Here is a 72,089-nt window from a genome sequence, read left to right on the forward strand (position 1 = left end):
GCCTAGACACCCTGTGAGGGTCGAAGGTCTGATATTAGGATTGACTCGCAACACCTAATATCCGCCAGCCACTCTAAACTGAATGGAAGCCAGAGAGCTCCATGCATGATAGGTCAATTCATTGAATTGAAAATGAAATTACTAGAAAACTAACGGTAAATGTGTAAAGTAAGACAACCTAGAAGAACCAAACAAAGTTAACCACAAATTTGATTGATGAATCAAAATAAAAACAATTTCCAAGACGATCTAAACTATCCTCAATGTGCTAAACTACATTGACTAATTGAACTTAAACACGTGTACCTAAATAACCTGATGCCTGCACCGGTACAGTAACTATCATGGAGGTGTTGTCTTGCTGTTTGCTGTGTTTGTCTGCTTCTTCTGCCTTTGTTTCTCCAGCGATCGACGATGTCTTCACCTAAACACCTCGCCGATCGAAAGGGGGATATATGTAGCAGAAATGAGTCGAATCAGACAAATCAAAGAGTCTATCAGAGCTGTGTGCATTGAAACGAGAGCCGAATTCCTCAGGAAGTCATAAATCAGTTCGAGTGCCACAAGAACCAAGCAAGATAACCAACCAACCAACTTGTTCACACAACAGCTTTCAACATTAACACCAATATAACAATTATTGACAATTTTAATTAGAAGAAGAGATTGTCAAATTTATTGTTCGTGATTGGAATGCAACGCTGGACATCACATGTAAACCCAGGAGATCATGTTAAATACTTGCATTGACTTCCCCCCACCCAGAAGAACCAGACTGAAATTCCTAAGGGGGAAGGGCTTTAAACCTTTGTCTTCACAGAAAAGTCCTTTGCCAGAGAATGGCAAAGAAACTGCTTTTTATACATTATATATGGACCAGAATGAACTCAAAAAAGACTTATGAATGAATCATTCCATTGCTTTAACTCCATATTCATTTACGTGTAACCCACACATTTGACTATCATGTATAATCACTTATTGTGTATGTCTTTTGATAACTATAGGATACCTAGTCATGTCTAGTATTCAAATAATCGCATTTTCTTGCTTGATATTGTCCTGACAATCATTTATTTGTAAAATATATCATAATCATGTTATAGGAATCATGTCCAAAATTAGACCCTGTGAGGCAAGAACCACATGCTTGGTAAGATAAACAATGATTTATGATACCCCAGACCCCAGGACCATATCTGATTGGTCAAGGCAACATTTGAGGGGTGGCCAACAAGGAAGTTTAAAAACTTTGGACACGATTAAATTTTTGGTTTTTAGTTCTAGTCTAGCTGCTGATATTAGCCATGTCGGCTTTTAGTCTAGCATTGCTTGTGCTATCAGTCATGCGGGCTTTTAGTCTGCTTTTAGTTCTAGTCTAGCTGCTGCTATTAGCCATGTCGGCTTTTAGTTCCAGCCTTGCTCGTGCTATCAGTCATGCCTGCTCTTAGCTTTTAGCTTGTAGCTTTGCTACCTAGCTTTAGCTATAAGCATCTAGCCATGCGGTTAGTCGTCATTATTCTTTGAGCGCGGTTCCAGCGTGCCTGCCTACTGCTTCTATGCCACAATGAGAAAGAACACAACCTAGTCTCGTCAAACTTTATTTCTTTTCTTTTCCGTTTGAGTTTCGTGTTCTGAGTTAAGTTTTGTAACGTCGAGTCTCCGACGCCTGACCTCGGATGCCCGTTCAACTTCAACCAGCGCACACGACTCTGCACTTTCAGTCAACGCCCAACAACCACGGGCTTCCCAAGACGTCACAGCCAACTGAACTTCCAGCCAATCAGCGACACCGGGAAACCCCTTTCAACTGGAGTCCCTTTCACAGCAAACGAAGGCAACGTATTCCCAGATATTTGTTGTGCTGGTGTATCTAATATAATTTTAACCCCATTGAGGAACTCAATGCGAGCGCTAATTACGTGATTGATGGTTGTTCATGTCTATGCAATTTAACGTATTGCTGTTAACTTGGGATTCCATATTTCAATTCTCTTAAACTCATCTTTCCCTAACTTTCGACCTTCCTGCAACTTGTGTGAATGTGTGTGTGCGTGCGTTTATGTGTTAGATTAGTTTATATGTCTTAGATTTATCTAATAAAGCCTTATTCATATTGAAAAGAGAAATATCTTGTTTTTTGTGCTTACAAGTTAATGTCTTAAACTGCCGATCTTGTTACTGTGCTAATTGATAGTGTTTTCACTATAGTTTGGATATTAGTATCCAGTGCAGATTTGATGTTAAACGGCTCGTTCACTGAACCGCAGGCGCGTCTCCGTGAACAGCCGTGAAACAGTGATTCTGTTCAAATTCCCTTTAAAATCTTAAATGATTCCCTTTGAGCTAAATTGACCTGTTTCCCTTACATCATCTAAACCAACAACATGTATGTTAGACCCTATACCATCTAAGCTCCTAAAAGAGGTGCTTCCAGAAGTAATAGATCCTCTTCTGACTATTATTAATTCCTCATTGTCATCAGGATATGTCCCCAAAACCTTCAGACTGGATGTTATTAAGCCTCCCATCAAAAAAACACAAAATGACCCCAAAGAACTAGTTAATTACAGATAGATCTTGAATTTTCTGTCCAAGATACAAAACAAGGTTGTATCCTCACAATATCCTCACAATATGTATGTACAAAATGTATCCTATATTCCTTCTTAGAGAAAAATGGTATATGTGAGGATTTCCAGTCAGGATTTAGACTGTATCATAGTACTGAGACTGTTCTCCTTAGAGTTACAAATGATCTGCTCTTATCATCTGATCGTGGGTGTATCTCTCTATTAGTTTTATCGGATCTTAGTGCTGCGAATAGACTTGAACACTTTTTTGGCATTAATGGAAGTGCATTAGCAAGGTTGAAAAACTAACAGAATGCATAGATTCTGGAAAAACTTTGGCTTAATACGAAATTTTTGTCAACGAAAAGGTTGTAGACTGTACACTTGTAGACGGCTCTGTCAATTCAAAACCTAGGTGTGCTATTTGATAGCAATCTTTTCTTAGAAAGACACGTTTCTATTATTTGTAAAACTGCATTTTTCCCTCTCAAAAATATATCTAAATTATGACCTATGCTCTCAATGTCAAATGCACAAACGCTAATTCATTCATTTATGACCTCAAGGTTAGATTATAGATTATTAGAGAAACAAACTACAGCTAGTCCAAAATGCAGCAGCAAGAGTTCTTACTAGAACCAGGAAGTATGACCATATTAGCCCAGTCCTGTCAACACTGCACTGGCTCCCTATCAAACATCGTATAGATTTTAAAATATTGCTTATTACTTATAAAGCCCTGGATGGTTTAGCACATCAGTATTTGAATGAGCTCCTTTTACATTATAATCCTCTACGTCCACTGTGTTCTCAAAACTCAGGTAATTTGATAATACCTAGAATAGGGCTGGGCGATATATCTAACGATATGATCATGCGCATCTGATCAGTAAAGCTGCTTCCGTGATCACCGCTAAAATCACCATCACCTGCTTATAATTGGAGTGCCGTTTAATAGACTGAGCCGTAGATCGCTGACAAGCTACGCCATATCGCGTTCATTATCGCAGATGAATCGCCTTCGATAATGAACGCGATATGGCGTAGCTTGTCAGCTGTAACATCATATATTCTCCATTCTGTCACCGATGGAGTTTCGGTTCCTTGCTGCTGTCGCCTCTGGCTTGCTTAGTTGGGGTCACTTCATCTACAGTGATATCATTGACTTGATTGCAAATAAATGCACAGACACTATTTAACTGAACAGAGATGACATCACTGAATTCAATGATGAACTGCCTTTAACTGTCATTTTGCATTATTGACACACTGTTTTCCTAATGAAAGTTGTTTAGTTGCTTTGACACAATCTTTTTTGTTTAAAGCACTATATAAATAAAGGTGACTTGACCTGACTTGACTAAATCCTAAAGGGCTGCTTCTCCAAAACCCGTCGACTTTCTTACTGCTGTCAAACATAAGATTATTTTCAGAAATTTTCATACAGTGAAGGTGAATGGAGGAGGATACTTGTGATACTTGTTAAAAAAAGATCAAAAGTAACACAAAAATAAGTAGTCCATACGACTATACATTTAAAATCATTGATCTTGATCCTGTAAAATAACCTGCAACAACACTCCTATCATACATTGAGAGATTTATGTTGGGTTCCTTTGCTGTGGTTATAGTGTGAATGGTGGGAGGATGAGAGTGAGTGTTTTACCTTTTCTCCAGTGTACACCAGCCACAGTGGGCATCGCCGGCACTCAGACACTCACTGCACGAGTTGTAGAGGCCACACACAGACACCTGAACCCGCAGGAACTGAGCACACAGACACACATACACACTTGTGAGCATCAGACTAGCAGACAGTTGAGTTTCACACACAAATGTCTTAAAAAATCTTTATAAAGTAATGAACTCATTGTCCCTGTGATAAAGTCAGCAGTACTGACACACTCGTTAACAGAGAAGTTGATATTGTCTTGGGTCATGGTATATTATTATTAGAGTATATTTCCAAGCCTCCGCGATGTGCTCTAAAGTTGTTGTTTTTTTGTTAGTTTGTCCTGTTTTTAGTTATATGCCTGCAATCAGTTCCACCAGAAACAAATTGCTGGACTTTCGGCACTACACATCACCCGATATGTTACAGGTCTTTGACTATTCCGATGTTTCGCTGGGCATAGTAGTTGGTAGAGCAGCTGCGCTTCAGGATAGCTGCACTTCAAGTGCTTCAGGACACACAGATGGAGGAAGCGAGCCAGCATGTTCATGAAGCTTAGACAGCACGGATTTCGAGTGCCATTGCCTTAGCATCCATCTGGCGATCCTCTGCTCTCTACCCAACAAAATGGACAAACTTCTTCTGCTCTCCCAGACAAATTATGATTTCTCACACATTGCTGCTCTGTGTTTCACAATAAAGGATGCATATCACTCTGTTCCATGGTCAGCTTTGGGGCACTCTGATCACTGTTTGGTTCATCTTATACCGCCTATAGGCAGAAACTGACATCAGCTAAACCTGTATTATGGACTGTAAAAAAGATGGATTAATGAAGCAGAGCAGGATTTACAAACTTGTTTTGACCACAATGATTGGAGTGTTTTTGAAGCTGCTTCCACCGATCTGGATAAGGTCACAGAGAAACTGTAACATCATATATCAGTTTTTGTGAAGATATGTGCATTACTACCAAGACTTATCTAAGGGTAGAGTGTCTTGTATAAACAGGCTAAATACACACTGGAAAAGGAGATCAGAGTGGGAAAGAGGAATTATTCTGAAAAACTAAGGACTCAGTTTACTTCCAGCTACTCAGCATCATTGTGGAAAGATTTGAAAGAGATCACCTACTAGGGATGCAACGATACAATTTTTTTCAGAACCGATCCGATCCGATAACAAAAATTCGGATTATCTACCGATATCGATACCGATCCAATCCGATACCAGCACTTTTTTTAATCAATGTAGAATTTCTGTACTTCTCTGTGTTGACCCGATTATCATTCTTTTGTGTTAAACACAATCTACTACATATAGACAACTTCATTTTAATGAAAAATAACAAATGAAAAAATATAAAATCATAATCTATGACAAAAATACTATTATAAACTAGTTTAGTGGATTATTCAGCAGGAAAAGATACTCTAGATTCTAGAAAAATCACGGGTGCACAATAATTGTATAAAATCTAGTGAAACTTTTTATTTACAAATAAAGTGAATACGTCTTAAATCTGGTAAAATGTTACACATTGCTCTTTGTATTGTTGTAAAATACATTCATGTAAAAACGAGTATATGCATTTATATAGAAATATAAAATGTTTATTTTAAATGTACAGCACAGTAAAAATAGGAACAACATATCACAGATAGGACAGAACAAGAAAGACTATTAATAATCTTTGATTGTGCAGAAAGGTATAATAATGCTAAAAGTGCCAATATGTAGCGGCACAGAGCGCTTATGTGTATCGTGTGTGTAGAATGATGAGCTTGAAACAACATGGAGTCACAGTGCGCAGGCTGCACAGCCCTCCGAGTCCACAAAGAAAGCTGCTTGGCTCGTGTTCATCTTCAGTTCTCTCTTTACATCAGTTCAGTCAGTGTACTGTTTCAGTAAATTAATTACTCCGGGATATTGGTTCATTTCAACTCAGAGGTAGGGTCAGCCATGTAAAAAAATAATTTGGATTTGTGGATGCTTACTAGAGGCACGAACCGTTTCAAATGATTCAGTCCGATTTGGTGAACTGGTCCAACCGGTTCAGTAAGAAGAACCGGTTAAATCGAATGATTCGTTTGCAAACAGGACATCACTAGTACAAAGTTGATATTGATACGTAGTGTATTAAATCTGTGCATTAGTTTAATGAGCCTTTTCTTTGAACAGTTTAAACCTCCATTACTGTGCGCTCTTGAAGAGAGTTTGATGGTTTTGACTGTATTAACTGAACGCGACACGCAGTTTGATTGCTGAATGGAAGATGACAGACAGCCGCAGCGGTGAGAAGAGTTTATGTGAACTTAAGGACATCAATATTAATCTGTACCTCACATTAAACTATATAACAGCTTCAGAACACTAGAAATATGTGCACAAAAACATTTGGTGCTTTAAAATGTTTTTGTGCCTTTCGTGGGGCTCAACGATAACACAGAATACTATACACAGTATCGGATTTGGATCGGTCTCGTCTGACCGATACCCAATCCACAGAAAGTGCCAGGATCTGAGCCGATACCGATTCCGAGTATCGGATCGATGTATCCTTATCACCAACCACAAGATACCATCCCCCAGGACTGTGGAGAATCAACAACTGGCAGAAGATCTGAATGAGTTTTACTGCAGGTTTCACTCCACATCCACCCTGAACGCCTCTCCACACAACCATTCACACGTCATGCACCTCCCCCAAACCTGCACCTCAAATCAGTGAAGACGAGGTGCGACAGGTCTTTCGAAAGCAGAAAATGAAAAAAGCACCAGGCCTAGATGGTGGTGCACAAGCCTGTCTGAAATCCTGTGCTGACCAGCTGGCCCCCATCTTCACACAGATCTTCAACAGATCGCTGGAGCTGTGCGTCATGCTTCAAACACTCCACCATCATCCCCATCCCAAAGAAATCCAAAATTACAGGACTTAACGACTAAAGGCCTGTGAGGCTAATATCTGTGGCCATGAAATCTTTTGAAAAACTGGTGCTGGGTTAGGGTTAGGGGATCACCAGTTTCCTGACAGAGGTTCAGCACCACCATCTCCCAGAACCTTAAGTGGGACATTCACATTGACTCCATTGTTAAAAAAGGCCCAGCAGAGGTTGTACTTCTCTCACCAGCTATGGAAGTTCAACCTGCCACAGGAGCAGCTGAAATCTGACCTCAGAAGACTACAGAGGGTAGTCCAGACTGCTGAGCGAATCAATGGAACAACCCTACCTATTCTCCAAGAACTGTACTCATCCAGAGTGAGAACAAAGGCTGTTAAAATCACTCTGGACCCCTCACATCCAACACACTCCCTCTTTGAACTGTTGCCATCTGGTCGACGCTACAGAGCTCTGAGCACCAGAACGACCAGACACAGGATCAGTTTCTTCCCTCAGGCAATCCATCTTATGAACACTTAATAATAACTGTGGAACACAATACACTATTTATACCCACATACACTTATCTAACACACAGACTTAGTCTACACTTCAAATTTGCATGCAATTTACCTGTACATAAAATACTATCTATTGTAATTGTGACGAGTCTCTCTATTCTTCTTGCTACAGCTGGTTAGTGGGTGTGGCTAGGAGACTCGTCAACGGAATGATGTCCACCTGTTCATCCCTCTATAAAAGTTTAGGCTGGCTAGTGTAGGAGTGGGACTTTCTCTGGGTTTATTTTGTGTTTGCTTTAGGCTCTGGTTTGTTATTCGATTTAGTATTTTGTTTCTGTAGCTATTACATTTACACCCATGCACCTGACAGACATTACAGATGACCACGTTTTCTTGTTTAGATATATATTATTTTATTTGCATTAATAAATGTTTATTTCTTTCAGTCCAGTCACTGTGTCCTCCATTTCATTTGCCATGGCTTTGAGCTGGTCGTGACAAATGTGGGGGCTCGTCCATAACTTTGTTTGTTTGGTTAAATAGTTAAATAGAAATTTTGTGGAGGATTATAGTGACTGGTTTGGGTTTTTGGGGTTTGGTCTACTTTACGGGAGTCTGGTTTTGGGAGGTGTTGACTATATTTGTATGTTTGATGGGAGGTTTCTTGGATATGCTTTCCCTGTTTAGGTTTAGAGGGGTATCCTTAACGGGATGCTCAGAATTTTTTTTATTTTAGTTTGTTTTGTTTGTACGGTGAAAGCAGCTAGAGCAGTTGTCTCGGGAACACATTCGTGTTTTGTAATGGTGACTTGTTAATCGGTTGCCATTTCAAACACTGGTTTACAGTGTATAAAAACCCGCTGCAAGTAACTGTATGAAGATTAGGCATCAGTTTAGATAGTTTGGAAATTTAGGTAGAGGGAATTGTTTATCCAATTTTTACCCCCTCAAATATATACATTTTTTGTAAATCAAGTAGCCGTACGTATCTTTTACCATGGATTCAAAGGTTGAGGAATTTATAAGTGCTCCATCTGAAGATCTGTTGAATGGGTTTTCTAAAGAGCAACTGGTAGAACTTGCAACTCATTACAAAATTAGTTTATCAAGTCAAGATAAACGTCTAAAAGATAGTATTAGAACGCTGTATCCAATTCCTGCTGTTAGTCAACCCTTTGAGCATCTTATTGTGGATTGTGTTGGGCCATTACCTCGGTCGAAGGCAGGGAATGAATATTTGCTTACGGTTATGTGCCAAATGACTCGATATCCAGCTGTGTACCCGTTACGTTTGCTAACCGCAAGGTTAGTTGTAAACGCACTGACTCAATTTATTTCGGTGTTCGGAATACCACAAATTATTCAGTCTGATCAGGGGAGTAATTTTACTTCCAACTTGTTTGGTCAAGTTTTGAAACAGCTTCATATTCAACATAATCTTTCCAGTGCTTATCACGCTCAAAGTCAGGGAGTACTGGAAAGATTTCATCCAATATTGAAGTCTTTATTGAGATCTTACTGTGTTCAGATGAATCAGGATTGGGAAGCTGGATTACCTTGGTTAATGATGTCGGCTCGAGAAGCCGCTCAAGAGAGTACCGGATTTAGTCCGAATGACCTTGTTTTTGGTCATGAGGTGCGTGGTCCCTTATCTGTTTTGACGGCAGATTGGAAAAAAGTTGATCCACCAAAAAACATTTTAGCATATGTGAGTGATTTTCGCAGACGAATTTTTGAAGCATGTCAATTGGCAAAAGCATCTTTGAGTAAAGCACAAGATCGGATGAAACGACTTTTTGATCGCCGTACAGAATTGCGTTCATTCCAACCGGGGGATCAAGTTCTTGCTCTGTTGCCCATTATGGGATAACCATTTCAGGCCAAGTTTGTAGGTCCATATACTGTTGCTCGTCAAATTTCTGAGCTTAACTATTTGATTAATACGCCAGATCGGAAAAAGAAGAATAGAGAGACTCGTCACATAATATACCTGCACACACAATTTACATTTGTATATTGCTATTCCTTATTTACTTGTTCTATTTTTGTATTTATTTAATTTTTATCAGTGTTTTTGTTCTGTTGCTGTATGTATAACCATACCTGCCAATAAAGCTCATTCTGATTCAGTGCATTGATGTTGATTGAGGGTTATAAGAATTTTTTTTACATTTAAATACATCCAATACACTCACAGTTCATACATGATAAAGATATTTAAACTTATTGTATGACACCAATTCACAAAGTGTCTTTTTTTCTGCTAGTAGATCTCTTTCTAAGATCAGCCTGTGAACAGATTCTTCATGTCATCACTAGATCGGCTTACGCTGTATTTCAAGAGTCCACTTCAGCTATTCTCATAACTACAAATAACTATCAGTCACTTGTTTAACTGTACTCACGTGGTGTGTGGTCATGAGGTACAGGTAGTTGTGGTCGCTGGGGTCGAAGGTCATGATGTGGTGAACAGGTTCGTTAGCTGGGAGTCTCAGTGACCACTGATTGGCCACAGACAGGTTGGCCAGCAGAGACAGCTGCAGAGAAACACATGATACATATCAATTAACAATAGCTCAAATCTTTTTTAGACTCATTATTTGATTGGACAAGAGTTACAGTTCATCAAGTAGGAATTGTATGCACTCAAAAAAATTAAAAACCTATAGGTTATCAGGTGCGTATAACAAAAAGAACAATGCAAGCAGACCAAAACATATATCAAAAATAAATATTTTATTTTTTATATGCAAAAGTAAAAAAGTGTCAAAGAGTTACAGTTACACTGCCACATTACACTAACTGAACTAAGAGTCAATAAGTAAAAAAGTAATGTTTTATTCCCACGGTGATGACTGGACAGCACTGAATGAGACACAGGACACAGTGATGAGGTCAGGTGACCGTCAGGTGAGCTCCTGCAGCAGGAAGTGTCTTCATGACTGCGTTCCATTGGACAGTAGGCATATAAACTGTGTCTCATACTGCTGTTTCTATTTCAAACCCGTCTGTTCTTCCATGACACCTAGCTTTAAATGAGAAGGCAGCAGAGTGTGATAATAATATGGTATCACGATTCACCTTAATTAGCATCTTCTGAATGTTGAGAAGTGCAGGAGATCAGTCGGTGGGTGTGAAACATTTCTCCTCATAAAATCAACCTTCAGAGATGAAGTGCTAATTGCAAATGTAGACAAGTTTCATCAGTTTAGACACACACACACACACACACACAAACAGCCAGAGTTTGAGTATGTTTTTCTAGCTCACAGCACAAAAACATCCAGCACAGACACTATAATGGGCTTTTAGGCAGTTTAAAAAGCATTGAGATCAAATCTACATATTTCAGTAATTATATGTAAGATAAGGACATCAAAGACACATGGTTATGAGAGGAGTGAATAAAGAGTGTGTTTGTGTCCGTCTGTGATTTCACACACTCATACTGAGTTTTTGCTTTAACAATGTTCATCAGCATTTTACAGAAGTTGCTCATCCACACATGATAATACAGAGAGACCAGACACAAGTCTCAAGCTGTTCCTCTGGCAGTCATTTAATCAGTAAAATATAACACTGCATACACACTCAATCATCATGTTTTACCACAGGACAGCAAATAGCAGTGAATATTGTGCTAAACTGGAAGGAGTGTAATATAGAGACTGTAGAGAGTAACATTCATCTTGAACAATGCCAGGACAACCACAGACGATGAATATGGGAACAATAAGTGTCACTTGACTAAACAATTGTCATTGTTTCTGAATACCTCAATCTGAACCGTCCCCTCTACAAACACTGCCAAACCAGTTCAAAGAGTTCTTCACCGTCTCAGCACAGACAAAAGACCTAGAAAACTGTTTTTAATAATGTGGATGTAGCCTAACACACTGAGTGTGTGTGTGAGTGAGTGAGTGTGTGTGAGTGTTCTTACCAAAGCACCAGTGGAGGATAAAATAATGTTTCCTTTATTCAGTACAATGCAACTGCCTGCAAGTATGAATGTGAAGGCTATAGTAGTTTTTATATGAACAGATGAACAGACAGAGAGACAGACAGATAGAAGGACAGATGGACAAGCAGAGGCTGAGCTGTAACTGTATTAGAGTCTACTAACACATATCCCTAAATAAGCTTATCTCACCGTCCCAAATCACATTACACACACTCCTGAAACCACCCGCAGGACATACAGACACACACACACACACACACACACACACACACACACACTCCTGAAACCACCCACAGGACATACAGACACACACACACACACACATGTTTGTTTTTGTGAAAAGTGTGTTCAAAGGGCTCATATGAAGAAAAACAGACACACTGCACTGTTCACTAGTGTAACTCCCTCTACAAGCATCATGATGGATGACAGTATGAAACACACATGTATGTGGAGCTCAGTCAGTCATAGCACTGCTCATTTACATACACAACTCTTAAAGGTACAGTAGCTGCTGTTTAACTGGAACCTGAACTGGATCTTGAAAAGCAAGAAGCCCTGACTCACGTCTTAAGTGGACTTCACAGAGAACAGAAAAAAATAAATTCTGGAACATGAATGACATGTCAAATATGAGCACTTTAAACAGTCATAAAAACAGTACATACAGATCACAATCAGAGACGCACACTACCCATGTTATCCGCTGTCTGTGTGCTGAGAGTTAGATTACAGTGCATCTGTGAGGATAGTGCAGCTTCTGTTCAGAGTGCTCATACTCCTGCTGCCTTTGTAACCGTGATCTCAGAAATAGCTCAAAAAATCCCTGTCTGAGGGAGAAACGGCAGAAAACATACTACACATACAGTAAACAGAAGAGTATAAGCAATACAATATAAACCGTCTGAACAGTTTTTACCATATAGCATGGTATTACTCTATATATCTAGAGACACATCAGTAGTGCTGTGTGGGTTTAATGTAGGTGTGTTAGATCACACACACACACACAGCAGAGCCTTACATCTGGAGCAGATGCCGTCCCTGTGTTTTGGCAGAAAAACAAAAAGCCTTTTCTGGGCTCTTTAGACGAGACTCCCTGCAGCCAGCTCCTCCTTATCTGTGTGAATGAAACACTCTCAAAGAGCTGGATCTGAGCTGCTCTGACACACCTTCCTGGAATCTGACCCTAATTACTGCTCTTTTGTTCAGATTTTCAGGCTTGCAGATGTTTTCTAGGGCCGTGTGCACATGAATAGTCTTGTGAGTAGTTGTGTGGCTCATGTTTTGCCTGCAGTGTGAGAAGCAAGGGATGATATACATCCCAATTCAGCAGGCACCCGTCCTGATCAGGAAACACCTTCATAAATACACTAAATAATGCTTTAATCAAAATATCAAAAAGCAGAAAGATTTAGTGGTAGAGGACAGAACTAAATAAAAGGAACTGAATAACTACTGTATACCCTGTTGAAAAAAAGCAGCATATGCTGGTTAGGCAGGTTCTGAAGCATGGATGCTGGTCTGAAGACGGTCCTGAACAGCAGCTAGATGCTTAGAACAGCACAGGAACAGATAAGAACCAACTCAAACCAGCATTCATGCTTCAAAACCTGCCTAACCAGCATATGCTGCTTTTTTTTAACAGGGTAGCAATGCAGGATAGTATTTACCCATCCAAAAACCCACATTAGAGCCACAGTGCTGTCCTACAGGAACAGGAGCGGTTCCTGTGAGCATGATGACAGAGCTCATCTCATTCGACTGAACGGCCTTTACAGCCGACAGCAAACACACACACACAGCAGCAGGAGACACGGCCTGGACAGGAACACTTTCACACAGGGTTTATGTACAGGGCAAACACCAATGAGAGAAAGTCTTCAAATATTGGAGCCTGTGTGTTTCTATGTGCTGTAACATGGATGTGTGTGCAGTTCATCACAGCTGGGCGATAATGAAATTCACAAATGATCATCTTTAATAGTGGTGTGTATGGTCTGCGTGTTTGTGTGTGTGTGAGCTTGTTTATGTGGTTAATGAGGACACAAATTTGTATAATGACATAGGTATGACACAGGTATTACAATGAGGAGGTGGTTTATGAGGACATTTTTAGTGTCCCCGTAATTCAAAATGTTTATAAATCATACAGAATAAGTTATTTTGAAAATCCAAAAATGCACAAAGTTTCCTGTGAGGGTTAGGGTTAGGTGTAGGGTTGGTGAAGGGCCATAGAATATACAGTTTCTACAGAATAAAAACCATTACACCTATGGAGTGTCCCCATAAACCACATATACCAACATGTGTGTGAGTGTGTGTGTGTGTGTGTATGTGTGTGTATATAAAAGAAACTGGATTTAAGTCACTTTGAACGTGGAATAGTTGTTGGTACCAGACGGACTGCTCTGAGTGTTTCAAAAACTGCTGGTCTGCTGGGATTTTACACACATAACCATCTCTAGGTTTTACAGAGAATGGTCCGAAAAAGAGAAAATATCCAGTGAGCGCCAGTTGTGTAGATGAAAATGCCTTGTTGAAGTCAGAGGGCAGAGGAGAATGAGCAGAATGGTTAGAGATGATAGAAAGGCAACAATAACTCAAATAACCACTCGATACAACCAAGTATGCAGAATACCATCTCTGAACACACAACATGTTGAACCCTGAAGCAGATGTCACAAAGCTCGAATCATCTCAGGCTGGTTCCTTGAACACGACAATGAGTTGACTTTACTCAAATGGCCTCCACAGTCACCAGATCTCAATCTAATAGAGCATCTTTGGGATGTGGTGGAACGGTAGATTCACATCATCACATCACTGACAAATCTGCAGCAACTGCGTGATGCTATCATGTCTGTATGGACCAAAATCTCTGAGGAATGTTTCCAGCACCTTGTTGAATCTATGCCATGAAGAATTAAGGCAGTTCTGTAAGCCAAAGGTGGTCCAACCCGGTACTAGAAACTAAGGTGTACCTAATAAAGTGTCCAGTGAGTGTATATGAGGGATGCATCAGTATGGTTGACTCGTCAACTAATCATCCATCAACCAAGTAGTTAATGAGCAAGTTTTTATTCAGATGTTTGTTTGGATTGCTAACACAATGTAACTGATTCATAAGGCACAATTTCCAAAACCATTCACTCAGTTCTCAAAAGAAAGACAAATATTTTTTAAACATTTAACACATTTCAACTGTTTTCACACACGTTCCAATTTGCTCAGGTGTTTTCTTCAAAACTCTACACAAAAAGCCCTCATTTTTCGCTCATTATCCCTCATTATCCATCTGGGAACATTCAGTAACAAAACTGATGAGACACAGGTCAGGATCTCAGAAAGATAAGAGCAGGGTCACAGGTGATTATGTGGTTTTGAGAAGGAATCCTAGTGGTGAGAGACAAAGAGGAAGAGGAAAAGAAAAATGAAGGGGACGGGGTCAAAGGTCAATTGTTCCTAAAGAAATACACAGCGCTATGGTTGAGCATGTTCCTGTGTTCGTGAGGTTCTACACTGCTTACACACTTCAGATGAGAGAAATCGAGCATCGCGTTAGTTCAGTCAGGCCACGTTAGTCACGCTTGCATCAGCTGACAGTCAGCTGTTCCTGACGTGTACCAATCCAGTCTTGACACCTATCACCTGCGGTCTATTTAAATCCCCCTTATTCAGTGTCTCTCCATCGCATCGCTGCTTGCAGTTATCTCCCTCCTCCAACCCCAACTACACCAACTGAACCTGTAATCTGATCTAACTTCTTTCTTTACAGTGTCTTCATTGGAAGCAGTCTCTATCACATTTTGTTTACAGCTCATGTAGTTGGGAATTGTAATGATGTATGCTTATAATGGTTCTGTTCTGTACCCCAGGGGGGTTTGTCTTGCTGCTCTCCCCGCTCGGTCCAAGCATGGCTGCATGGACAGAACATAACCATACCACCAACACTAACTGTATGCAATTATAATTGTCATAAATATATGACGGAAGTGGTCCTGATTGAACTCTGACTGTGTACTGTAAATACTGTTGGATGTTACACCCCTTCAGACTCAGAACTGTTGAACTCAGGGTGATCTCCTCTGAGGCCATTATGTTTTTTGACTAAAATGAAGTTTGAAAGTCTGAAGTTGGTGTGTAGTTTTGAGATTGTGTTTCTAGTTGTGAGAAACTGGTGAATTGTTTGATGAATTGTGTGTTAGCTATGGAGCAGAACTGTGATCTCTGTTCAGGGTGAGTGTGTGTTTGCTTCTGGAGAAACAGTGATGTGACCTCAGACCTAGAGTCAGAGTCCCTTTCATTTTTAAAAGGAATATTGCAGTGATGATTTTAAATGATTTGTCTGTCCATGCACACATTTAATTCACATATAATCTTCAATCAAAACATGATCTTCCCTCCTGTATAACTTCCTCCAGCAGTCTGTCACTTACATGAGATCACAGCATGCGTCACCACAGGGAAGAACAGATGATCGCAACTGTTTCCAGTCAGCTTTACCGAGCAGATGAAGCACTGCGACTGCAACTGTTGTTCTGCTTCATCTGCAGGTCTCTGTCTAAGATAGATATTTGATGTGCCTTGCTGCTCCTCCATCAGCTGGTCATTCGGTGAGCTCCTGTACAGCTGAGCGTGACTCAAGGGTTCGATCCGCTGAAGGATACATGTGGAGTGATTTAACACAGTGTTGTACTGAGGTAACTCACCTTTCGCAGACGGCCCCGGCTGGTCCCCAGAAACACCACGGTGCGGTTGTGGACGTTGTCAACAGCAATAGAGCTGAGTCCCGGGGCCTCGTAGATGGGTGGGGCCCTCAGGGGCCTCATCAGGGCCAGCGGGTGCTGCAGGTGAGCGGCCCCACAGTTCAGCTGCTCCTCCTGAAGCTGGAACACAGAACACACGACGAGGCTCATGACTGCTGCTGGTGACCGCTGGGGTGGTTTCATTCGGTCTCTAGATGCGCTTTGTGTTTGCTCAGTGAAGTCAGAAGAGTCTGTGATGTTCTCATGATGTTTCTATCCATTCATTTATACTCGTTCTGTGCTACAGTCTCGCAGGACGGTTCTGATCACTGAGGGTCAGGGGTTATTCAGATGCCTAAATGCCTGTCGTAGTAAACACCACTAATAAGTAATTAGACTGAGAATGATCAAAACTGATGAGGGATGCGGCTGTGTTTAACCTTTAACACGCTGATGAATCTATTGTTGAATCAGACGGGTTCTGCTCCGTCAGAGCCACATTCACACGTCTGTTTTCATGAGCGCAGGGCGAGAGGTTGAGGGAGGGTGATGGGAACTCAAGCGGGGGAGAGGAGGAATTTCTCACGAGTTTCTCCCCCTCAGCGCTGTGACCTCCTGCAGACTCTAATCTATCAGATCCTCCACAGACAGCGATGTGAACACTGAGCGCTGCTCATAACGTGATGAAAACACGGCTGGACCAGGACAAAGCCAACAGCACAAAAGCTACACTGAATAAACCCCAGACTGCCACATGCTTCTTATAAAACCTCATGTTCACATGATAAAAACAACATGTTTCCAGAAACCAGCTGCTCCAGGATCTGCTTCACAGCCGTTTTCAACAAAAGCTAAAGATTTTTCATATTAGGTGAGATTCCCATCAGATGTACATGCTGTACAGTATTATCAGACATACTTTTAAAACCAATGGGATTACACTGATCGTAACCGCAGTCTGTCATGAGTCTGGAGACACACTCTCACTGCTAGATCTGCTAAAACAGCAGTCAAAGCTTTCACTCTGCTCTACACTGAAAGTGGTTTAATAGAGTACTTCACAGTCATAAATCATAGATCATCAGTCGTGTACTTGTTGAACAGAGCCAACTATACAAAAGTAGGAGTTTTAGGAGATTTGAGATGAAGCACTAATCAAAGACAGATTTCATTACCATGTCCTCCTAAATGTAAAATATTGTGTGTGTTATTTGACAAATGTGGACAGTGTTTTAAAGATTACAGCAAATACCACTATCATTTTGCAGAAATAAGTGTATAAGCCAAAGAAAAATGATCTGGAGCTAGTTTTAGGTGCATTTTACGAAACTCCACACAATGCCATAAAACAAATAATAGCCCAACTCGATCATATCGATCAAAAACCTTTGTGGCAGTTATTCATTCTTATATTTGAATTGACTCTTGATATTTAAAGGGCATTCAATCCTGACACTTACGTTCAAATCCACAAGAAAGTGTGCTGAAACTGCTATTTGGAGTCTCCTTTTTACTTTCGACAGTAACAAAGTTAAAGACCTGCGATTCATTTTTAAAAATGCTAATATTCCACGTATTCTCGTAATATAATTATGCTCATTATTGGTTAATGTGCATTGATGGCTTTAAATGACTTTAAGTGTCTTCATTCTCTGAGTTTCATGAAGTTTCATCTTTCTCTTCTCACTACCCAGTCATGAAGGTTATTATAAGAGTCGCGCGCTCTCACCTTGATGGCCCCCTTGAGCTCGCACTGGGCCCCGGAGCCCTGGATGACGCTGTCCAGCACCTGCACGTCGCTGTTCGGCCCGTTCGAGCAGTTACGGCGGCCCTGGCGGATCCTCTCCTCCACATCCGCCACGCGGAACGCGCACACAGCCGACTGGCCGCCCGTCCGCGCGAACACCCCGAACAGATAGGGCTCCGGTCCCGCCGCGCTGTGCGCGCTGATGTCCGCGGGGCAGATGGAGAGCAGGCGGTTGTAGATGTTCCCGTCGGATCCGCACTGAAGGCCCATCTGGATGTAGGACTCGGTGAGTTTGCGGCTCTCCGCGGACCTGCGGGGATCGTCCGTGTCCAGACAGATGCGCGCCAGGATGCTGTTGGGCTGGCTCTCCTTCAGACCCGTGTTCGCGTCGTTGTTGATGGCGATGTACGAGTAGTTCTTGTGAACGAAGGCGTGCACGAAGCTGAGCTTGTTCTTCTGCTTGACTTCTTGCTTGATCTTGAACACGTTGTCCTCGGACGGGTTGATGTTGTAGGTGAAGAGGTCTTTGGTGTTGAGCGAGCGGATGGCGATCTCGGGCGTGTTCTCGAAGCGCAGGTCCTCTTTGCTGTGGTTCTTGGGGAAATACTCGCTCCCCATGCCCGTGAAGGTCGCTGCCACCAGCAGCCGCGGCGCGCCGCCGTGACTCCGGAAGATCAGCCCCACGGTGCTCGCGTCCTCGTGGTTGGCCGCGATGTTGAGCATGCTGGGGAACACGGTGGTCCCGTCCTGCGGGAACTTGACGGCCACCCGGGACACGTTGTCCATGCTGCGCAGCTCGCAGAAGCCCTGGTACACCGACCCGCAGGCCAGCAGCACGCCCTGCTCGCGGTCCAGCGCGAGGAGCTTGTTGTGGTTGTCGGTGAGAGTCTTCTGGTGCTCGCACATCGCCTGCGGCAGCTGCGGCGCGTGGCACAGCGGGTTGTCCAGCACCGGTCCCGTGCGCGTCTCCGCCTCTCTGGATAGCGTGGCGTTCAGCTGGTACAGGCTGTTGACCGCGGCCAGGTAAACGCGACGCGACACCGCGTCCACCACGAAGTTATTGGTGCGGCTGGGAGTCGCGAACGCCTGTTGAATCTGGAGCGCGTCGGCCGTGCGCGTTTGGAGAGCCGTTAGAAACACGGAGAACACCGTCGCTAAGAGTCCGAGAGAGGTTCTGTCCGCAGTAGAAGGAGACATTTTCCCTTCTGGCTGGCACCCGCGGGTTCTGGACGGAGAGGCGCATTGAGCCAGCGGAAAAGAGCGCAACTATCCGGAGGAAAGAGCGTTTCCTGCCGAGCGCACGAGCACCGAGTGACGTGACGAGGCGCCTCCGCTTCCTCACAGAAACTCTCGACGCTCACCGTCTCTCTGGAGATCTGTCCTCGTGATAGCCCCGGATAATTACCCGAGGGAACAATAAAGACGATACTATAACTGTTCAAAACAAACAAACAACAAATAATAATAATTATAAACAGCTAGAACTGAAACACAAGTCCTCGAGAGAAATGAGCTAGTGACTGTGGACGGTGCAGTGATGCTCTCGTGAAGTTACAGGAGAAGTTTACAGGTCCGGAAAAGCTTTTGCTCACTTCGTCTTGATTTTTAACAGTAATAATATAGTGTGTCCAAATGACTCACAGAATTAAAACAGTGTACCATATTGATTATTATTGATAAGGTAATGTTTGTACTACACGTTAGAACAGCAAACTTATATTGTTTAATCACCAACAACAAATAGGTGTGTGTGTCTGAGAGAGAGTGATTGAGTGTGTGTGTGTGTGTGTGTTGTTTCACTAAACGTGTGATGTTGAAAGTGTCCTCACTAATACAGGGAAACCTGTTGAACACTTGGTGATCCGGAGCTCACTAGTTAACACGGCCCATACATTAATAAATAAACCATGTTTTTCTATCTAAATGTGGTGTTTTGCACAGTTTTTGCACGGTTATGTTCAAGGTTGTTTAGGACAGAAGCATCACTATCCTGATGTAAAATGAGCTTATAGTCAAACAAAGCTGTGTGTATGTCTCCTGTTCAGGTTCGTTTGTCCGACAGACCTCTGGGGTTATTTGATTCTAAACGCTTCTCTAAAAGCTCAGCATAAAACATGTTTTAACAGTTAAAGGAGATCTTTGGCTTCTGTGTTTGTATTGTAAGTACAGCGAAGCAGTCGGTGTGTAAGTGAGATATTGTCTGGCACTGAACTTTCACCTGGTGCTCATGTTTCTTCATCTTTTCAATTAGTCCCGCAGATCTGAGTCCTGTGATCCGCAGCATACGGCAGAGCAAGACGAGCTCAAGTGCTGCCATATGTGCCTCACACAGACTGAGCGTGTGTTTGCTCTCATACATATTTAACAAGCAGCAGAACTACGAATAATTGAGTGTGTAAAACTATATCCATAACATGCTTCTACCAGTGACACACACACACTTTCTCACACACTCTCTCTCTCTCACACACACACACACACACGTAGACAGAATCAGTTTTTACAAAGATTTTTGGCAAGTCGAGTAAAGTACATGAAGCTTATCATCCGAATACACAATTACCAAAACAGAATAAGTGATAATTAACTATCCCAATAAATAAATAAAAGAGTAAAATACAGAAGTTTTCATCCAGAGCATCTCATATGAGAGCACACAGTCATTCTGAAGATGAAACTCAGTACAGTGCAAACAAATAAAGAAGAGTAGATCTCCTGAAGATGAGGAGCTGAAGCTGGACGGGAACTGATTGGGATTGATATCAGTTTTAGATGTTAATGGTACTTTCATGGTTTACTGTGGTGAACTGCGGACTGTCGAGTCTGTTACTGTTGCTTTGGTGCATTTCTAAATCATCCTTAATATTTGCAAAACAGTAAGTGCATTTCTCAAAACAATTCATACAAACAGCACCATACAATGGATTACCTGCAAAAACCTGTAACTTATTCAAAATCTTTCGTTCATCTTTTACAGTTTTTCTCAGTCGCTTTGGTACATTTCTCGAATTATTCTTGAGATTTGTAAAACAGTAAGTGCATTTCTCAGATCAACTCGTACAAAGAGCAAAAAACCATGGATTACCTGCAAAAGCCAGTCTCCTGCTCAAAATAGTTCATCTCTCAAAAATAAATATCTGTGTCAATGAACATGTGAGTGCCATCAGAATGACAAGTCCTTGTGTCATAGTTTACGGATAAGACAGTCAAATCACTTCGTCATGTGGTCAGTATAACAGTGCACTCTGGAGGGATGTTCTGATGGAAACCATGGCAACATTTTGGATGACAGTTACTGTATTGAGTGAAAGAGACTGGATTGAATTCCCAGTTACACTTTTACTAGTGGTCTGACCCATTCAGCCCCCCCCCCCCCCCCCCCCCCCCAAAAAAAAGAAATATGGGCACAAAAATCTGCTTGACAATTTATACCAACCATGACCCATTTAGCATTGAATGACTTATACGATGAACTAAAGACTAAATATTTAGAGGGTTTAGACTATTACACAGAAAACTATACAATACACTTTGAGCAACAAGACATTAGCAACTGATAATGTAGGAAACCGCAGATAAATGTGCCTAATCAATTACATGAATGTACAAAATCAATCACAACTTGTTCAAAAGAATGAGAAACGTGTTTTATGATGTGTATAAATGACTAGATAATGTGGAGGTTGTATATGTAGTTTTGAGAATTTCATTTCTGATCTGAAAGTTGCATCAAAGCGACTAAGAAAACCTGTAATCACAGGAAATGACCATTCTAATCCAAGCCGACAGAGCTCAGACTGGCTGAAGTGTTTGAGAAGGAGAAATCGAGCAGCACTGCGCAGAAAAAGGCACTCAAAGGCCGAGATCCTCCTCTTCCGGCCGGCCGGAGCAGCTGCTTCCGGTCAGATAACGCCCCGCGGTCACGCGCCTGCAGGTCCGGCCGTCTCGAGTCAAATAAAAAGAACTGTAGTCTAGTGTTGTTGTCGGAGAGCAATAATAAAACCAAAACAATCCTAAAGGATCCTGTTGGCATATGTATAATGAAGTAGGAGGCTACATTTGTGATAAAGTGACACATCTGCTCTAAATGTTCTAGTTTAATCTGACACAGACCAGAAGACTACCACTCGCTCGGTTTCCTCTTCTGAAGCAGACGATTGGGACTGACGTCATCGCGCCACCTGCTGGACGGACGAGGCGAAGCAGATCCACTGACCGACCACACGACATTAGTCTGTTTGAGTCACATTAAACTGTGTTTTACAGACAGCTCAGACTTATGACAGAGAAATATGGAGGAACAAAGAAAGAAATGATCACACTATGATTATACTGGTTTCCATAAATCTGTGTTTTGGTTGTATGCCTTGATGAAATGGTTTACACTCTAGATCTGTTCTGGTATCTGATACTACAGTGTAAAGTGTCTGAATAATTATAATTCAGTGTTGTATTTTACATTTACATTTAAATGTAATCATTTAGCAGACACTTTTATCCAAAGCGACTTACAAATGAGGAAAATAGAAGCAGTCAGGTCAACAAGAGAACAACAACAGTATACAAGTGCCATGACAAGTCTCAGTTAGTCTAGTACAGAACACATAGCCAGGTTTTATTTTATTATTATTATTATTATTATTTAATTATTATTAAATGAAAAATACAAGAAATGGAAAAGTGCTAGTGTTAGTTGGTTAAGTGCTGGAGAAAAAGATGAGTCTTTAGATGATTCTTGAAAATGAGTAAAGACTCAGCTGTACGAATTGAGATTGGGAGACCATTCCACCAGCTGGGCACAGTCCAGGAAAAGGTCCGTGAGAGTGATTTTGAACTTCTTTGGGATGGCACCACAAGGCGTCGTTCACTTGCGATCCCAAACTTCTGGAGGGCACATAAGATTTAACCGGTGAGTTTAGGTAAGTTGGTGCCGTGTCAGTGGTCGTCTTGTAGGCAAGCATCAGTACCTTGAATTTGATGCGAACAGCTACTGGTGGCCAGTGTAACCTGATGAGGAGAGGAGTAACATGAGCTTTTTTTGGCTCATTGAAGACAACCCTCGCTGCTGCATTCTGGATCATTTGCAGAGGCTTGACAGTACATGCAGGAAGAGCCAGGAGAGCATTACAATAGTCCAGTCTGGAGAGAACAAGAGCTTGGACAAGAAGTTGGGTTGCTTGCTCTGACAGGAAGGGTCTAATCTTCCTAATGTTGTATAAGGCAAACCTGCAGGACCGGGTCGTTGTAGCAATGTGGTCAGTGAAGCTTAACTGATGATCCATCACAACTCCTAGGTTTCTGGCTGTCCTCGAAGGAGTTATGGTTGATGAACCCCGCCGTATAGAGAAGTTGTGATGAAGCAATGGGTTAGCTGGAATCACCAGTAGTTCAGTCTTTGTAAGGTTAAGCTGAAGGTGATGGTCATTCATCCAGCTAGAGATGTCACTCAGATTTTAGCATTATTTTGGGGGATTTGTTATTACTCAAATGAACAGTGGGACTTTTTAACATAAAAGCAAGTGAAGCTTCTTCCAAACAGTTTTTAAGGTAATGCTCAATCAAGATTGAAATCAAACAAAAGTAGTCGAGAGCTGATAGTATGGTGAACAGAAGAGTGTTGTGTTGTCTGTCAGACATATATATATATATATAATAAGTATACTCTACAAACATACAGTTTGGCTCACCTTGAAAACAAAAAGAGTGAAATCAGAATTGAAAAGTATAAAGACATTAAGCAAAAGGTTTCGGTCTGATTCACAAGGTTTATATGGTAATAGGTGTTTGCAGTTTTGATTCAGATGACTGTTAGTGTAAACCAGTAGCAGCTCCTGACTGTAAATGTAGTTCATTTGACCAGATTTACCATGTGTGACTGCTAATAACTAACACCTCTTCTGCAGAACACACTTCTGGACTCTGTTCTTATGCTGAAAATCCTACAGCGCTGTTTCTCCACCCTGGTCCTGGACAACACTGCACATGTTGTGTGTCTCCAATCAAACACACCTGATTCTGAGTCCACGGGTCATCAGAAGGACCTCCAGCACCTGATCTGGGTGTTAGCATGGAGACATACACCCAGGACCAGGGTTGAGGAACACTGTCCTAGAGGCTCGTTCTCGTGCGTGAGTTTTTCTCCTGCTCCATGAGCGTGCTGACTCAAGACTGTGAAACACTGTTGTTTACTGAAGGAAAGAGCAGAGGTCTTCAGATGCTAATGAGCTCGTCAGCTGGTCCGGTCAGATAACCTGCTAAGTCTTGAGAAATGATTGTATGAAATAATGTGGGATTAATTAACCACATTTTATGTTTTCACAATTTTACTATACAAAAAAAGCTACAGTGCTTTTAGGAGCAGTGATCTCTTTGTTAGCAAAAGCACTAGATGACAGCAAGTTCTAGAAAAAGTACTGGTTTAATTAAAGTAATTTTGTACTGGTTTTTCTATTGTACAAACTGTTTTTTTTTATCCTCTTTCTCTAACCCTACCCCTCACACAAAACTACAGGCAGTTTTACATTCTCACTTCATTCTCTGTGGTCTATAAGCTTGTTTCCTCATGGGGACCAAGACATCTCCCCACTATTTCAACATGTACTGGTATTTTGGGGTTTTGTCCCAATAATGCAGGGAATACCAGAATACCACACAGACACATCATGAATGAAACTTCCTACAGGTGACCTAAAATGATTCATACTGACATTAAATAATGAAACGACTCCAATTAGAAATGTAAAATCAAGTCAGATTCTTCATGTATTTTTGAGAGAACTGTGTATTTTGACCCTGTCAGTGACCCTGATAACAGCAGATCAGTTAAATCTGCTCAGTTTTAGTGTCTGATTGAGAGTCATTTTGGCTTATTGTTTGTACTGTTTGCAGGATTCTGATTGGCTGCGGTGGACATACATTGAGGGAAATGATGAATGAACCATGGTGGAATTTAATCAATGTGACGCCTTTGTCCTGAGGAGGAACAGGGAAGATTAATAATAAATGATATTGCAGTGAACTGCTTGGATCTGTCAGGAGCTCACACTGTTCTCTTCTGTCCATCATGCAGTGGTTTGATGGTCACTATCTGTGTTCAGTGATGATCAGGAGAGGATGCACAGGAGATTCTTCATATCGTCTACAGTGAATCCTGTTGACAGTCCCTCTGAGCATCAAAATAAGATACATGCCGAGTGAGTGCACTCAAAATAAACATTTAGTGTTTTTTTTTTCTTCTCCCCATTTTATTTATTTGCAAAACCATGTTTCATTCAGTTCTGAAGGTACCGCCTCCCAAGCATCACCAGCAGCATGGCCAGATCTTTTGCACTCACTGCCATGAAGAACAGTAATCTGACAGATGAGAAGCTCTTAAGGCTGGATAGGCATTGAGAAGAAACCAAAGGATCCTCACTGAGATGTGCACTTTTGTCTCTTTAGTCCAGCTGAAGCCCAAATGGATGAATGTGAATGCAGCTTTTTACCTGCTGAAGATGTCACATCCAGTAACAGTGCCTGTAGTGTCCAGGAGATATCAGAGCAACTGTCTCTCGCATTGGTGCACCACTCAAAAGAAACTCAGACAGCGTCTTGTACTTGGTAAGTCATATATTCATAAATACAAAGCTCATATTTCATATCTGGGTGTTACATCAACTCTGGCATCTTTATGTCCCAGGAGTTTTATTAAAGCAATCATACTCTTCTGAATTTGTTCATTTGCCTGACTGCGGGTGTCGCTGTTGGACAGTGTTTTCTCTGCTTCCTGCTGGCCTTGCTGCAGCTGATCGTAGCTCCGTGTAGCTGTTTTTTCTCTAGAATCTTTATCTTACTATAAATATAACAATTCACACCATATTTATGATATTATTGATCAATCTTATCAGATTCATTTGATCTTTCACTTTTATTTTAAATCTGTGAGTGCAGTGCACCTGCATTGCGTTAGCACTCGTTAGCCTGTCATTAGCGTTTTCATTCGAACCGAACACTGTTTTTTCCTCTCCTCTCTCTCTCTCTCCAGTTTTTCACAAGTTCATCAAACAACCGCAGTAAGAATATTTCATCAAGCACGGTGAGTAATGGCTTCTCCTGCTATTGTTATTTGCACCTCTTGCCACATGTACAGTTTATCTATCTCTGTCGCTGATGAGGGATTTACATGTGATAAATGCAGGGAAATAGTTAGGCTGACAGAGAAGATTTCAGAATTAGAGACACACATCCAAACTTTAATTGAGGACAGTAAGAATGTTAGGGCTCTAGATATGGCTTTGGATGCGTCTAGTTCAGGGATTCCTGTACATTGTCCGGTTCCAGCAGAGCCCCTGCAGCGCAGGTGGGAATTTTCTTGACTCAAAATTGTCCTGAGGGCAGAAACGTTTGTGATTGGTTCAATCTGACAACCAATCGCAAGAGGGGAGAGAATTGCAGAGGCGGGGCCACCATTTCCAATCTCAACCGTCAAAAAATCCCTCCGCGGTACGCAGGCAAGAAGAACTGGTGGTTATCGTTTCAAAGTAAGTTTTTTAAAAACAAAAACGTAATATTGTCGAAAATGGAGCACTTTATGTGCACCTAAGTGTGACCCCCCTGCTTTCATCATAGTATCATAGTATAATTCGGTTTTCGGTTTTCGGTTTTCGGGCCCTGGAAGATGACGAAGAGGGACCATGACTTACAAAACGACTCTTTGTCATGTGGGGTGTTCTCACTAATGGTACAGTTTGGTCGTTTTCTGCATAATGTTTCTGTTTTCTTTTGAAAATATAAATATTTTTAGTTTTCGCTTTATAGCAATTTTGAATGAAAGTTTCAGATCAAATATTAATGGATTTTTGACATGGACACAGTACTACCTTCAGCACACGATACAGGAGTCATGATCATATAATTATTAAATGAGCACCATAATCTTCTCTTGTAATATAGTCCAATTTTTTTTTTTTTTTTTTTTTACTACAATTTGTTGTTCACATTTATTATAAGTAACATTATTTCATTAAATAAAATAGACTTTCTGTTGCTCTTTTAGTTTGCAGAAATGATCCTCCAGGGACAACAAGGGCACCTCCAATGCCTCCCTATCGCTCAAGAGCGGGAGAGACTTGGGACTTTGTTGTTCAACTCCCTTGGTAAGTAGTAGACATATGTACGGTATGGGTGCTCCTTATTGAGCTCTGCTGGCTACCTGTAGCTGCCAGCATTAAGTTTAACTTACTGATGATTTGGAGTGGTAGGTTTAACTTGTAAATTCGGAGGATGTCATACTTCCGAGTACACTGTTACTACATAATTTCAAGCATAAAATACGACATTAAGTTTATGTTCAAAATCAGATGCTATTTATTTAAGATCTTTCTTAGAAGGACGAGGTGAATACACTGTCTTGGTTCTATGCACATTGAAATAAGTATGCAGAATGAATCATTTATTTATTTGGTTTTTGAAACATTATAATAACATTAAAATGACATTAAGAAACATGTTCATTTCTTTTAGATACGAAGACTCTAAGAAGAAAAAAGGCAAGGGTTAATGATCAAAATATACATACTGTTTCTCAACACATTGTATACTTAACTCAATATTTTTTTTCTCTTTTCTAGGGAAAAATCACCAAATCTAAAAATACAGGTAAGAACAGCCACAGACTGGGACTAATTTTAGGTGTATTGAGATTCTAGGCAAGTCTGTTTGGTAAGTAGGGCTGATGTATATAGACAAGCTACAACCAAACCTAGTATAATTGTTAAAGGGGGGGTGAAATGCTATTTCATGCATACTGAGTTTTTTACACTGTTAAAGAGTTGGATTCCCATGCTAAACATGGACAAATTTTCAAAAATTAAGTTGCACGTTTGAAGGAGTATTTTTGTTCCAAAAATACCTCTTCCGGTTTGTCACAAGTTTCGGAAAGTTTTTTTCGAGTATGACTCTGTGTGACATTAGATGGAGCGGAATTTCCTTATATGGGTCCTTAGGGCACTTCTCCCGGAAGAGCGCGCGCTCCCGTATAGCAGAGCACAGACATTTACTGATCAGAGCGAGGTCGTCGCGAAATTTCAGAAAAGAAGTGTGTTTTTGGTTGCCAGGGCCAGACAACCCTGCACAGATTACCAAAAAAAACTGGTCAGGATTTGTTGTGAAAACCTGGCAACCCTGATCTGAACACACGTGCTGGAGATATACTTCTCATTACAGGAGTGTCTTTACTGATGAGATTTACATGAAAATCGCATTAAATTTTTTTCAGACCTAAATAGAGACGTCGTTGCTGATGCTGCTCTTGTTAAATTTCAGCCTCTGGATCTGATTCTGGATCATAAATATATACGCTGAATCTGACTGTTAGCCATGGTTTGTTTTCTGTTGTTTTTTTCCTCACGGTAAAGTCACAGCTTCCAAACGCTCTCAATGCAAAAGCTTACTGGCGCTCGTGATTCTTTAGCTCCGCCCACACGTCATGCCTCCAGGCACTCATGTTTTTCCGGGAAAAATCGGTACAGACTATCTTTCTCTTATAAATATAATAAAACTAAAGACTTTTTGGAGTTATGAAGGATGCAGTACTACTCTATAGGTACTCAAGATTAACAGGATATTGAGTGAAAACGAGCATTTCTGCTCTTGATTAGCTCAGGTACACACTAGGGCTGCAACTAACGATTATTTTCATAATCGATTAATCGGACGATTATTTTTTCGATTAATCGGATACAGTATTTTTTTTTTTATTCGGTTTGATTTTTTTGTTTATTATAACTAAATAAACACTAAATCAGGGTATTTATGTTTAAAAGTGTACTTTAAAAAGTGCAAAAGCCACACATTGAGTTTTACTAAAATAATCTTTAATTTTTACATTTTAAAACTTAAAACACAAAAGTTTGTCCAGTTTTTAAACAATAAAACTTCTTTAAATATCCAAAATATAAATAAACAAAACAAAATATTGAGTTGTGCTGCTCATATAAACTTCACATTATGAAATTAGGACACAAAGATGTTTGTAATAATATATTAAGCAGCGTATTTTGTTGAAATATCAAAATTATAAATAATGAACAAACAAACGTTACTGTTTGATACAGAGGTAGAATGCAGAAGAAGAGGAAAACTGTGACTGTTCAGTGTTGTTCATAAGAACATGTTTCTTATTCACTCTTCCAAAACTTTGAATTGGAATGCAAAAATGTCAGCATGTCCACATGCTCCGGGCTGAGGCTGGCTCTCTTTTTGGAAGCTATGTTACCTGCAGCGGAAAACAGACGCTCAGATGGTGTTGAGGAGCTTGGGATACACAAGTAGGATTTAGCTAATTTTGCCTAAGTGGGATATTTATCTTTATTATCTCTCCATCAATCCAAAGGATTTTCTTCCTTGGCTAGGGGCCTCTCACCAAAGTAAGCCAGGACTTCATTTCTTATTTGAGTGTTGAGGTCCTCCTCTCTGCTCTCTTCATCACTGCTGCCTCCAGACTCAAGGAGTGAGTCAAGCAAAGATGTTGAAGGTTCAGCTGCAGTTCTTATGGTTGAGGTGGTAATTTGCTGTTGCACCATCTCCCTTCTTGCTGCAAGTGCTTTAGCTTGCACTTTAGCTTGAACAGTTATAATTTGCTCAGGTGACAGAAATTTCAGTCTTCTGAACCTTGGGTCCAGAGCAGAGGAGAGAACCACAGGATTATCTACCTGATCAAAGAGTGTTTCCTTCCATCTGTTTTGAAGCTGCTCAACTGCTGTGACTTGGAAGGACTTCACTGAAGCTGAATCGTAAGGCAGCACCTTCAGTGGACTTCAAGAGCCCTTTCACAAGTGGAGGCAATGAAGAGACTGTTATATATTCCTGCCCACTCATAAAAACAGTGGCACATTCAAATGGCTTAAGAGCAGTTGCAAAGCTCTTCAAGCAGACTCCACTGGTCTGGTTTCAAGTCAAGATAGCGTTTGTCTCTGTGAGTGAGGGATGGGTCAGATAGAGTTGCAGTTACAGGCCACCTCTGTTCAATCAGTCTGTTAATCATGTAGAATGTACTGTTCCATCTAGTACTTACATCCTGAACAAGCTTATGCTCAGGTGTGCCCATTTGTTTCTGTTTGTCTTTCAGCTTGCTGCAGGCTTGCTCACTTTTTTTTAAATGCTCCACAAGACATCTTGCAGCTCCAACAGCTCTTTGAATGCCTGTGTTCTTTAATGCAGCACTAATCACCAACTGCAAGGTGTGGCCAGTGCAGCATATACTGCTCCACCCATGTTTCTCCTCCAGTAATTTTGCAGCGGCCACAATGTTTGCACCATTGTCATGTACAATGGCACAAATATTTTCTCAGAAGGGATTTCAAACTTGACTGCTACTTCTTCCAACCACTCTGCAATGTTGGTTGAGGTATGTCTGTCTTCGAGTGGCATGGTGGTAAGGCAGACAGATGTCATCTTCCAGTCATTCCCAATGTAATGGCATGTAATGCCAAGGTAAGCTTCAGTGGCAACACTTGTCCATATATCAGTAGTTAAAGCCATTCTACTGTTGGTGGTGTTTATAGCACTCTTAATTTTTTGGAATCCTGATACTTCCTCTCCATTAATTTTGTGAAGTGGGTCCTTGAGGGAAGAATATATCCTGGGTTGAGTGTGCCTACCATTTTTTTTAATCTTTCATCTTCCACCATTGACATTGGCCGCATGTCAGTTACCAACATATTAAGTATGACATCTGTTACAATGGCTGCTTGTTGAGGAGTGCATGGGGGATTTCTCCTCTGAACAAATTCACTCATGGTGAGCTGTTTCTTTCTGAAATAAAAAAAACAACATTTGAGTATGCAAGGAGAGACAATTTATGTGTAAATCAATATTTGCATTGTTTTTAATGATAATTACTGTTGGCAAGTTGACAACCATGATTAATGAAAAAAAAAATCTAAATTATATACAACATATTATGTTTTAACAATTTTTGGTAAAACAAATTTACACAGACATGATGTTCAGATGTAAAGATATAAACCAAAACATCTAAAATATATAATAAATTCAATTTTTATTTAAAATTAAATTAATTATAAGGATATATTGATCAATTAAATATAGAAAGAATGAAAACAAGCGTGTGAACGTAGTAGAGCCGCAGTAGATCGAAACTTTTTTAAAACTTTTTATTACATGGCTTGGTTGAATTCCAACGTAGAATGCTGTCTGTTATTTCTTGATAACAGACCGCTCGCTGCGAAATATAACACATCGTTGCCATGAAAAACAGAGCGTTGCTATGGACGCAGGATTCTAACCGTAGAGACGAAACAGACTATTTTCTTTAGTGAAAGCAATACAATCGTTTTTAAATCAATAAACTCAGGACAGGAAAAATTATGCATTCGCTAAAAACCACTGACTACAGTGACTAAAAAAACAATCTTTTACTACTGCTGTTATTAACTGCCTTTATATTTAATTTGCCTTTAACCATTTAATTTAACCTATTTCTGCGGTAGCGCTATTATAATGCATCACTTATATTGCGAGCGAACTGATTGCGCAACCTGATACTCGAGACAAAATAGATCTAGTGTGACTGTCCCGAAGTTGGTAAACAAAGCTGTTTACACAGTAGCATTGAATTAAACCAGACTATACTATTTTCACATCTTCATATACTGAGAATATAAGCTACAGTTTTGGCTTACCGTGCTGATGTTTCACCTTCATCCATGACAACGTGTTTCCTCTTCATGTGTTCGTGCATTACTGTGGTACTTCCATGCCACACAAGCTCAGCTTTGCATAACTTGCAGATTACAGTCTTATTTGCTGCATTTAATGTAAAATGCTCCCATGCCTTAGATGACTTGGGGCGCACACTTTTTTCTGCCACCGATTGATCTGTCATTTCTCTCTGATTAACATTACTCTCTGCAATTTCGCGTGTGACTGTTGTCATGAAAGTGACGTCATCAGTAACGCTCCCCGTGACGTGAGCAGACCAACTAATCGACAATGACATTCGTTGACAACGATTTTCATAATCGATTATTATCGATTTGATCGATTAGTTGTTGCAGCCCTAGTACACACACACACACACACACACACACAGTCTTAAATACAGTAGATGGTGATCAGCATTCGAGTCACTCACTCACAACATACATGTAGGGATCTTTTCAGTAAGCAGTTGTGTCTTTGATGTATTAACTTTGCTGTTAGGAAAGTACAGAGATCTTTCTTTTGAAACAGTTTGTTCCCTGAATGCTGTTCTCTGATTGGTCTTAAATATAGTAGATGGTGGCCTTGCACAGGAATCTGAGTCCACAGAGGGTGAACAAGGTAGGAAGATACTGTATTTATGGTCAGCATTCGAGTCACTCACCCACAACCAGACATGGGGACTTGTGACTTGGTGACTTGGACTCGAGTCGACTCGAGTCGCTATTTTTAGGACTTGAGACTTGACTCGGACTTGGAAGTTAAAGACTCGGGACTTGACTTGACTTGAGACACGATGACTTGAATGACTTGAGTGTTAATCACATCATGTTTTCAGTTTGAATATAAAATATATAAATTATTTTTTAAAATAAAGTTGATTACTCAGCTGGAGCGCAGGCTGAGAATAGCGTCGAGACTGGATCAGGACACTATCATCAGTCATGCCCTCTCTACCTTACACACACCACGCCCACTTAAATCAGATATCACATCACATCAACATGTCAGCCTGAGGGTTACCGACGGTCATCGCTTTTGTCTTCAATAATTCGCGCCTAAAAACGCGTGGAAAACGCTAGTCGCGCCGCTTTCTCCTTCTTTCCAAAGCGCTCGGACAGAAGTGCTCCTGGGGCGTCTGTCGTTGCTAAGCATCCATGACACGCTCTCTCTCAATGGAGACGCGGAAATTTCAGCAAAGGATAAATGGATTTGCAGCACTAAAAATCGCTCGCAGTAGCTCTGCTACTAAATTCATTTCAAAATGGCAATCCATATACAGCTATGATCAGCTGTTCCTTCATCTTAGCTGAGCTTTCAACGTTGATACGGGAAAGGATGAAGCTGATTGGTTAGTTATTGTCACATGACCCGCGGTGCGCTTGCGGCATTCTGAAAAGTTTTAACAAGATGCGGTGCGCGTCGTGAGCGCGTTGCTTCCATTATGAGCGCGCATACCGCGCGCCTACATTGGAAATAGCGAACTTGCGCGCGCAAAAGACATGCTGTGAACGGCCCCTAATGATCTGCTAGCAGGCCGTCAAAAAAACGCATTCCAGGGGCGGCGCTAGGGCTGGGCTAAGGGGGCATAAGCCCCGAATATTTTGTTACCTTGTCTTTCTCATAGAGCAAAACAATTAATCAGAAAAACTAATGTAGCTGACGCGATTACCCAATCATGAGAAGTGCACATTACATATATATATATATATATATATATATATATATATATATGTATGTATGTATGTATGTATGTATGTATATATATATATATATATATATATATATATATATATATATACCCCATCACTCTCCTTCTTGCTCAAATAGCCCTTGATGCCTTCAGCGTGAATCTACAATTTTCATAGTCATGAAAATAAAGAAAACTCTTTGAATGAGAAGGTGTGTCCAAACTTTTGGTCTGTACTGTACATAACAAAAAAGTATGAAACAACTGAAAATACGTCATATTTATATTCTATACTGAGAGAGAGAGAGAGAGAGAGAGTGTGTGTGTGTGTGTGTGAGAGAGAGAGAGAGAGAGAGAGAGAGTGTGTGTGTGTGTGTGTGTGAGAGAGAGAGAGAGAGAGAGAGAGAGAGAGAGGAGAAATGTAACAAAGTTTAATGTTGTATGTAAACTGTGTTTGAGAGAGAGAGAGAGAGGTGTTCAGAGAGGAGTCTGTTGGATGTTTAGCTGTTATTTGTTTTATGGACTCAATGTTGAAAATGTAAAACATTTCAAACACTGTTGGCAGAAGTGAAAAATAAATAATTTTAGGAAGTTACAATTTTGTTTGATTCCATGATGTATTTTACTGAACATGAGTATTTACAATGCAAATCCAAATTATTTTAATTTACTGACAGTTACTTATATCTTGTCTTTTAACTTTATTAAGATCAGATTCTGCAGGTAAAATAACAATATTAAGGTGACTTGACTTGGACTTGACTTGACATAGCTTGTGACTTGACTTGACTTGACTTGCCCAAGAAAAAAATACTTGGGACTTACTTGAGACTTGAAGGTTAAGACTTGAGACTTACTTGAGACTTGCACATGTGTGACTTGGTCCCATCTCTGCCCACAACATACATGTAGGGATCTTTTCAGTAAGCAGTTGTGTCTTTGATGTATTAACTGATCCACATAGCACTGCTTTTTAGGTAAGAAATATACAAACACACAGCCCACCTGAATATCTTTCATGTAGGCATTTGTTTTCTTTTATGCTTGGACAGATCAACCTGTTGGAGAGCACCCATGTGCAGGTAAAAAAAATATATAGAGAACACACACACACATACGCACCTTTCCTCTGCCACCAACAGTACATTGCTGTTAGGAAAGTACAGAGATCTTTCTTTTGAAACAGTTTGTTCCCTGAATGCTGTTCTCTGATTGGTCTTAAATTTAGTAGACGGTGGCCTTGCACAGGAATCTGAGTCCACAGAGGGTGAACAAGGTAGGAAGATACTGTATTTATGGTCAGCATTCGAGTCACTCACTCACAACATACATGTAGGGATCTTTTCAGTAAGCAGTTGTGTCTTTGATGTTTTAACTTTGCTGTTAGGAAAGTACAGAGATCTTTCTTTTGAAACAGTTTGTTCCCTGAATGCTGTTTTCTGATTGGTCTTAAAGGAGAACTCAATTTTAAAATTGAGCTCAATTTTTGGTAAATTTGGAGTGCTGTCAATACAGAGAACAACAACAAAAATCGGTGTTGCCTACACCATGTTATCCTCTTTTTAAAATTTGCACCCTGTTAAGTTCAATGGGGCAAGTTTTAAACCTGCTTTTACCCTCTTAACATCCTTGATGTGTCATTACAAGTGCACAGCCAATGTGAGTGATTCCTTCAAAGTGAACACGAGTGAATCTGACTGCAGTAGATGTGAAATATATGAATAAAAGTGAAGGCAATTCAGCCAGCGCTCATACCTGTATTTACATCCTGTTTTCGGTCAAAGGCCATACTAGTCGATTGTCGAGTCACGCGCATAGGTTTAGTTACCTATGATCACGCGCGTGAACTCAACAATCGATTACTATGGCCTTCGACCGAAAACAGGATGTAAATACAGGTAAATACACTTGTAATGACACATCAAGGATATTAAGAGGGTAAAAGCAGATTTAAGACTTGCCCCATTGAAGTCAACAGGGTGCAAATTTTAAAAAGAGGATAACATGGTGTAGGCAACACCGGTTTTTGTAGTTGTTATCTGTATTGACAGCACTCCAAATTTACCAAAAAATGAGCTCAATGTTAAAATTCACCGGATTTCTCCTTTAAATATAGTAGATGGTGGCCTTGCACAGGCATCTGAGTCCACAGAGGGTGAACAAGGTAGGAAGATACTGTATTTATGGTCCGCATAGTTTTGGCCATGAAATTAATTGACAATAAAATAAAAACAATATTTTTTCACTTCTACAGTATTATTCGAAGTGGAGAGTGTTCTCCGGTTACCTGACGGGACCAAGGCCAAAAGGTAACTTTGTATGTCATTACCATCAATATTTCATACATTTACATAATTCTTCCTTAATTAATAGTTCCAAACAATAACTGTGCACAGGTCTACACATTGCACGATTACTGTATTTTCCGCACAATAAGGCGCACTTCACAGCCGCTGACTTAAAGAGCCAGTAAGATGAAAATTCTAAGCTTCCTATCACTGTTTATAAGTCCTGTACAGTAGGTTTAAATCCATCCATGGTTAAAAAATATTGTCATTTTGTCAAAATATAATTTTAAAATTACCTCAATTCTCAGAGATCCCCAAATGGTTCGCGCGAAGCTGTTCAAAAGATTTCCTTAAACCCCACCTTTCGGTAGCATACTATGTTCTGATTGGTCAACTGACATAGGTTTGATTGGTTGTTCCGCACACAACTTCATGGTAAACAATGCGTTAGCATCTGTTTGGGGTGAATTATGTCTTATTCCTATCATCGCGAAGCAAACAGTAAAATAAAAAACTTGAACAGTCTCGCTGCTTTTTCTTCTGTGTGCGTATTCGAGCCGCGCGCTTCAGTTTGAATCTGAATAGCGTGTTATGAAGTGACGTATTTATGTGACGTGAACATCATCTGCGCAAAGTAGTTTCCCGATTACATGACACAGTGGAGCCAAATTAATATTGTGTGAACTTTCAAAAACTGCGGTTTGATGAAATAGAGGAAAAAAAGTTGATTCCCCCAACACCCCCTTCTCACGAGGCTACTAACACTGTTGTAGCTTCATTCAGAAGTTGATGCAACTTTACAGTTGTAAGATTGCACTTTTTTGTTACAGAACAGTACAGTTGTATGTAAAATAATTTACGTTGCAGTAAGAGATTGCAACTTAAATATTCTGTGATTTAGTGTGCTCGCTTATCATAGGAAGTAATAAGAAATTACTCTTTACATTATGGTAGTAGCCTAGTGAGAATAAGGTGTTGGGGGAATCACCTTTTTTTTCTCATTTTCATCAAACCGCAGTTTTTGCAAGTTCGCGCAATTTCATCGCATAAAATTGCGAAAATATCCCGCATATTCCATTGCATTTTTTAAGAAAACGTGCCGCAAAATCAAGGATTTTTGCCCGCAACAATCACATAAAAAATCCGCGTTTTTCTGGAGGGACTGATACTTCGCGTTGTGATTCGGAGATGCTTGTTGGTCTAAATAAAGTTGGTAATGAACCCTCTTTTATGGCCAAACGCTTTGAAATTCCCGCCTTGTACTCACCTAGATTAGAAAAACAGTCATCAGTGAAATGTTGTGAACACAACAAAAGGGATTTGTTGTACTGCTCTGGTATTGTGGTAAAAAAGAATTTTAGGCATTGGTTCTTCTGATCTTCATTCTTTGGCAGTGAAAATAAAACAAACTTGCCTTTACAATTAAAAACACCTTGTCTCCTCGACATGATGCTATCACACCAAACAGAGCGTCTGTGTGTGGGGGGTGGGGCAGTTCAGAGTTTCGTTTCTCCCGAGACGGAAGGCGGAGTTTATTATGCAAAGTGTTCTAGTGACGTACATAGAGATGGGCAAAAGATTTGAAATCTATAACGACTCGTTTCAGCGATTCAGAATCGACTCCTTACTTTAGAAGCCAATAACTTTATAAATCGTGTACTTTTTGGTTTAATTACTTTGCACATTGTTTAAGCTGCAGTAGGGAATTTTTGTAAAAATATATTTAAAAAAAAAAATTTAAACCTGTCATTATGTCCTGACAGTAGAATATGAGACAGATAATCTGTGAGCCTCTGGCTCCTCCCAGTGCTCCTATTGCCATTTGCAGAAAGTCATTCGCTCCTGGTAAAAAACAACCAATCAGAGCTGCGCTCCGTAACTTTGTTTGTGTTCAAAATGTAGAAAAATGTATATAATAAGCGAGTACACCATGAATCCATTTCCAAACCGTGTTTTTAGCTTGTCCTAAATCACTAGGGTGCAGCTATAATAAGTGTTTATATTCAGACTATTTTAGATTTAATGTAATACAGGTCATTTTTGATTTCCCATCTGTGTGGCTCTTTAAACCTTGTTTATACTTTCGCCTGTCACCAGAGCGCGAGCCTCCGCTGACTGCGCGCGCAACTCCCCATACAGACGAGGCATTTATACTTGACACAACTGTTTCATTTTAGACTGAACACCAGACCATACAACTGATTTAGACGCGCAAACTGGGTGCCGGTGTGATGAGATGTACTACTAATATCCATCTGCTCGGGCAGATTCGACTCAAAGTCATGCATCTTCGGAGGCTCGCGCGCTTTTACAAACACGTCATTTTTGCCGCGCATGCGCCTCCTCATCCGGATATGCATGACTTTGAGCCGAATCTGCCCGAGCAGAGGGATATTAGGTTTTTTATTACCTTCACGCTCGAGTATAAACAAGGTTTTACAGCTCAGCCACTTGTTTTTTCATATTTTTTTGCAAGTGGTAGATCTTGGTTTACATTAGGACTTTGGATGTGATCTTAGGCTTGAAAAGGTTGGTGACCACTGCATAACGCAAACCCAGTCAAACGTTTGACTGCAGTATCTTCTATTCTATGCGCCTTATAATCCGGTGGGCCCTATATATGAAAACTGTTCTAAAATAGGCCATTCATTGAAGGTGCGCCTTATAGTGCGGAAAATACGGTATATTAGACTATGTATAACCCTCAGTGTTGCACACTATTATATTTAAATTTGCTCTGCAGTTATGTCTGGCCCTGAGAAATAACCTTCTTGGGAGGTACCAATGACAATCGAAAAATGTTTCTGTGTACAAGGGAGGAACACGTTTGGCTCGGTATGTTTTCAAAGTCCGTAACTGTGATTGCGCGGGGTCACACTCACTGTATGAAATGAAGTAGGTGGGGCTGGTAACTAGGTTATCAGAAGTACACAGAAGGAATTTTTAAGCAGAAATATGTTTCTCCACAGACAATTACTTATTTCCCAAATTTAGGTAAACTCCTGCTCTTGTAACTCTTGTAAGGACAGGTGCATATCATATTCCTAAGCCTTTACAAAAGCTCATAACAGCCTCTTACATGGCTCATCATGCTAACATGGCACAAAATTCCTACTTGCAGCACCTTTTCTGTGGACTAAATCTTTAAAAGTCCCCAGCTTCCACCTAGATATACTGGGCCAAAGTCAGTAATACTGAGTCATGTCTTAAGAAGCTGTTAGGAATAAGTTATTTAAAACCCTTTTTAAGGTGTCATGTATGTGTTCTCCTGTACCTAAAGTGTGACCTACCAACATTTCTACAAAGTAGAAGATTGTTTTAACTGTATATGCCTGCTTAAAATCTCCACTGATATTGCAGATATAAAGTGACTAGGGAGGAACTGGTTAGAAGGTGTGGGCCACCAGAGGGCTATTCGCCCAATGCTCTGGTGGCCTACTTAAGGAAAGGCAAGAGCCAAAAAGAGGCGCTCATGGCCAAGTTGCACGACTCACAGGTGGAGCCAGGACCACGAATCAGGCTGTCAACAAGTGTCAGCAAGTTGTGTGAAGGTAACTGAGGTCTAGAGGTTAAGAACATGATGTGCAAGAGTTTAAGGGCAGTGGACCACCCATCACTTCACACAGCTGGTATAAGAATCTTTTCTAAATAGTCTGGCTAGGCGGAAATCTTTGATACCATTAAGATTTTGGTAATTTTGCACTATTTTGGCAGGATGTGAAGGCATTGAAATTGGTTCTCGTTACACACAATACAAACACATTTCCAGAAATAACTATTCTGCATGACATTGGGCAGTGATTTTAATTCTTTTTTACCTTGAGTACCACCTCAGAAAATATTAGGCTTTTCCAATACCACCATCTTACATTTACAGCAGTATGGCATGCAATCGGGGTGAAATTGAAACCTCACTGTGATGTCAAATCATAAGAATAAGACAAATAGCAAAAATATTTTTTAATTTTCAAATTTTGTTTTACACGTTGTATTATTTATTGTGATTATTGCATCATTAAACTAATCACTTAGAAGTTGCCACCAACACGGATGCACATAGATAATTAACTCTGATCTATTTTTTTGGTTGCAGAAAACCGTGAGATAGGAGGTTGGGTAAACATTTTTTGTTTATAGAAGCTATCTCGTTATCGTGTCTTATGTCTTTGTAAGATGTTAGCCCACTTAAATGAAGATGAAGATTTTGGGACAAGTAGGCTCAGAAAGAATCCACCTTGCCTTTGTATTACTGAGAGGTCTTGAATTAACAGGACTTACCTCTTCCCCAAGTAACATTAGGCTGTAATTATGAAATTTTCATAGATCTTCTCAACTAGGCGGACTCATCAAATGGCATCATCAAGGCACTTTCACATGTTGATCAGAACTTTTTTGGAATGACTGAATCTCGTTTCTGTCTTTAACAGTCTATACTCCATTCTTAGTTTGACAAAAATAAAACATTTTTGTACTCTCTTGCACTTTGTATTTGTAGAAGAATGTCTGGCCCTTGCAGAGGATGTAAATTACATGGGTTTTAAATACCTACCAATTCAAAAAATTGGCCAGGCTTGCCTGGAGGAGGACCAACATCTTGAGGCCATCGTCAAGGCCCAACACTGCAGGTTAATTGATCTGTTGTTACCAATGCCAGTATGCAAGATTAAAAAGGCTTAGACCTACATATGCATTACATCACCTTTACCACTGCTCTTTATGTCAATAACATCTGTTTTTAACACTTTTGCAGGCAGACACTAACAAGGATAAAGACCGCGATGGAGGCCAACTGGTCCTATTACAACCTCGCTACGCATGGCCTTGGGCCAGAAATGTTGAAGGGTGCGTTTTCTTTAATTGATGCGTGCCTGGTCGAGGCAGAGAACCTCCACTGCCTCCAGAAGTAAATAAAGCATGTCAATTTTAAAGTGGTATCAGCATTTATGGGTAGCCTTGACAAAGTAATAGTCTTTATGGTTTACTGAGTAAACCACTTTGCACAATATAGATGTGATTTAACCCTTGTGTTGACTTAGGGTGAAATTGACTCGTTTTATTTATTTTTTTTATATCAGAAAATATGGGACATAAAAATAAACACTGAAAATGTGTAAAAGAAATTATTTAAAACGTTGGAAAAAGCAAGAACAAAAAGTGTTTTTTTTTTTTCTCAAGGTTGACGAGAATACAACACAAGGGAGAAAACAGTTTGCTAAATACATGTTAAGTTAAACCATTTGAATGTATGGAAAGTCTTGGTTTTGGACTGAGAATGTATCAAAGCATCAAAGTTATAAAGCAATTTTCTTTATTTGTAATTGTGAGTACATTTTTCTTGGGGATCAATACTTTTACTGAATTACGGGACCTGTGTACTTCACCACTCTGCTGGTATAATTTACATTTCATATTGGTAAAACACTACTATTGCTTCTGCCATTAAATGTAAGAAGTCTATACATTTCCCAAAACTTCATAAAACTTTGATTTAATTATCAGTATTTTATTTACCTGATCAACTACCAAGAAAATTCATCAACCAATCAAGACGGGCGCTTTCACATGCAAACAATGAGACCTCCAGAATAACAGAATTAAGTTCTTCTTGCTCTTCTTTTGTTTTTAAAGTTCTCAACTACTGCTCTCTGCAGTCTAGCTTTTTTAATTTTTTTACGGTAACCATGTAAAGGGGTAATTTTCCTTTTTCTGGACACAGCAGTGAATTTTCCAAAAGCCAGCTTGTGTGCTCTTTGGATGGTATTGTACAGTTCAGGGGTATGTTCAAATGCTTCGGACTTGCTCCACTCTAGTAGGTCTGATAACATGGACTGTATGGGAGGATTCCCATGGGAGGCTTCAGACACTGGTGCATTTTCTTTGGGGTCTGTGAGAATGTCTTGAGGCTTGAGGACATGCGTGACATGTATGCAAACACATCTTTCTCCAAAACTATTAGCAATGCATGTGCACAAAGTCGGAGTTTTCCTATTCACAATACTCATAGTCCCATCACTATTGAAGATGGTTATTTCATCTTCAGTCTGCTGGTAGAGACGGAGGCTGATGATTTCTAGCGCTTTTTTATTCCGCATTTTTTCAATGTCAATACCTCTCCTGCCTACCTCCATCTTCACCAAGAGAAGATGTTTGCATATGTTTCCCATCCGGAAATTGGTGCATTCACACGTGAAGTGTAACAAGTTAACTTTGTAGGCTGTGTTGGTCGACTGTGACGGCACAAAGCACTGCCCCGCTTCTATGTCCAAATCTTTGCCAACACCATTTTTAAACAGCAGCGCAGCAGCCTGGTGAGCAGTAGAGCTGGATAATGTCAGTCGTCCTGCTTCGCTGAGTCCATCCATGTAGCTGCAGTAATGAAAAACAAGACACAAATTTGGAATTACAGTAAAATAGTAGCCTTTTGCCTCAGATAGGACAGTGGGGAGCGACAGGACACCAGTGTGTGAGAGTGTGCCCTAGCTAGCTGCAACACAGGTAAGGGCACCATCACAAACTTTTAAATGGCACACATTTTGCATATCCTGACTGGATGGCCAATAACTTATGCAATACCATAAACTCATAACCATACTGTATATTGGCCCTTATTGTTGGATAGATTTTAGCTAAATGCAAGTTTCATTGTGTAGTCATTGCCATGGTGATGGTTTTCTAGTGCAACAGCTCCATAAAAAAATAATTCACTGTTAAGACTGTGAGAGGGTGGCAAGCTTCATGAAAGTACAGTATTGTTCAAAATAATAGCAGTACAATGTGACTAACCAGAATTATCAAGGTTTTTCGTATATTGTTTTATTGCTACGTGGCAAACAAGTTACCAGTAGGTTCAGTAGATTCTCAGAAAACAAACAAGACCCAGCATTCATGATATGCACGCTCTTAAGGCTGTGCAATTGGGCAATTAGTTGAATTAGTTGAAAGGGGTGTGTTCAAAAAAAATAGCAGTGTGGCATTCAATCACTGAGGTCATCAATTTTGTGAAGAAACAGGTGTGAATCAGGTGGCCCCTATTTAAGGATGAAGCCAACACTTGTTGAACATGCATTTGAAAGCTGAGGAAAATGGGTCGTTCAAGACATTGTTCAGAAGAACAGCGTACTTTGATTAAAAAGTTGATTAGAGAGGGGAAAACCTATAAAGAGGTGCAAAAAATGATAGGCTGTTCAGCTAAAATGATCTCCAATGCCTTAAAATGGAGAGCAAAACCAGAGAGACGTGGAAGAAAACGGAAGACAACCATCAAAATGGATAGAAGAATAACCAGAATGGCAAAGGCTCAGCCAATGATCACCTCCAGGATGATCAAAGACAGTCTGGAGTTACCTGTAAGTACTGTGACAGTTAGAAGACGTCTGTGTGAAGCTAATCTATTTTCAAGAATCCCCCGCAAAGTCCCTCTGTTAAAAAAAAGGCATGTGCAGAAGAGGTTACAATTTGCCAAAGAACACATCAACTGGCCTAAAGAGAAATGGAGGAACATTTTGTGGACTGATGAGAGTAAAATTGTTCTTTTTGGGTCCAAGGGCCACAGGCAGTTTGTGAGACGACCCCCAAACTCTGAATTCAAGCCACAGTACACAGTGAAGACAGTGAAGCATGGAGGTGCAAGCATCATGATATGGGCATGTTTCTCCTACTATGGTGTTGGGCCTATTTATCGCATACCAGGGATCATGGATCAGTTTGCATATGTTAAAATACTTGAAGAGGTCATGTTGCCCTATGCTGAAGAGGACATGCCCTTGAAATGGTTGTTTCAACAAGACAATGACCCAAAACACACTAGTAAACGGGCAAAGTCTTGGTTCCAAACCAACAAAATTAATGTTATGGAGTGGCCAGCCCAATCTCCAGACCTTAATCCAATTGAGAACTTGTGGGGTGATATCAAAAATGCTGTTTCTGAAGCAAAACCAAGAAATGTGAATGAATTGTGGAATGTTGTTAAAGAATCATGGAGTGGAATAACAGCTGAGAGGTGCCACAAGTTGGTTGACTCCATGCCACACAGATGTCAAGCAGTTTTAAAAAACTGCGGTCATACAACTAAATATTAGTTTAGTGATTCACAGGATTGCTAAATCCCAGAAAAAAAAAATGTTTGTACAAAATAGTTTTGAGTTTGTACAGTCAAAGGTAGACACTGCTATTTTTTTGAACACACCCCTTTCAACTAATTGCCCAATTGCACAGCCTTAAGAGCGTGCATATCATGAATGCTGGGTCTCATTTGTTTTCTGAGAATCTACTGAACCTACTGGTAACTTGTTTGCCACGTAGCAATAAAAAATATACTAAAAACCTTGATTATTCTGGTTAGTCACATTGCACTGCTATTATTTTGAACAATACTGTAGCTGCGTCTCATTTTATTTTATTCTATAACAGGCTGAAATAGCCATTTGGCAAAATTGACATTCCCTGTTAGAGAGATTACTAACCTGTAATACTTTTCTACATCTCCACATAGCAAAAGCAGAAGTTGGTCGACTCTTCGGTTTGCCTGGCCTCGCAGGAACTGGTATTTCAACGTAAGGAAGAATCTTTAAGACAGAAAAGGCATGAATAACATGAAAAGCTTGACAATTACAAATCTGACACCCACCATACCATTGGCTTCCTATCAAATTGGGAGAAAATAATTGAATACCAATACAAAATAAACTAGCAGTGTAAAACACTGATTCCTACATATTTTTTCTGACTTTAGTGAAACTTCGCTCATTCAACCTAAAGAGCTGCATTAACTGCTTATTTGGGGAATATAGATTTTTCATGGTAAACTTTGCCTCAGGCCACGAGGTGAGCCGGCCTTGTGGTAAGACATAACGTTCAGTGCATAGTAAGTCAGTGTTCAATATGTGGTATTATATAGGCCCATGCCATTTTGAGAAAAGCTAGTAGATACTGGCACTATATTTGCGTGCATAATTCTGGGGCCATGATGTTAGCAACACTCCAATGTTTTAAGCAAATACTCTGATCCCAATATGAAAATAAATTTTAAATATTATTGGCAAATTTAAGTAAAATACCTTTCAGCCTTGTTGTTTGTCTCACTGCTGCAGTGATAGAACGTTCTGCCAAAGTTTACCCACAGCTCCGCATAGGTAAACCAATTTGTCTTCAGATAAGTTGTTACATGGGGACTACCCAAAAAGGTGTCGATCTCACTGCACTTCTTGGCAGATACATTGAGAAACTCTTCCTCCTTAGGGGAAAAACATTTAATCTGAGATGCTTATATACAAACCTTAAAAAGAAAAAGCATAAATAATTGTAAACTCACTAGTATGTACACTACAGAATGCATAATTTGGTCAGGACCACTTAGTTGCACTGGGGTTATGAATGTAAGAAAATATAGTACCGTCAGACATGCTTTCATTGATGCCATGGCATGAATGACCACATTTCTTTGTTCAGGTGTCAGGTGACCTCCATCTGTCTTCACAAGCCACCGGTTAACAGCCTATAACAGCATAAATTGCTTCAGATGCACATTAGGGTATGTTATTTCACCCAGTCACGTGGCAGTTAGTTTCCATTGCTTGGCCAAAAGGGAGTTTATGTTATTGTACTGCAATGTAACTCTGTATATATCCCAAATTTTCATGTTTCATGCAAGTAGAATTCAGGATTTGAAATAAGCATATACTGCAAACTGTAAGTATTTATGTCACAACCACCTGCAATTACACTGCAGACCACTAGTTGATTGCCCTTAAGGGGGGGGGGGGGGGGTGAAATGCTATTTCATGCATACTGAGTTTTTTTACACTGTTAAAAGAGTTGGATTCCCATGCTAAACATGGACAAAGTTTCAAAAATTAAGTTGTATGTTTGAAGGAGCATTTCTGTTCCAAAAATACTCCTTCCGGTTTGTCACAAGTTTCGGAAAGTTTTTTTCGAGTATGGCTCTGTGTGACGTTAGATGGAGCGGAATTTCCTTATATGGGTCCTGAGGCACTTCTGCCGGAAGAGCGCGCTCCCGTATAGCAGAGCACAGACATTTCACTGATCAAAACGAGAGCGTCGCTAAAAGTCACAAAAGTAGTGTGTTTTTGGTTGCCAGGGTAAGACAACCCTGCACAGATTACCAAAAAAAAAAAAACGCATTAAGGGACCAGTGGATGGAGTTTATTTTTACAGAGCATCAACGGAGTTGTGCAAGTGTTTTTGTTTGTTCCCTGCATTTCGAAGATGCTTGTTTTACAAACAAGGCCCAGTTTGACGACGGATTTGCGTATCGTTTATTTCTTAAGGATGATGCAGTCCCAACGAAAAAGTCAAGATTGTGTGTTGGAACCGCAGTCGGTGAGTAAAACTGCTTAAAATATCTCAGCCTCCTTGTTAGTGCATCCCCTCCCATGCCGGAGACCCGGGTTCGAGCCCCGCTTTTTGGAGTTATGAAGGATGCAGTACTACTCTATAGGTACTCAAGATTAACAGGATATTGAGTGAAAACGAGCATTTCACCCCCCCTTTAAATATACAGTACAGTTAAGATTACACTTGTTTACACACCCAATGTCAACTGCACAACATTGTAGATTTAAATGTCACAAATAGTGATATTGTATATTCATCGACTTACCTGAAGCACATGGAACCAACAAAGGAGAAGCTTTGCATTTGGGAAAATGCTTTTAATAGCATTAAGCACTCTCAAGTCACGGTCCATCATCACTGACCTGTAACATTGAAAAACAGACAAAAGAGGAAAAAGTTGCACCACACCCAAAAGCATACATTAGACAAAGTGTATTGTATATTGTAAACATTGTATCAAGAAAATTTAGAATAGTGAGTTAAGAACCTAGTGAGATCCAAAATTCAAAAGCTGTAGCTCAGTGCAGTAGTATTTTCAGAATCAAAGTCAAACATGCATATTTCCTGTTGTTCCAATTACAAAGAAAAGAATAAATACAGTATAACATAAATAATGCCAACATTTGACTGACCTTGGATAGAAGCTTGGGTTACTCACTTGAAGCTTCTGTAGGCAGAGGCTTACTGTTGCAGTAGTTTCCTTGCTCAGGATAAAATAGGCAAATGGCACGCCTCTTCCAGTTTTGTTTATCAATAACAGTGCATAAAATGCATACCCGTAGGCTGTTATGCCTTTGTATGAAGCATCCATGAAAACCATTGGATGAGGGTTCTCTTCCAAAAGTTGTTTTTGAAATGGTGTTTGTACAACTAAAATGAATGGTTGTTCATTGTGAAGTGGCTGATAAAAACAGATGTTGTCTCTGAGTTCCATGGAAACCAAATGGTCCACACTGACAGAATCACTGTCACCCACACCTCTGAGGTTTTTCTTTAAAAGCCTAATGTCATTAGGGGTTAAGTAAAACCGGCGGTCTTTTTTGTCCAAATGCCCATTTTGTTGAGCCCAATCATAGCTTTTTATTAAGATCTCAGAAGTAGAACAACCCTGTTGAAACCATATTTCAATGAGCGAATGCAGGTCTGGGTGGATGCGGTTTTTCTCTTTAGAATTAGCCTCGTCATGGCCAGTGTGCTGTAGCATCTTTTGGATTATGGCACCTGATATTCCGGCATCTGTGATGACTTTGAAAGAGATGTATGCCTTGCAAGAATTGGCCCGAGTTTGTGTGGCTTCTCCATTACTTTTGCCTGCAGCGTGATTCCCACGGTCACAGCCATAGTAATAATAGTCCTGCCGGCGGCAGACTGGGGGTCTGAAGTAGCAATGCTCCTTCTCCTGCACTTCTTTAATGTAACCCTCCATGAACTCCTTGGCATCCCCCCTAATGACAACAACATCTTGGTTGACCCTGGAGTCATGTGGCTTCTTCAACCGTTTTTTAACACCATTCACCCAATGTGTCGCCATATTCTGAAATTAGAAAAGACACTATACTTGAACAAAGATTTTTGGAGAAACACAGGCTAAACATCAAACTGATCGGTCCTGATAAATATTTAACTAACATAGTCGAAGAAGAAGAATAAGTTTTTTCATCTTCTCTTTTCTATTTTACAAGTCTTGGCTGCATTTATCTCACCCCCGACTTTTTCGCTTGATGGAAATTTGAGCCCTCAATAAAGTCTTCCAGGCAGCGCTGCATATTATACAAACTGCTAATATACTAAATAATACATAAAAAAATATGACTTCTGCTCTGAGACCAGAGAAGACAGCTGACTCCCTTTTGTCCAACTATGTTGCCCTGAGAACAGAAAAATGACTTCTGCCCTGAGACCAGGAGGGATTCACCGTCCTGCCCTCGGACCACATCTGCCCTGAGACCAGGAGGGATTCACCGTCCTGCCCTCAGACCACATCTGCCCTGAGACCAGGAGAGATTCGCCGTCCTGCCCTCGGACCACATCTGCCCTGAGACCAGGAGGGATTCACCGTCCTGCCCTCGGACCACATCTGCCCTGAGACCAGGAGAGATTCGCCGTCCTGCCCTCGGACCACATCTGCCCTGAGACCAGGAGAGATTCGCCGTCCTGCCCTCGGACCACATCTGCCCTGAGACCAGGAGGGATTCACCGTCCTGCCCTCAGACCACATCTGCCCTGAGACCAGGAGGGATTCGCCGTCCTGCCCTCGGACCACTTCTGCCCTGAGACCAGGAGAGATTCGCCGTCCTGCCCTCGGACCACATCTGCCCTGAGACCAGGAGGGATTCACCGTCCTGCCCTCGGACCACATCTGCCCTGAGACCAGGAGAGATTCACCGTCCTGCCCTCAGACCACTTCTGCCCTGAGACCAGGAGGGATTCACCGTCCTGCCCTCGGACCACATCTGCCCTGAGACCAGGAGGGATTCACCGTCCTGCCCTCAGACCACATCTGCCCTGAGACCAGGAGGGATTCACCGTCCTGCCCTCAGACCACTTCTGCCCTGAGACCAGGAGAGATTCACCTGCCCTGGGACAAAATTGTGGGAAACCTATGGAATGCCAAAGCTGACTTTATTATATATAAAAAAAATACATAAATATACAAAGAAATGTAAAAAAGTACAAATAAATATTTATACTTTCATTACCTTATTTATGTATACTTGTATTTTTCACACTTTTATTTATTTATACATTTGTTTATTTACACATTTATTCATTTCCACATACATTTATGTATGTTTTTATGTGTACAATTATTTCCACATTTATTTATTTCCACATTTCTCTGTCCGTATGCTAATGAGGGGAGCATGGTTTACCTCAGACATCAGCAATTGAGCTCAGAGTGGCAGTGCTGAAGCTTTGAGGCCACAGTGACACCCTGTATAAATAAATCTTGTGGAAATAAATAAGTTGAAATACATAAATGTGTGAAAAAAAAAAACAATTTTATATAGGAATAAGGAATGTTATATTTGTACTTTTTTACATTTCTTTGTATATTTACGTATTTTTGCTCTTTTACATTTCTTCGTATATTTATGCATTTATTTATTTAAAATAAAGTCAGCTTTGGCATTCCATAGGAAACGGTCTCTGCCTTGGGACCAGATGATATGAAGAAAAGCCAAATTTATAAATTAGACTGACTTCTGCCCTGAGACCAGGAGGGATTCACCTGCCATGAGACAAAATTGTGGGAAACGATAGTCTCTGGCCTAGGACCAGATGAGACTAAACAGTCATGAAGAAAAGCCAAATTTATAAATTAGACTACAACTCCCTAAATAGTCATAAATTTTTTGAATAGTACCGCTTATTGCAATGTACTTTCTAGCTCACCTGAGTAGCTTGACTAGCTAGCTTAGCTAGCGCTTATGGTTTACATGTAAGTTATGTGCACACACTAAAAAGTTGACATTTTTCTGAATTATCTTGTTCTTCTACATTTTTGTGATAAGAACCGCTGGCAACAGTTACTGCAACATTTTAATGCAAGCTACAACACTAGCTTGCTTCTGAAACAGCAGGCTAGCCTACCCTTAAGCTACAAGCTGCACCATTATACTATGATTTCGAGGGCAGAAAGAAAATCACACATAGTGCTAACTGTTACATACAATGCTCTATTTTCAAGGAAATTACGGTTTTGTTTTTACAAACTTACTTTGAAATGATAACCAGTTCCAGTTGACGTTCCTCTTGCCTGCTCACTGCAGATAATCAGTTCCTAATTGCCTGCCTGCACACAGGTGTGAATAATATTTGCGGGAATTTTCAAAATGGTGGCCCCGCCTCTGCAATTATCTCCCTTCTTGCGATTGGTTGTCAGATTGAACCAATCACAAACGTTTCTGCCCTCAGGACAACTTTGAGTCAAGAAAATTCCCACCTGCCCTGCAGCAGGGCAACTGGGTGACAGTGAGGCAGCGTAGTCGTGGGTCAAAACACCGCTCTTCTGTTCCCATCAAAACATTAAACAGGTTCTCCCCACTCAGTGATGCACCCACTGAGAAACCTGATGAAAGTGCTCTAGTTATTGGTGATTCTATTGTACGGAACGTGAATATAGAGACACCAGCCACCATAGTCAAATGTTTACCGGGAGCCAGAGCGCCTGACATCTTGGCTAATTTAAAAGTGCTGGCTAATGCTAAACGTAAATACAGTAAGATTGTTATTCATGCCGGCGCTAATGATGTTCGACTTCGCCAGTCGGAGATCACTAAAAATAACTTTAAAGAGGTGTGTGAACTTGCAAGCACGATGTCAGACACTGTAATATGCTCTGGTCCCCTCCCTGCTTACCGTGGTGACGAGATGCATAGCAGATTGTCATCACTCAATGGCTGGATGTCTAAGTGGTGCCCACAGAATAACATAGGTTATATAGACAATTGGACGAGCTTTTGGGGCAGACCTGACCTGTTTAAAAGAGATGGTCTTCATCCCTCCTGGGGTGGCGCCACTCTTCTCTCTAGAAATATGGCAAATAATCTTAGAGTTTATACTTGACTAACTGGGGCCCAGGTCAGGAAGCAGACAGACTGGCTAAACCGACCGTCTGCTAGCTGCCTCCCGTCACAGAGGTCAGTTAATTCTCAGCACATAGAGACTCTTTCACCTAGATATCACACTATAGAGATTGTGTCTGTTCCCCAATTAAAAAATACAAAAAACGTCCAAACCAAGTTAAGAGTAACAATTTAATTGAGGTTCAACAAAAAAAAAAAAAAACAGATGCAATATGGATAAACAAATGATAAAGCTTGGCTTATTGAATATCAGATCCATTTCTACTAAAACACTTTTTGTAAATAATATGATCATAATATAGATGTGCTCTGTTTGACAGAAACCTGGCTAAAACCTGATGATTACATTATTTTAAATGAGTCCACCCCCCAAGATTACTGTTATAAACACGAGCCGCGTCTAAAAGGCAAAGGGGGAGGTGTTGCTTCAATTTATAACAACGTTTTCAGGATTTCTCAGAGGGCAGGCTTCAAGTATAACTCGTTTGAAGTAATGGTGCTACATATAACATTATCCAGAGAAACCAATGTTAATGATAAATCCCCTGTTATGTTTGTACTGGCTACTGTTTACAGGCCACCAGGGCACCATACAGACTTTATTAAAGAGTTTGGTGATTTTACATCCGAGTTAGTTCTGGCTGCAGATAAAGTTTTAATAGTGATTTTAATATCCATGTTGATAATTAAAAAGGTTCATTGGGATCAGCATTTATAGACATTCTGAACTCTATTGGGTTTAGACAACATGTTTCAGGACCTACTCAATTATACTCTAGATTTAGATTTTTATTTACTGTCACATGGAATTGATGTTGATATTGTTGAAATTATGCAGCCAAGTGATGATATCTCACATCATTAGTTTTGTGCAAACTTCATATAGCCAAAATTGTAAATTCTACTTCTTGTTACAAGTATGGAAGAACCATCACTTCTACCACAAAATAATGCTTTTTAAGTTATCTTCCTGATTTATCCAAATTCCTTAGCATATCCAAAACCTCAGAACAACTTGATGATGTAACAGAAACTATGGACTCTCTCTTTTCTAGCATTTTAAATACAGTTGCTTCTTTACACTTAAGGAAGGTTAAGTAAAACAGTCTGACACCATGGTATAATGAGCATACTCGCACCCTAAAGAGAGCAGCCCGGAAAATGTAGCGCAGCTGGAGGGAAACAAAACTAGAGGTATTTCGTATTGCTTGGCAGAAAAGTAATAAATTTTAGATACATTTTCTTCCCTTTTAGAAAAAAAACAAACATAACCCTAGATATTTTTTCAATACAGTGGCTAAATTAACGAAAAATAAAGCCTCAACAAGTGTTGACTTTCCCAACACCACAGCAGTAATGACTTTATGAACTACTTTACTTCTAAAATCGATACTATTAGAGATAAAATTGTAACCATTCAGCCGTCAGCTACAGTATTGCATCAGACAGTGCACTATAGACCCCCTGAGGAACAGTTCCACTCATTCTCTACTATAGGAGAGGAAGAATTGTTAAACTTGTTAAATTATCTAAACCTAAAAGAGGTGCTTCCAGAAGTCATAGATCCTCTTCTGACTATTATTAATTCCTCATTGTCATTAGGATATGTCCCAAACTGGCTGTTATTAAGCCTCGCATAAAAAAACCACAGCTTGATGCCAAATAACTAGTTAATTATAGACCAATCTCGAATCTCCCTTTTCTGTTCAAGATACTAGAAAAGGTAGTATCATTACAATTATATTCCTTCTTAGAGAAAAATTGTATCTGTGAGGATTTCCAGTCAGTATTTAGACCGTATTATAGTACTGAGACTGCTCTCCTTAGAGTTACAAATGACCTGCTCTTATTATCTGATCATGGCTGTATCTCTTTATTAGTGTTATTGGACCGCCATCAATTCGTAGCAGTGAATGAAGATGTATCATATTGATCACAAGTGCAGTATGGAGTACCTCAAGGCCCAGTACTAGGGCCGCTACTCTTCATGCTTTATATGTTACCCTTGGGAGATATCATCAGGAAACATGGTGTTAGCTTTCACTGTTATGCTGATGATACTCAGCTCTATATTTCTTCGTGGCCCGGTGAAACACACCAATTTAAAAAACTAATGCAATGCATAGTCGATATAAAAAAACTGGATGACAAGGAATTTCTTAGTGCTAAATTCTGAAAAACAAAACAGAGGTGTTAATTATAGGACCTAAAAACTCTGCATGTATTAACATAGAACACTGTCTAAGACTTGATGGCTGCTCTGTCAAATCTTCATCATCAGTTAGGAACCTAGGTGTGCTATTTGATCGCAATCTTTCCTTATGCCCCGTTTCCACCGCAGGAACTTTACCCAGGAACTAGGGACTTTGGCCTGGTACTCGGTGTGTTTCCACCGCAGGAACCAGGAACTAAATAAAGTTCAGGGTAAAAAATGCCCCTCAGAAAGTCCCTGCTGGCGAGGTGGTACTTTTTCAAAGTTCCGGAACTTTCGGGGGCAGGGCTTGGGTGCTAAACATCCTGATTGGTTGAGTTCACGCAGCATTGGTTGCGTTCAACCACCATTTATTCGGATCAACATTTTAAAAATATTATTGTTATTGTGTCATGAAATGTAATTTTAAAAGTATTTCAGGCGAGAATGTAGTTGTTTAAAACTCAAATCTGTGGTTTATTTATAAAAACAACGCCTATTTAAAAATGTGTTTCGCCGATCTCAGAGATGGTCAGCTCCACGCAATCAGCGAGAGCTCAGTGATCATCTATCCGCCGAGAAGCAGCCTCAACTCGGCTAGACCTTCTGATATGTGCTGCTGGCTCTTATGTCTCTTTAGTGGTTAAACATAAGATATAATTCAGCTGCAGGGTAAATCTAACAGGTTTTCTTTGGTCTGTATTAAATTTATCTATATGTTAAAATCTATATAATATTTTGTTTCATTGTAATGGCTGTATATATATATATATTAGGGGTGTAACGATACGCGTATTCGTATTGAACCGTTCGGTACGACGCTTTCGGTTCGGTACGCGGTACGCATTATGTATACCGAACGGTTCGTTGGAGTAATTAATTATATTTGAAAAAAAAAAAAAAAGAGAGAGAGAGAGAGAAATATAATGATATGCGTTCAACAAGGTAGCCCAATAACCCAAACAACGTAACAGGCAACGCCCCTGACACTCCCGAAGAAGAAAAAAACACCATCTTATATGTTTATGTTAGGCTACTCAGCAGGCGTTCGCTCACTCAGTACGCGCTGAAGGCTCGTTGCAAAATAGCCAATGCGTTTAACAGACTAGAAATGAGAAGATCCTCCAATAACCAACAGGTCTGGTGTTTGGGTGCACTTTGGATTCCCTTTAAGCTATAATGGTGATGGCAAGAGAGTGGTGGATAAAAAAACAACGGTATGTCGCATCTGCAACATGACAGGGTACACCAGCGGGAATAAAAAAAAAAAAAAAAAAAACACCAGCGGGAATATCTGGGATATATGCGTCAGTACTATCTGGGAAAAGACGAAAAAAAGGAGAAACATGCACGCAGCAAACTATCCCTGCAGCATTTAGAAACTATAGCTTACAGGGAATCCAACCCAAACACCAGACCTGTTGGTTATTTTAGGATCTTATATTTCTGGTCTGTTAAAGGCATTCGACATTTTGCAACGAGCCTTCAGCGCGTGCTGAGTGAGCGAGCGCCTTAGGGGCCGTTCACATATCGTGCGCTCATGAGGCGTCTGTCTTTGCTAAGCAACAATGACGTGCTCTCTCCATGAGACGCGGAAATTTCAGCGAATGATAAATGGATTTGCAGCTCTAAAAATCGCTTGCAGTAGCTCTGCTACTAAATTTATTTCAAAATTGCAATCCATATACAACTATGATCAGCTGATCCTTCATCTTGGCTGAGCTCTCAACGTTGTTACGGGAAAGGATGAAGCTGATTGGTTAGTTTATATATATCCCTGAACTAAGTACATTTCTGCAGCTGTTCTTATGTTAAAATGAAAACGAAAGGAGGCAGTGGTATTTGATATCCTATTTCGTTTTATTGTAAATATACAGAGAGGAAAATTGCAGTAGCCATGGTCAGCTGACTGAAGTTATCAAGTACACTGCTGTTTACAGATTTACTGGACTTGCGTCGTCGCTGACATCACACTCCCGAGACGAATGCACAAAGTCTGAACTACTGAGGAGGATGCACATCCAAAATCAGCGTACTTTGTATTGAGAAACGCGCACAGACCTACGTCACCAGTCTATTTGCCTAATCTTCCCGGTACTTTACACCGCGGTGGAAACGCAGAAAGCAACAGGTCTGGGGGGAAAAAGTTCCTGGGAAAAAAAAGTTCCTGGTACAAATGTTCCGGGTAATTTCGTTGGAAACGCGGCATTAGTAAGCCATGTTTCTAGCATTTGTAGAACAACATTTTTACGTCCTATGCTCTCAATGTCAAATGCAGAAATGTTAATCCATGCATTTATGACCTCAAGGTTAGATTATTGTAATGCTTTATTGGGTGGTTGTTCTGCACGCTTAGTAAACAAACTACATCTAGTCCAAAATGCAGCAGCAAGAGTTCTTACTAGAACCAGGAAGTATGACCATATTAGCCCGGTCCTGTCAACACTGCACTGGCTCCCTATCAAACATCGTATAGATTTTAAAGGGGGGGTGAAATGCTATTTCATGCATACTGAGTTTTTTACACTGTTTAAGAGTTGGATTCCCATGCTAAACATGGACAAAGTTTCAAAAATTAAGTTGTACGTTTGAAGGAGTATTTTTGTTCCCAAAATACTGCTTCCGGTTTGTCACAAGTTTCGGAAAGTTTTTTTCGAGTATGGGTCTGTGTGACGTTAGATGGAGCGGAATTTCCTTATATGTGTCCTGAGGCACTTCTGCCGGAAGAGCGCGCTCCCGTATAGCAGAGCACTGAGAGCACAACAGACTTCACTGATCAGAGCGAGAGCGTCGCCAAATGTCACAAAAGAAGTGTGTTTTTGGTTGCCAGGGCAAGACAACCCTGCACAGATTACCAAAAGAGAAACAGCATTAAGGGACCAGTGGATGGAGTTTATTTTTATAGAGCATCAACGGAGTTGTGCAACTGTTTTTGTTTGTTCCCTGCATTTCGAAGATGCTTGTTTTACAAACAAGGCCCAGTTTGACGACGGATTTGCGTATCATTTATTTCTTAAGGATGATGCAGTCCCAACGAAAAAGGGTCACGATCGTGTGTTGGAACCGCAGGTCGTGAGTAAAACTGCTTAAATATCTCTGCCTCCTTGCTAGTGCGTCCGCCTCCCATGCCGGAGACCCGGGTTCGAGCCCCGCTCGGAGCGAGTCGTTGCTGCTGCTGCTCTCGTTCAGTTTCAGCCTCTGGATCTGATTCTGGATCATAAATAATAATAATAATAATAATTCCTTACATTTATATAGCGCTTTTCTAGACACTCAAAGCGCTTACATAGTCAGGGGTATCTCCTCATCCACCACCAGTGTGTAGCATCCACCTGGATGATGCGACGGCAGCCATATTGCGCCAGAATGCCCACCACACAGCAGCTTACTGGTGGAGAGGAGACAGAGTGATGAAGCCAATCAGCAGATATGGGGATTGTTAGGAGGCCATGATGGTCAGAGGCCAATGGGCGAATTGGGCCAGGATGCCGAGGTCACACCTCTACTCTTTTCGAAAGACATTCTGGGATTTTTAATGACCACAGAGAGTCAGGACCTCGGTTTAACGTCTCATCCAAAGGACGGTGCTTGTTGACAGTATAGTGTCCGCGTCACTACACTGGGGCGCTAGGACCCACACAGACCACAGGGTGAGCACCCCCTGCTGGCCTCACTAGCACCTCTTCCAGCAGCAACCTAGTTTTCCCAGGAGGTCTCCCATCCAGGTACTGACCAGGCTCAGCCCTGCTTAGCTTCAGTGGGAAACCGGTCTTGGGCTCCAGGGGGATATGGCTGAATCTGACTGTTAGCCATGGTTTGTTTTGGATGATGTTTTTTTCCTCACGGTAATGTCACAACTTCCAAATGCTCTCAACGCAAAGCCTACTGGTGCTCGTGATTCTTTAGCTCCGCCCACACGTCACGCCTCCAGCCGGTCGTGTTTTTCTGGGAAAAATCGGTACAGACTATCTTTCTCTTATGAATATAATAAAACTAAATACTTTTTGGAGTTATGAAGGATGCAGTACTACTCTATAGGTACTCATGATTAACAGGATATTGAGTGAAAACGAGCATTTCACCACCCGTTGTTGTCCCTTTTTACAGATCATCTCTGCATTTATGTTAAATTTAAGTTTATTGTCTATCACAGTGCCCAGATATTTGTACTGCTCTACCACCTCTATGCTGATTCCTTTTATACAGGTGGGTGGAGGACAACCAGATTGTTTTATAAGATGAGAAAGGATCTGTCACACCAACCTACAAACTCATCGACCACTGGCCCATGCTGAGATTCATGTTTCTGCAGTAAAATGACAATAACTGTATCATCTGCATATTTCAGGATGTGTCTATTACTATACTGACTCCTACAATCGTTAGTGTAGAGGATGTATAGTAAAGGTGAAAGTACACAACCCTGCGGGGAGCCAGTGGAAGAGACATGCCTTCGAGAGAGACAACCATTCACCTTAACTCGCTGTGTTCTGTTAGTTAAAAAGTCCATAATCCAGCACACAAGATTACTCTCAATGTTAAATTCTGATAATAATTTACTGACTAAAACATGTGGCTGGATAGTATTAAAAGCAGAAGAAAAATCCAAAAACAAGAGCCTGGCATGTGTACCAGGACCCTCTAAATGTCTATAGAGGAGATCTAAGAGTGTAATCTGGGCATCCTCTACCCCTCTGCTAGCCCTATATGCAAATTGCAAAGGGTCCAGGGCCCCACCCACACTGAACAGCAGAAGCTGCTTAACAATCCTTTCAAATGACTTCATGACCAGTGAGTTCAATGCCACTGGTCTGAAGTCATTTAGTCAATCAATCAATCAATCACCTTTATTTATATAGTGCTTTAAACAAAATACATTGTGTCAAAGCACTGAACAACATTCATTTGGAAAACAGTGTCTCAATAATGCAAAATGATAGTTAAAGGCAGTTCATCATTGAATTCAGTGATGTCATCTCTGTTCAGTTAAATAGTGTCTGTGCATTTATTTGCAATCAAGTAAATGGTATCACTGTAGATAAAGTGACCCCAACTAAGCAAGCCAGAGGTGACAGCGGCAAGGAACCGAAACTCCATCGGTGACAGAATGGAGAAAAAAACCTTGGGAGAAACCAGGCTCAGTTGGGGCCAGTTCTCCTCTGACCAGACGAAACCAGTAGTTCAATTCCAGGCTGCAGCAAAGTCAGATTGTGCAGAAGAATCATCTGTTTCCTGTGGTCTTGTCCTGGTGCTCCTCTGAGACAAGGTCTTTACAGGGGATCTGTATCTGGGCTCTAGTTGTCCTGGTCTCCGCTGTCTTTCAGGGCAGTAGACGTCCTTTCTAGGTGCTGATCCACCATCTGGTCTAGATACGTACTGGATCCGGGTGACTGCAGTGACCCTCTGATCTGGACACAGAGAACGTAGCGGACGTAGAGGAGTATAATGTAAAAGGAGCTCATTCAAATACTGAGGTGCTAAACCATTCAGGGCTTTATAAGTAATGAGCAATATTTTAAAATTTATACGATGTTTGATAGGGAGCCAGTGCAGTGTGGACAGGACCGGGCTAATATGGTCATACTTCCTGGTTCTAGTAAGAACTCTAGCTGCTGCATTTTGGACTAGCTGTAGTTTGTTTACTAAGCGTGCAGAACAACCACCCAATAAAGCATTACAATAGTCTAACCTTGAAGTCATAAATGCATGGATTAACATTTCTGCATTTGACATTGAGAGCATAGGCCGTCATTTAGATATATTTTTGAGATGGAAAAATGCAGTTTTACAAATGCTAGAAACTTGGCTTTCTAAGGAAAGATTGCGATCAAGTAGCACACCTAGGTTCCTAACTGATGACGAAGAATTGACAGAGCAACCATCAAGTCTTAGACAGTGTTCTAGGTTATTACAAGCAGAGTTTTTAGGCCCTATGATTAACACCTCTGTTTTTTCTGAATTTAGCAGTAAGAAATTACTCGTCATCCAATTTTTTATATCGACTATGCATTCCATTAGTTTTTCAAATTGGTGTGTTTCACCGGGCTGCAAGGAAATATAGAGCTGCGTATCATCAGCATAACAGTGAAAGCTAACACCATGTTTCCTGATGATATCTCCCAAGGGTAACATATAAAGAGTAGCGGCCCTAGTACTGAGCCTTGAGGTACTCCATACTGCACTTGTGATCGATATGATACATCTTCATTCACTGCTACGAACTGATGGCGCATCATATAAGTACGATTTAAACCATGCTAATGCACTTCCACTGACGCCAACAAAGTGTTCAAGTCTATGCAAAAGAATGTTGTGGTCAATTGTGTCAAACGCAGCACTAAGATCCAATAAAACTAATAGAGAGATACACCCACGATCAGATGATAAGAGCAGATCATTTGTAACTCTAAGGAGAGCAGTGTGCTCACAGAGTTGCCCTTTGCCACTGTAACTATGATACACTCCTTCCAAGCCATTGGGACCCTTCCCTGTTCCCAGGACATCTCAAAGATGTCGGCAAACACCCCACAGAGCTGCTCTGAACAGCACTTCAACAATCTACCAGTAATTCCATCCGGTCCTGGACTCTTATTTAGCTTAATTCTCTTAAATACAGACCTAACCTCCTCTTTTGTAATTGAGAAAGGAATAGATTTTACCTGAGCCTGTTCCTCCATTAATTTCTTTAGTTTGTCTGAAAAGTCATGATTATCAAAACGTGGAAAAAAGGTGATCGATGCTTCAGATAACTCACTATCACTTGTATACATTGGCAATTGGACTGATTTTTTTTGTTGTGTCTTTTGCAACCCTATCATTCTTTTCACCCCATCCCATGCTACCTTCAGGTTGTTTCTGCCCAGTCTTTCCTCTATCTTATTTTTATATTGCAATTTAGCCTTCTTGATTTCTGCTTGGACCTCCTTCGTTGCCTCCCTAATTTCATGCTCATTCCCGTTATGAAAAGCACTATGCTTTTTCATTAATACTTGTTTCAATGAGCTAGTGACCCATGTCTTATTATTTGCATACACTTTAACATGTTTTTTGGGAATAATAGAATCCACACAAAAATAAATATAGCAACATACAGCATCAACAAGCTCATCAATATCCGAAGCAGAGTCAATGAAAACAGACTAATCGGTGCAGTCAAAACAACCTTGTAATTTCAGAACAGACTCTTCGTCCCAGATCTCAATCTCTCTAGTTTCAACTTCCCCCCCTTTTGAGTATAGGTCAGTACACCGGGATGAGATTAATAGTACAGTGATCCGAAGATCCGTGGTATTTTCCCCCCAGTACCACGCCCATGCTAATGAATGTTGTTCAGTTGCTTTTACGCAATGTATTATGTTTAAAGCGCTATATAAATAAAGGTGACTTGACTTGACACGACACACGATGGATCATACGTTCAATGGACTGAACTCTCTCGAATATCGTCATCACAACCCACATGGAAAAAACCTATATAAACATATATGTTTCATTATAGGTTTTGAAATAGGTTTTTAATATATGTGACATATATAAAATTAGCCTTTTTCCTATATTATATGTACATATATGTAAATTAGGGGTGTAACGGTTCACAAAATTCACGGTTCGGTTCGATACGATACACTGATGTCACGGTTCGGTTCGGTTCGGTACGTTTTAGATACAGCAAAATGTAAAAACATCTCAACTTTTCAGAATGCTGCAAGCGCACCGCGGGTCATGTGACAAGAACTAACCAATCAGCCTCATCCTTTCCCGTGACAACGTTGAAAACTCAGCCAAGATGAAGGAACAGCTGTTCACAGTTGTATATGGATTGCAATTTTGAAATAAATTTAGTAGCAGAGCTACTGCAAGCGATTTTTAGAGCTTGCAAATCCATTTATCATTCGCTGAAATTTCCGCGTCTCATGGAGAGAGCACGTCATTGTTGCTTAGCAAAGACAGACGCCTCATGAGCGCTTCTGCCCGAGCGCTTTGGAAAGGAGGAGAAAGACGCGCTAAGCGTTTTCCACGCGTTTTTAGGCGCGATATGTGAACGGCCCCTAAGGCGCTCGCTCACTCAGCACGCGCTGAAGGCTCGTTGCAAAATGTCTAATGCATTTAACAGACCAGAAATATAAGATCCTAAAATAACCAACAGGTCTGGTGTGGGTGCACTTTGGATTCCCTGTAAGCTATAATACCGGTGTCTAAATGCTGCAGGGATAGTTTGTTGCGTGCTTGTTTCTCCTTTTTTTCGTCTTTTCCCAGATACTGACACAATAAGGTGATGTCAGCGTAAATGAGTTGACATGTTTCAAGTATTCCCGCTGGTGTTTTTTTTTTTTTTTTTTTTTTTTTTTGTATTCCCGCTGGTGTACCCTGTCATGTTGCAGATGCGACATACCGTTGTTTTTTTATCCACCACTCTCTTGCCATCACCATTATAGCTTAAAGGGAATCCAAAGTGCACCCAAACACCAGACCTGTTGGTTACTGGAGGATCTTCTTTTTTCTGGTATGTTAAACAAATTGGCCATTTTGCAACGAGCCTTCAGCGCGTACTGAGTGAGCGAGCGCCTGACTGAGTAGTACCCTAACATAAACATATAAGTTGGTGTTTTTTTCTTCTTCGGGAGTGTCAGGGGCGTTGCCTGTTACGTCGTTTGGGTTATTGGGCTACCTTGTTGAACGCATATCATTATATTTCTCTTTTTTTTTTTTTTTTTTTTTTTTTTTTTTAATATAATGAATTAGTCCAACGAACCGTTCGGTATACATAATGCGTACCGCGTACCGAACCGAAAGCGTCGTACCGAACGGTTCAATACGAATACGCGTATCGTTACACCCCTAATGTAAATATATATAAGTACAGATATATATGTGCATACATACAGTATACCTATATAGGTACATGTATGCACGTATATGGACCTATATGTTCACCTATAATAGTCAAATTAAAATCCATAGCTGCTAGGCAACATAAATAAAAGTCCAAAATGTAGAAATGTACATTATTTATTTACTCAAGATCAATAAAATAGTACATAATAAAAAATATAGTATAAGAACAAAAATAAGACAAAAAACCTGCTAGGCAACATAAATAAAAGTCCAAAATATAGAAATGTACATTATGTATTTACAAGAACAATCAAATAGTACAAGAACAAAAATAAGACAAAAAACTGAAAAATTATCTTTATTATTCTTTGAAGGTCTGTCATGACGCGCCTCATCATCCTCCTCCGCCGCCTCCTCCTAATCCTCTTCCTTCCTTCACTATCCAATGACATTTGATGGGGTGTACGAGATTTTTTTTTTTTTCCTTTTTCTTTTTTTCGGCGCACAGATTTTTTAGCAGATAGGCATTTTCGTCCACACGGATCTGGCGTTTTGGAAGAGTGAAACCGATGTTTTGAAACCGGGACCCAGAGAGGATATAGTTGAAAACGCCGCCTTTGCGTTTCGTCTGGACGGCGAATCCGTACATTTTCTGAAAATATGATGTCATCACGTTTTAAGTGTATCTCTGTGGCAGAATTGCAGCGCCACATGCTGGTCTGGCATGTATACTACATCGGTTTCGTGTGGACACGGATATTTCTTGAGATGAGGGAAAAAAGTCTCTGTCTCCGTGTGGATGGGGCCGAAGAGGTAACGGGTACTGATCGACGGTTATGGATAGAAATGTAGCGGAGTAAAGAGTACAATATTTGCCTCTCAAATGTACTTGAGTAAAGTCATGAGTACTCCCCAAAAATGATACTCGAGTAAAGTACAGATCACTCAAAATTGTACTTAAGTATTCAAGTAAATGTACTCCGCTACTGTCCAGCTCTGTATATCATGTTAATAAATTGCCATGGTTAAATTCCATAACATGCCAATTACTTGTGATACCAATTTAACATGTTCGCACATACATAAGTTCTTGCATAATTTTTTTTCCGTTAATTCTTATTTTTTGCCTTGATAATAGAAAATATGAGCTAGGCATCATGTATGACAGTCAAAAATGAGATATGAGCTACAAAATGACCAGATCCTGCCATTAGCTATATAGAAGACATATCTTGTATGTATAGGGCTTATATGTGGATATGAAGAAGCAATACAGGAGACCTATATTTCCTGTATATGCACATATATGCACCTCCATTTTGCCTATATGTGGCATAAATACGCATATATGCAGCATATATATATATATATATATATATATATATATATATATATATGCAGCGTTTGGTCTCGTACTCTATCGCATACGTTGTCAGTGTTGTGCGCTTGCTTAGACCTTTGTTGTGATAAACAGTAAAGTGTGTTCAAGCACCAGCCAAGAGAGTGTAAAGAAATACCCTTTGTGAGAAGCAGTTAAATCAGCGGGAGTTAAAAGCAGATCGTAAGTGTATTTATTTCTTGTCTCATTAGTGTTTAGCGCAGTTGTCGTTGCTAGGAAATGCTTGTTTGTTTACTGTTTTGAGACGTGCTGCATTTGGTCTCGTACTCTATCACATACGTTGTCAGTGTTGTGCGCTTGCTTAGACCTTTGTTGTGATAAACAGTAAAGTGTGTTCAGCTGAATTAAATTTCCGTTTTGTCATACTAATCGTTTTTAAACCCGACAAAACGGAAATGACTTTGATATATCGCGGCAGCGGTCGCGGCAGCCCTCCAGTTAAGCCCTCCTCGTGTGAAGACCGAAGAGTGTGAAGACCATCGACTCTACCGTGCGACTCCACCGGGCAGGGACACCAGCAGGGGATATAAGTATTTTTTTTTTATTACTCTTTTTCCTTTTCCTTGTTTCATTTCTGTTTTAGTTGTTTTTGTTTATAACCAAATCTTACTATGTGTTTCCAGATCCCTACTATCATTACCACTCGTAAACCATGCAACACACAATGTAGACAGCGCAATCTTAACAATCTGCACACTTTGCCTATGTCTGCTAATACACTACTATCTTTCCTATTGGTCTCTGGAATTGCCAGTCTGCTGTAAACAAAACCAATTTCATTACTTCTATTATTAGTCATTCAAAGCTTGGCCCTAACAGAGACCTGGATTAAACCAGAGGACACTGCTACACCTGCAGCACTCCCCAATAATTTTTCATTTTCCCACTCCCCCCTTTGACTGGAAGAGGTGGAGGTACTGGTCTGCTCATCTCTAATGATTGGAAATTTAATCCTTTACCATCTTTGGGTATCAACAGCTCCTTTGAATCTCATTCAGTAACTGTTTCCTACCCTTTTAAAATACATTTCTTTGTTGTCTATCGACCCCCAGGACCACTGGGTAACTTTTTGGATGAATTAGATGTGTTGCTCTCAACCTTTTCTGAGGATGGTACTCCCCTAGCTTTGCTTGGAGATTTCAACATTCATCTAGATAAACCTCTGTTTGCCGATTTCCACACTCTGCTTGCCTCAACCGAATGTCAACTACTGCTACTCACAAATCAACCAACTGGACCTTATTTATACACGAAACTGCTCTACTGATCATGTTCTGGTTACTCCACTGCACACGTCAGATCACTTCCTCCTCACTCTTAACCTCAACATGATCCCTGACACATCACTTACCCCTCCACATGTCATCTTTCTACATAACCTACGCACACTTTCACCCTCCCGGCTATCTGCAATGGTTTCATCTTCACTTCCTTCCCCTAAACTGTTTGCATCTTTGGATGCTAACAGTGCTACTGATACTTTCTGCTCCACTCTTACAACTTGTTTAGACACTGTTTGCCCCTTATCTTCCAGGCCAGCCCGTTACACCCCTTCTGCCCCTTGGTTATCTGATGTTCTACGCGAACACCGTTCTAAGCTTAGAGCTTCTGAAAGGGTGTAGCGCAAGTCCAAAAATACTACTGACCTAATTGTGTATCAGTCACTCCTATCTTCTTTCTCTGCTAATGTCTCCTCTGCTAAAAGGACATACTACCATAACAAAATTAACAATTCATCTAACTCTTGGATGCTTTTTAAAACATTTTCCTCACTTCTTTGTCCTCCTCCTCCTCCTCCTGCTTCATCTCTAATAGCTGATGACTTTGCAACGTTTTCCATTAATAAAATTAAACACATTAGTGCACAATTTTTCACACCACAATCAGCCAAGCTCATATCACCAGCAAACTTACACTCATTTACATCCTTCTCTTCACTCTCTGAGGCAGAAGTGTCAAAACCCATCCTTTCTAATCACCCTACAACTTGCCCGCTTGATCCTATTCCATCTCATCTCCTTCAAGCCATTTCTCCTGCAGTTGTACCTGCACTCACTCACATCATCAACACTTCCCTCCACACTGGTGTTTTCCCCTCATCATTTAGACAGGCAAGTATAACTCCACTACTCAAGAAACCCAACCTCAACCCATCTCTTTTAGAGAATTACAGACCAGTTTCCCTTCTTCCTTTTATTGCAAAAACACTTGAACGAGCTGTGTTCAAACAAGTCTCTACATTTCTCACACAGAACAATCTCCTTGACAGCAACCAATCTGGCTTCAGAAGTGGACATTCAACTGAGACGGCCTTGCTCTCAGTTGTTGAAGCTCTAAGACTGGCAAGAGCAGAATCCAAATCTTCAGTACTTATCCTTCTTGATCTGTCCGCTGCTTTTGACACGGTTAACCACCAGATCCTCCTATCAACCCTACTGACAAAGGGGATCTCGGGAACAACACTTCAATGGTTTGAGTCTTACCTATCAGATAGGTCCTTCAAAGTATCTTGTAGAGGTGAGGTGTCCAAGTCTCAACATCTAACTACTGGGGTGCATCAGGGCTCAGTTCTTGGACCACTTCTCTTCTCTGTCTACATGGCATCATTAGGTTCTGTCATTCAGAAACATGGCTTTTCATACCACTGCTATGCTGATGACACTCAACTCTACCTCTCATTCCATCCTGATGATCCGACAGTAGGTATTCGCATCTCAGCTTGTCTAACAGACATTTCTTGCTGGATGATGGACCATCACCTTCAACTCAACCTTGCCAAGACAGATTCCAGCAAACCCATCGTTCCATCACAATTTCACCATCAAGTTAGGCACATCAACCATAACTCCTTCAAAAACAGCTAGAAGCCTTGGAGTTATGATTGATGATCAGCTGACTTTCTCAGACCACATTGCTAAAACTGTCCGTTCCTGCAGATTTGCTTTATTCAACATCAAGAAGATCAAACCATTTCTTTGGGATCATGCTGCACATCTCCTTGTTCAAGCTCTTGTTCTGTCCAGGCTGGATTATTGCAATGCCCTCTTGGCAGGTCTTCCAGCCAATTCTATCAAACCTTTACAATAAATTCAGAACGAGGCAGCAATATTTATTTTTAATGAGCCAAAAAGAATACACGTCACACCTCTGTTTATCAATTTGCACTGGCTTCCAATAGCTGCTCGCATAAAATTCAAGGCATTGATGTTTGCCTACAAAACTACCACTGGCTCTGCACCCATTTACGTAAATTTGTAACTTCAGACTTATGTGCCTCTAGAAGCTTGCGTTCTGCAAGTGAACGTCGCTTGATTGTGCCATCCCAAAGAAGCACAAAGTCACTTTTACGGACTTTTAAATTAAATGTTCCTTCTGGTGGAATGAACTCCCCAACTCAATCCGAGCAGCTGAGTCCTTAGCCATCTTCAAGAATCGGCTTAAAACCAAACCCATCTCTTCCATCTTTATTTGACCATCTAACTTTAACACTCACTATTCTAATTCTATTCTTTAAAAAATCTAACTACCTTCTAATCTTTTTGTATTCTATTTTCTTTTCATTTATTATGCAATTGTATATGTGTGTGTGTATGTGTAAAGACCTCTAACTAGCTTGCTCTATTCTTTTATTTTTTTATTCTATCTGTTTTCTTTTTATTTATTATATTATTTTAAAGCCCTTGCTACGTGTACTGTGTTAACCTAACTGAGACTTGTTATAGCACTTATATATCATTGCTCTTTTTGTTGTTTTTGATTGCTTCCACTGTCTTCATCTGTAAGTAGCTTTGGATAAAAGCGTCTGCTAAATGAATAAATGTAAAATTAAATATGTATTATCATATATGTGCATATACACTGCATATAGGTATTCTTATATGCACATATATCCACATATAGGTTCTTTCCATGTGGGAAACAGTGGAAACAATGTAAACAAGAATTAATATGTGGTGTAGTCCGCGAGATGGAGTCATTAATCAGGAATGTTTGTTGCTCGGTTCTGTATGAATTGGATAAACATCTTGTTTCATGCTACAAAAAATTACCTATTGAAGGATGTATGAATATAACGTGTCATTCCCCAACCAAAAATATAATCAACATTAATCATCATTGTCACTAAAATCTAAGGAGATTCAAATGTAAGGACATCATACAAACTGTTGTACCAGTCCAAATGCGCCGCTGCTGGCAATTTGCTGATTTTTGTTTAGAGCAATGCAAATTGATAATGTGCCTTCAAAAATCCAAACGATTTACAAAGTGAAGTGTAACTGTGTTTGTATCTGTGTGTGTGCTTTAAACTAATATAAGAGTATGTAAACAGGTAATTTACCACAGTGTAAAGTGCTGGAAAATTGAAATGTATTTGAAGTGCTTTTACTTTGGAAGGTGTAAGAACCCTGGTGTACTATTCTCTGAACAACAGGGGGCGACAATGGGTAATCATCATCTAAAATCATCGGGAATCACTAGTGAGAAGTTATTGGCTTCATTCGAGTTTGATTGATTTTGAACAGGCTTCTGAGGCACAGTAATAGTCTACAGCATGATCTACAGCTAAATATAAAAGTTTTGGTGATAACTAAGTGGAAATTTCGTACAAACGTACATATAAAAAAAAGAGACAGCGACCACAACTTCAGATGCTATTTTATTTTTGGCTTAACTGTCACAGAATTGAATGTACAGAGGATATCAAAGTGAGCAAGGATACATCTATGCTGCCTTCAAAAAATCGGCCAGATGAAGACATCTCAGGAGACAGGATCTGAAACATTGAATTCGGATGTGCCTTTATGCCTTCTGATCTTGGGATGCATCCTCCAAAGGCACCTTTTTTCAGTTAAGATGTAGCCATCATTTTCCCCACACCACATATCTCAGCCCTTAGACCACTTCAACTCATGGCATGTGCTATGGATCCCCTACTTTATACAAGCCATTCATTCTGCATAGGCGCAGCAACCATCGCAGCTTCAACAGTCTCCATTCCCACCCTTAATGCAATGGGTTGATGGTCATCATCAGCGTATCAGCGATGCATCAGGCCTACAACTCAGGATGGTATATTAGCGCAAGAGCTTGAGCAGCTCTCTACATGGTTCTCCAACTGGAGAAAACACCACTGCTGCACACTGCCAAGGAGTGGAGAAGGGGAAGGAGAAGAAGAAGATGGAAAAGGAGAAGGAAAATAATGAAAATGAGGAGAAGGAGAAGAATGAGAATGCAGAGAAGGAGAATGAGGAGTAGATGAAGAATGAGGAGAAGGAGCAGATGGAGAAGAATAAGAAGAAGGAGATGGAGAAGGAGGAGAATTAGGAGAAGGAGAAGAATAAGAAGGTGAAGATGGAGAAGGAGGAGGAGAAGAAAGAAAGAAAAATAAATTGGGCCTGCTATTTTCGCCTGTAGTGGGGCCTGTAACTGTAGGGGCCTGATGTTCTATCCCTCAGTAAGGGACAAACACCCCTCAAAAAGAAAAATGGCCTGCTATTTTCTCCTGCTGGAGAGAACACCCTTTACTGCTGTAACTACAGGGGCCTGATGTTCACCCCCTCAGAGGATGAACACCCATCACTACTTAAATTAAAGAGGGACCTGCTGTTCTTTCCCTCCTTTAGAGAGCAGAATACCCCTCTAAATACCCCTCTGGATATTAAGAATATCCCAATCACATTTTCTTCTTTTCTTTTACAGGAATGGAACAGGGATGGTTTTGGGGGGTTCTTCTTCAGGCAGTAATACATCTCATTATGTTTGGGGGGTTAATGTTTAAGCTCTTGTATGTTCAATTAATTTGGCATCAAAACCCCCATAAGGAACCATACAAATATAAATTGTGTTCAATAAACTCAAGTAACTTGCTAAAGTGGTTCCTGTCTGAACTTAAACTATTGTGTATCTTTGGTGCTGTCACTCGCAGAAGTTCAGACCCAGATTGTGGTGTGCCACAAGGCTCCTTTGTAGGTCACATGCTTATGTATATGAGACAGTGTCAAAGTGTGAAGAAGTGTGAAAATGATTCTCATGCTCCACACTTCCACATTTTGAGCCTGATGAATCACAGCATCTTCATTCTGGAATATGCCATCTCCATTTTTTGGCCAGACTTGCGCACCTCTCATCAAGACTTACACACTGCTAAAAGTGTCCACTGCTGGAAGTCACATGCACAGCTAATTTCATCTTGTTTTTGCAGATAGATTTGGCGCACATCAGTAATCCAAGGGTAGAGTGCACAGCTGGATGGAGAAGCAGGGATGGATGGAGAACGTGCCTCCACGAAGCATCCAGACACCTGCAGAGAGTGAATCGATCAGTCTGATGAGCTGCAGGCAGTGCTGGAGAGTGTGGTCACCAACACCGGCTGATCTCCAGTGGACATCTGTTTTTCTTCACCAGCAAGAACGGACAGGACATGCGTTGGATGACTGCATTCCAAACAAAACTATGTTTCACAGACAAATTTTGTCTGTGAAACATGTGAAATTAGCTCTGTACTTGTACTCTGCATAATGACAATAAAGTTGAATCTACTCTAATCTAATCTAAAAATAAACCACTTGGCCAAATGCACCAATCTCAGTCCTAGACTGCACTTTGTGGTCCTACTTTCCATGGCCACATGGGACATTCAGACCAGTGAAGACTCCGGAGACCGCAGAAGGTCCTACGCTGGGGACGGTCTGGATCTGACGCAGTCCTAAAGGAAGATGGACATTATCTGCTTTATGTGTAGGCATATCTTCATCTGGATGGGACTTAACTGTTTAATTTTATCCATGTCTATTGTGTTCTCATAATTTCATGTTTTCCAAACTTTCTTTAGTGTTTCCTGAAATTAGGATTGACATTTTTAATTGTAATAAAGTATGAAGCGTGTGCACACTAAAGCTCTAGTCAGAAATGAACTTTATTACAAAAGATATCAAGATCATGTGTTTGAAGGCACTAGAGTGGTTTAAAACATTACTCTCTCACACACACACACACACACACACACTACAGCTGCAGCAGAGGACATCCCCTGAGGATTATTAAAGGACTGACAGATCTATTAAACACTATTACTGTACAGTTAGACGACTGAGCTAACAGCTCCTAAGATCTGAATGACACGAGTGTGAGTAGATACGGTCAGCTTGAGTCCAGCTTATGATCAAACACACAAGCGTCTCCATTCGTAAGAACAGTTCTGATCCATCATTCACTACAGTAGACATAATAACCTACAGATCATCAGAAGACCCTCTCCATCATAACGCTCAAACACTGCACTTTCATATTATAGACATGAGGAATAAAGAGTCACGGCCGCTACTGGAGCTGTCACAGACCCTGTAAGGCAGTGAGATATTCAATAAATTAATACTTCATTTAAAACTTTGTTTTACATCAGATAATGCTAGTAAACGGCACCATCCTTTGACCTCTTGAAAATGATGCATAATGAAAGCAGAGGATGATGTGTTCCAGCTCAAATCCTCACCTCAGATAGACTGATGAACGAACGCTTCAGCCAAACATCCACCTCACTCCCGCTCATAATTAATACATGCATGATGTTATTCTTTCACTGAACACAGAAGGAGGAGCAGCTCAGTTTCTATTCATTCAAACGTTCATCATCATTATGAGTCACTAGGACCTCAACATTTCTTCTTTTGCAGCATGCAGGCGTTTACTCACAACACTGAGGAATGATGACAGAATTTCATGTTTGTGTGAGCTAATGCTACATTCAACTAAAATTATATTAGAAATTTGAATAATATTAATATTAATCTCATTCCAGAGAGATGCTCCAAAGGCATTCAGTGGGGAAAGACTGTGCAAATTGCTGTGAAAGCAGCGAGTCTTGTGTGCGCTGATCAGGGCACGTGCAGGAGACGGGAGGTGTGTCCTGAGAAAGCCTCCCAGTTCCTCCAGAGCACGGCGAACAGCAGGAAGACCAGCAGCGAGGAGACGGAGCGGCTGCGTGTCTTCATCAGCGGGACCACACAGTTAGCGACGGTGGAGACGAAGACCAGCAGCACAGCCATGAGGGCCAGCAGCACGGTGATGAGTTTACCCATGAGTGTGCGAGCCGTGGCGTTCTCCAGACCCTCCAGCTGAACCACCTGCTGCTGCTGCTGCTGCAGCTCCATCTTAGAGACACGCGTCTGACACGCCTCCAGAGCCTCCTGACACACACACACACACACACACACCGCAGGTCAGTCTACTGTAATGTTGTGTTAATATGCCACTTTGTTTAGCTTTAACTCTTTCATTGTGTGACTATAATGACATATTCATTTCTGGAGAAGTTTGGACTTGCTGAGAAAAGTTCATCCAAAAATAAAAATGTGCTGAAGATGTGCTCACCCTCAGTTCATCAGAGATCAGGATGAGTTTGTTTCTTCATCAGGTTTTTAGAAATGTAGCATTGCATCAGTGTCTCATCAATTGCAGTGCTACATTTCTACAAATCTGATCAAGCCATGCCTAACTAGTATCCTGACCTGTGAGGCCACCACTGCAGGCGTAGAGTAAAGCACACACACACACACACACACACACCTGCAGGTCTCGGGCCCTCTCGTTGGACTGGTACGCGATCTTCTCCTCCATGCTGGCCAGCTCTTGTTTCAGGTTCAGGATCTCGTTCTGGTGGAGCTCCGTCAGATCATTGACTTGTTCCTCTAAGCGCTCACACCTACAGAAACACAACACCACAGACACGGTCACTTCCTGTACAACACGTCTCTCTGCTCCAGAGTGTTTATTGTGCATGTTTTTGGTCTTTCCTCAGAAGCACTTAATCATCTCAAAAGTTTGATGAACCAACAGTTCAGAGTTGACAACACTCCTGGATGGCCAATGTCCTGAAAAGTTTAGCTCCAACTGGCCTTAACACACCTGGAAGATTCTAGTGTGTCTAGTAAGAGCTTGAT

The 72,089-nt window shown here is 40.6% G+C and overlaps 4 protein-coding genes and 1 long non-coding RNA gene across 9 annotated transcripts in view; 2 read left to right on the forward strand and 3 right to left on the reverse strand.

The window, feature by feature from the left end:
• Positions 1-4,173: 4,173 nt before the first annotated feature.
• Positions 4,174-19,708, reverse strand: LOC113107777 (plexin-D1-like). Its single transcript, XM_026270484.1, has 4 exons — positions 18,087-19,708; positions 16,322-16,498; positions 10,054-10,185; positions 4,174-4,340 (listed from the first exon to the last, which is right to left on the reverse strand). Exons 1-4 carry the CDS (start codon positions 19,299-19,301, stop codon positions 4,236-4,238), a joined length of 1,629 nt encoding a protein of 542 aa, XP_026126269.1. The 5' UTR covers positions 19,302-19,708; the 3' UTR covers positions 4,174-4,235.
• A 4,966-nt stretch (positions 19,709-24,674) lies between these two features.
• LOC113106790 (uncharacterized) lies at positions 24,675-26,163 on the forward strand. Its single transcript, XR_003292577.1, has 3 exons — positions 24,675-25,297; positions 25,545-25,703; positions 26,128-26,163. It is a non-coding gene; the product is annotated as an uncharacterized LOC113106790 (long non-coding RNA).
• A 592-nt stretch (positions 26,164-26,755) lies between these two features.
• Positions 26,756-40,716, forward strand: LOC113107779 (uncharacterized). Its single transcript, XM_026270487.1, has 12 exons — positions 26,756-26,823; positions 27,139-27,238; positions 27,606-27,631; positions 27,713-27,740; positions 32,379-32,426; positions 34,548-34,577; positions 34,724-34,771; positions 35,612-35,659; positions 35,750-35,804; positions 39,144-39,334; positions 40,279-40,408; positions 40,534-40,716. The coding sequence occupies exons 1-12, from the start codon at positions 26,761-26,763 to the stop codon at positions 40,688-40,690; spliced, it is 924 nt and encodes a 307-aa protein (XP_026126272.1). The 5' UTR covers positions 26,756-26,760; the 3' UTR covers positions 40,691-40,716.
• Positions 40,717-41,360: 644 nt separating this feature from the next.
• LOC113107778 (uncharacterized) lies at positions 41,361-49,970 on the reverse strand. Of its 2 annotated transcripts, XM_026270485.1 has the most exons (7): positions 49,858-49,970; positions 46,769-47,670; positions 46,402-46,498; positions 45,175-45,276; positions 44,840-45,015; positions 44,246-44,347; positions 41,361-42,149 (listed from the first exon to the last, which is right to left on the reverse strand). In XM_026270485.1, exons 2-7 carry the CDS (start codon positions 47,665-47,667, stop codon positions 41,378-41,380), a joined length of 2,148 nt encoding a protein of 715 aa, XP_026126270.1. In that variant the 5' UTR covers positions 47,668-47,670; positions 49,858-49,970; the 3' UTR covers positions 41,361-41,377. The 2 variants fall into 2 exon arrangements, with proteins under 2 accessions (XP_026126270.1, XP_026126271.1); XM_026270486.1 differs by lacking the exon at positions 49,858-49,970 and having other exon boundaries at positions 46,769-48,287.
• A 20,078-nt stretch (positions 49,971-70,048) lies between these two features.
• Positions 70,049-72,089, reverse strand: part of LOC113107780 (transmembrane and coiled-coil domains protein 1-like) — a 50,927-nt gene continuing 48,886 nt past the window's right edge. For all 4 annotated transcript variants that reach the window (XM_026270488.1, XM_026270492.1, XM_026270489.1 and 1 more), the window contains 2 exons: positions 71,716-71,851; positions 70,049-71,336 (listed from right to left, as the gene is read on the reverse strand). In XM_026270488.1, coding sequence (XP_026126273.1) covers positions 71,025-71,336; positions 71,716-71,851 — 448 coding nt within the window. In that variant the 3' untranslated portion in view covers positions 70,049-71,024. The remainder of the gene's footprint in view (positions 71,337-71,715; positions 71,852-72,089) is intronic.

Source organism: Carassius auratus, chromosome 8 (assembly GCF_003368295.1).
Source record: "Carassius auratus strain Wakin chromosome 8, ASM336829v1, whole genome shotgun sequence".
NCBI classification, from domain to species: Eukaryota; Metazoa; Chordata; class Actinopteri; order Cypriniformes; family Cyprinidae; genus Carassius; species Carassius auratus.

Coding starts and splice junctions, on each gene's coding strand:
- LOC113107777 (XM_026270484.1), bottom strand. CDS start 19,301: ATGTCTCCTTCTACTGCGGACAGAACCTCTCTCGGACTCTTAGCGACG. Junction 10,186..16,321: donor GCCGGGGCCGTCTGCGAAAG/GTGAGTTACCTC, acceptor GTTTCTCTGCAG/CTGTCTCTGCTGGCCAACCT. Junction 4,341..10,053: donor ACCTCATGACCACACACCAC/GTGAGTACAGTT, acceptor CTGTGTGCTCAG/TTCCTGCGGGTTCAGGTGTC.
- LOC113107778 (XM_026270485.1), bottom strand. CDS start 47,667: ATGGCGACACATTGGGTGAATGGTGTTAAAAAACGGTTGAAGAAGCCA. Junction 46,499..46,768: donor AACCCAAGCTTCTATCCAAG/GTCAGTCAAATG, acceptor TCAATGTTACAG/GTCAGTGATGATGGACCGTG. Junction 45,277..46,401: donor GTTGGTTCCATGTGCTTCAG/GTAAGTCGATGA, acceptor ATGCTGTTATAG/GCTGTTAACCGGTGGCTTGT.
- LOC113107779 (XM_026270487.1), top strand. CDS start 26,761: ATGACGAAGAGGGACCATGACTTACAAAACGACTCTTTGTCATGTGGG. Junction 27,741..32,378: donor CACCAAATCTAAAAATACAG/GTAAGAACAGCC, acceptor TCTTAAATATAG/TAGATGGTGGCCTTGCACAG. Junction 40,409..40,533: donor GTCAAGGCCCAACACTGCAG/GTTAATTGATCT, acceptor ACACTTTTGCAG/GCAGACACTAACAAGGATAA.